At 38.8% G+C, this 72089-nt stretch overlaps 1 protein-coding gene across 1 annotated transcript; it reads right to left on the reverse strand.

Moving 5' to 3' along the window:
* Positions 1-1139: 1139 nt before the first annotated feature.
* vstm2a (V-set and transmembrane domain containing 2A) lies at positions 1140-50306 on the reverse strand. The gene is made up of 5 exons (XM_061758869.1): positions 49901-50306; positions 48921-49087; positions 16856-16906; positions 11941-12277; positions 1140-2120 (listed from the first exon to the last, which is right to left on the reverse strand). Exons 1-5 carry the CDS (start codon positions 49974-49976, stop codon positions 2044-2046), a joined length of 708 nt encoding a protein of 235 aa, XP_061614853.1. The 5' UTR covers positions 49977-50306; the 3' UTR covers positions 1140-2043.
* Positions 50307-72089: the final 21783 nt, after the last annotated feature.

Genomic DNA, 72089 nt, shown 5'->3' on the forward strand with positions numbered 1-72089 from the left:
TTCTGTCAGTTGAAGCTTAATAGAAGACGGCTATTTAAGAAGGGAATGTTTGCCAGGAAGTGAGGTTTGAAAAGCCACTCAGTGGATAGTACTAAGACCGGTTAGCAAGCCATTAAACACGTCCAACCTCTCCACCGGATTGTTTTCCTGCCCTTGTCTGCTCTCAGTCTTTCACTGCTTTTAGCTATTGTCGCTTTGCTCAGTAGGGCAGAATTCAATTTCATGTAAAATTTTGCCACACCAGGACATGATCATTTCACACCAGAAATGGCTGTGGTGCTGCATCTTTACTTTAAAATGATACTATGATTGTGTGTGTGTGTGTGTATATGTATATATATATATATATATATATATATATATATATATATACATATATATATATATATACATATATATATATATATATTTTTTTTTTTGTGCAGGTACTCTGGCTTCCTTGCACAGTCCAAATTCTGAAAATGTGAGTATGAAAGTTTTTTTTTTCCATGGCTTTTTTCCAATTGGTTTTCAACCTGTCCAGGGTGTACCCCGCATCAAAAGCTGGGATAGCCTCCAGCTCACCCACAACCCTAATGTGGGCAATCACTATAGAAAACGGATGGATGTTTGTAAACAGTAAATAATTAATTCCACTGATTGTTATTCATTTGTTTCCATCTCATTACTTTTAATGAAGATGGGTAGCGGAAGTGACGATAGTTTCTCCAAGAGACAGTGGAGATTGTCTGACATCACATGAAAGTGGCCCATTATGGAGCTCAGACTATGTCAAAGTCATTATCTGGAGTCAAAACAGTTTGGCCTGTTTGTGTCAGATTGTCAAAGCGTTCGATTTATAAATGCTCTGCGTGGATTTGTATTACTTTTTAGATATTAAATTAAGAACTTGCTCCTGCCGAACATAGAACACATTTGCTGAGCATGAGAAAGTCTATTATAATTCACCCAGACACACAGCATTTTATTACGCAACGTGTATCAGCAAATTACAAAATTGGCAAAACTCATTTACCCTATGCCCAAATACTCAAATTATCTTTGTAATGAGATCACACAGGAAGGCATAGAATTAAAAACATTTTCCTTTCACATCTAAGTCTTGGTCAGTTTAAATGAAATGTTCAGTGGTCATATACTGGGAATTATTCATGAATTGTGACATCCATTTTATTCATTCAGAGGGTGCAATACAAATAAAAATGACAAGGACATCTTTTTTTTCACATCAAAGCTAGCACATTGAAATAAAGCTAAATCCAAAATACTGAAACACTGAACTCCAAGTGCCGACTCATGTTCAAATAATGTAGTAGACTCCTCTCCTTTAAGCCTTGATCAACAAGCATGCACATTTGTATCACAAACGAGATGTAAATGTATGCACACTAGATCGTTTGAACAGCTTAAAGACAAATGAAATAAATGAATGTTAATGTAACAGTCAAAAATGAAATTGTGTTGATCTTTTTTCAGTTGATGAGGGCGCCTATTCACAATGAAATGCAAGAGCCACCAGGCGTCAGTGTCAGCTATGTATACGGCACAAACATTAACTCTAGGTGTTTAAAATAAAACAGATGTATATATAACTTCATATATATAGATATATATAGATATTTATAACACAAATATAGATTCTTATTTTTCCTTGTTCATTTTGACAAATGAACACATGACCTGGAACAGCGAAACCATAAGAAAGTGATTCCTCCATGTGAGTTATCTAAGAGGGGTCCATTTTCACATCGGAGCATTGCACCTTGGGTGATATAAAGATGACCTTTGTACAAAAGGTAATCCATCTGATTCTAAGGAGGCAGATTTTTTTTTTTTTTTTTTTTTTTTTTTAGTGGCTAATAATAATGTGCTCGGTGCAAGTGTAGTAGTGGCTGGGAAATGAGGCTATACTGTGATGTCCGTATGATAGTGTCGGAGGAGGACATAAAACAAGCAGTTCTCTTGTTCACTTTAAGAGCAAATGAGAGAAAGTGAGATCTGGTTTCAACCCAGTCAGTTCCTCATATATATCCCCTCTGCATATTATAACAAGGCCTCCCTCACCAAACCATAACCCAGAAGGATGACAACTAGTCGGTAGCCGGCTGATATTCTTGTACCTGTGAAAAGAAGAAACACAAAAGTTAAATTAGCCACACAGTCACGTAAATAGTCACGCTAAGTAGGAGATCTTTGGGAAACTGTGGTTGCTCGAAAGTAGGAACCACAGTTCGATCAACTAATCCATTTATCCACCATACATCAAAAACGCTTATCCTGGGCGGGGCCAAAGAGAGCTGGGACCTATTCTGGGTTAATTGAGTGGCATGGTACATCCTAGACTGATCACCAGTCAATCACATGGCTGAAACATAAAGGCAGATAAGTATCCACACTCACTTTCACACCTACAGGTAAATTAGTCTTGATGTGATATGCATCTTTGTGCATTTAAAATAAACTGGATTAGCTAGAGACAACCGATGCGGTCTGTTAGCCCCAATTTTTAATTAAACCGCTTGTGAGAAGGGACTCATTAAAGATGCTAATATGAAGTTTACAAAGTATATTGATAGAATCAGCATTATATCTGGATCTTTCAACACTGGTCTTTCACTTCATTAGGTTTATTGAAACACAGGCCCCAAATTCACAGAGGAGAAAATCGTTTTTGCTGTTGTCGTGTTCCTCTGCATGAAAGGGGGTGAAACATGCCCACGAGAGTTAACAACAGCTTTGACTGATTCAGAAGACCAACTTTAACTGCTTGCGAGTCAAGGACACAAAACTGTCAACAAGATGCTGCTGAATCAGAGAATGAAAACCTCTCTATACAAAGTTATGTGTAGTGTAATCATTATTGAATAATTATTATTGATGAAAATAGCTCATGAATAATTAAAAGGCAGGTCCAAATGGAAACTAGAAACCCTTTAACTTCAGCTGGCTTTTTGCTGCAGGTCCAAGTTCCCCATATCTGAAATTATTGGCTATTTACATGTATATTTCAAGCGAAACAATCAAATTCCATTTTTTTCCTCTTTAGCTTGCCATGGTGCATATCCAAATTTTGCCACTTAAAAGGCAAACATCAACATAAATGCAGTGGTAATCCAGCCTAACTGGCTAACCCATACTTTTCATCTCACAACAGAAAAGGAACCCTACAACCATACAATGTATGAAAAACACATCTCATATTAGAAGTTGTAACAAGGTTCTGCATATGCATTTCACAAATGTATGGTTTCCATTCCGAATGTAACACAACATTATTTCAGTAGCTTTAGTCCATTAGGTTGCTGTGACATCATTTATCAAAATCATTTGAAAGTCTGGAAATTGATATATAGCAAATCACATGCTAATGATTTTCTGCATGGAAGTGTGTCTAAGAGGACACAACTGTGACACCAGAGCAACTTTATACTTCACTTAGGCATTACAAATTTTTGTAACAAACTATCGGGAAAAGAAATTACGTGGCACTGCTATTTGTACCTTTTCAGTGTCAGTGAAATGATCCGTTAGGGTCATCGTTACGTAATTAAAAAAATAATGCTGCCAAGGTATAGCGAAAGTTTGTATGAATGTACCTCAGTCTAGTTGAGACAAACTAAAATGAATGTAGGTTGTTATTATTTTTTGGAATTGTTAAGTTTTATGATGAATCACAAATAATGCCCTATGATCTTCATCTTCATAACATTGTCATGGAACAGAATTCAAAAATGAAAAAAAAGTTATTTAGACTCAAGGCATGATAATAGATGCATGATTGAAAGAAATACTTACCTGTGTTGGGAATAGACTGGGTGTTAGACTATGTAAACCCCACATTATAAGCATCACTATTGAATTTACATGTACAGTCTTTGTTGCACTACACATGTATGAAATGAGGCCTGGCTGGGCTGTCAGGTTGCAAAGGTACATTGGTGTCATTGGGTGGAGGTCCAAAACACTGCTCTATGAAATCCCCAAACTATGCTTTCCCTACAATACAAACAATGCATAAACACATATATAATTCAGGTGATATAAAAACAGGAGTGCCACAGATGAGCTACAAACATCCTTCACAGAAAATAATAAATTCAGAAGAGAGACTGTTCTGCAAAACCAGGCACTAACTCAACAAAGCTCCTGAGCTTTTTGCAATTAAAGCACAATTACCAGTATGTGGATGGAAGATAAAGTTTTATTATCTTGAGGTGGAGTGTCCGTCCTTGCTTTGATTTTCCAATGTTTCTTTGGTCAGAAAAAAAGAGCCTGGCAGTGTAAATCTGTCACACTGCTAATTCATCTGTTGTTAGTAGCATTCGATAACAGATTAGTCGTGTTCATTTTTTTTCCTTCATTCGCAGGCCTTCCAGGTTTTAACCGTCAAAATTATGCTAGTATACCTGGCCCATTTAGGAAAGAAACAATCCCCCAAAACATGAAAATAAAATCTTTATAAAAAGGCACACACTTTCAAAAACTTAAAGATAAATTATTATTTCCTCTTGGTTAATTTTACAATAATCTCATCAATGTAACACATGACAGGAATTTACATCATGTTGGCTTGTTACGGGCGGCACGGTGGACGACTGGTTAGAGCATCAGCCTCACAGTTCTGAGGACCCGGGTTCAATCCCTGACCCCGCCTGTGTGGAGTTTGCATGTTCTCCCCGTGCCTGCGTGGGTTTTCTCCGGGCACTCCGGTTTCCTCCCACATCCCAAAAACATGCATTAATTGGAGACTCTAAGTTGCCCGTAGGCATGACTGTGAGTGCGAATGGTTGTTTGTTTGTATGTGCCCTGCGACTGACTGGCAACCAGTTCAGGGTGTACCCCGCCTCCTGCCCGATGACAGCTGGGATAGGCTCCAGCACGCCCGCGACCCTAGTGAGGAGAAGCGGCTCAGAAAATGGATGGATGGATGGATGGCTTGTTACGGAATATTTTAATACAAATTTTTGCTGTCATTTGTAATGCATGACCTTGTTCCCCTGACTTCGTTGCAGTGAGCGTGGGCACATTTCTCACTCAGTGATGTGTGAATGTAAGTCTGAATTGTTATATATTTAATTCATATGAAGTGCTCTGAGGTGCATTTTTTTTGTATGAAAATATTTTTGATTGAATATTATCTGTCTCTATATGTGCCCTGTGATTGACTGGCGATCACGCCAGGGTTTGCGTCACATTTTGCCTGAAGTCAGGTGGCATTGGCTCAAGCGCTGTGCTACCCTGAACTGGATAAACACTTTGGAAAATGGATGGATGAATTTATTAACATAATCTCAAGGTCTTAAATGCAACACATTTCATTTTTACCCTTGGCCTATTTCTTTTTTACCTAAATATTATCACTCCTTTTGCTAATTGAGTCTTGAAAATATGTGATGTCAAAAAAGTATCAGTATAAGTAAAAGCATGAAATATTTATTTATTTAGACATAGGATGTCATGTTTTTCAATAAAGATTGCCGGGCCACGAAAGAGAAGCAGTGGGAACAGTTCTGTTTTTATAAACTAAAATCAGATTTTTGCAGGGAAGGATTTGGGATTAGATGTGAGAAAAACACATACTGGAAACATGCCAAGCCTGATGATCTAAAATACATGTTCATATCCTCTTCACATAATTTGTTTAATTTGAATTATTTTAGAGGTTCACCTCTCCAGCATCCCAAGTCTATCATTTTCTCCTCTTGATTTTGACCTGCTTATCAGCCACCCTAATTTATTCTGTGACCCTAAAGGTTTGGACTCACTGGTAGTTAATATTCATGATGTTAAAAAATCCAAAATATACCTCTGAATACTCAGAGTGAGTCTCTGTCAGAGCTGCATCTGCTGGGCTGGAAAAGATTGGATATTTTTCATTTTGTTCTACTTAACCTAACACAACATTGCAAAGTTTGCCAAAAGGTCTTGGCTCAGTGAGATGGTACTGTGAAATATCTATTTCAGGCCTGCGAGGCAACGAGGCTCAACAAGACAATGAGCTGAATCACTAGCACCTCCATGGGGAACTCAGACTGGCTTAGAGCCAGTTTGATCTGTCCCTGATGATGCCCTGGCTGGCTGAAGAGGTACGTGTCTCTTCCACTTGTTTGCCTTATTGTCTGGTAAATTTGTTGTAAACTGTGTTGTCTGCTTAGTTTGAAGTCTGTCTCATTGGCAGAACCATTTGTAAATTTCTGCCTGCTTACAAATTTGGTTGTTCAGTCTTTGTAGTTGAAGAAAAAACACTTTTAGACCCAAGCATTTTTCCATTTGCCTAAAGACATCCGTGAGTGCAGATTCTGTGATGTACTAAAGCCAGCAGCTGAAATTGCATTGCTCCATTTTGTTGTATTATATAATTAAACAGAAGCAATTTATTAGTGTCGACAGGAGACAGAACTTGGAGATGGGAGAGATTGTTGAGATTTGACAAGGCTTGGCTTTTTATCATGGGCCTGGATGGTTGACACTGAAATAAAATGAACAGTTCCACATTAAGAGGCTTTTTGTAAAATTTCAGCTGTAGGAACAATGATTGAGAGGCATGTGATGAAGTTAAGCACAATGGGGCAGATACAAAGGAGAAAATTCACCAAGGATGGCAGAGCAAGCAGAAATCACAAACGCTCCCACCCAGCGGTGTAGTTCAGTTTGATCATATCAGTAAGCCCTGATGAGACTTGTGTAGTTGTGTCAACAACACAAATAGCGTGACATAATCATAAACAGCGTGAGTTTGCCAACTTGTGTAACATGGAAATGAAAATTCCCTGCCCAACATTCAACAGACAGCAGCGAGATGAACCCCACGCTACACACAACCGTAGCATACGACTGTGACCGGTAACCTAAACGAAAGCGTGCTTAATAGTGGTGTTGTACGTGTTGAAATCATGGGACCATTTGCAATAAATCAAACTCCTACTACCTGGTGGAAACATCGCTGATGATATTAAAGATGACAGAGTGACATATAGCACAGTGATCTGATTATTAGCATTGGGCCAACACCAACGGTCTCAGGTGGAATCGTGCCTTCTCCGACAAGTTTGAATGCACGGCCTGCATGAGTACTCTCTTGTAATCCATCTTACATACAACAAAAGTCCAAAAACACATATTTTGATTGAGTGCAGTCTGTTTGTGCCAGCTAGAGCTTTATTCAACAGATCATGGCAAGTTTCAGAGTAGTAGTGAAACTTTATGGACATCTTGGTGATCCAGATATTTGTTCAACAATATTTCATGGCACTTTCTAATCACAGACGTGTCGGTAACTTCTACCATGATTTAAAGAAATTTTTAACCCACACGAGATCAATCCAGTACCATTCCATTCAGTTTCATTTGTGTAATTATAATGTTTGGTAGATATAAATACAGGTCATGTGAGTCAGAATGATCCATGGAAGCATTCAAATATACATAAAAAGTCAAACCATGCACTGGCTGGATTACTCATCGGTGCGCATCTGTGGTCATTCACAAAAGGTTTCCTTTTACCGTGGTCACCTCTGAGATTTGACAAGAAAGGAGGAACGACGGAGGGCAAGATCAGATCAGACACAATGCACAATGGTCATTGCAACGCACTATTGCAATATTAGTCATTCCAACTGCTCCAAGTGCTAGAGGACTCTGCATCTTTTTGCACAATTGTCCAAAAAATTTTTTTTACCGGCATTAACAGATAACTTGCAAGCCTTTATTGCTCAGTGACTGTTTTTCTCAATGTCTCTATGTCTCAAAAGTGTTCTCTGTCAATTGACTGTCTGTTGTCGTACTTGAGCGTCTCCAATTACCAGAGACAAATTCCTTGTGTATTTTTTGGACGTTACTTGGCAAATAAAGATGATTCTGATTCTGAGACAACAGACGACACTGATGGGGAGAAGCTGTGAACACGTCATATGTTGTCATTTGAAAGTTCCCTACCGTTTAATTGTCAGTGCAACGAGTTCATGTGATGACGCTTATCTACTGTACCTAATGCCTAAACAAAGACATGATAAAAACCTCAATGGTTACACGTCTCGTCCTGTTAGTAAAGCTGCCTATGGCTGTGGCGGGTATCCAACCCAAAGAAACTTATTTATCAGTGTCAAACACAGCAAAAAATGATACACAGCAACATATAATTGTCAGCATAATGTTGCTGTCTGATAATGGGGTTTATTGAACTTTTTTTACCTCATTCAGTAATAATCTATCTGTGTTTCGGTATGGGTGCAGGAGGTGAGCCGAGCTCAGAGCATGACTGAGTTAATGTTTGAACTGTCTGACCGCTTCGGAAATGATTGTCATTAAAAGGTGGGCCAGTAAAATTATGACTGAAATTAGTTTGATAGGGAGAGAAATGAAAAATATGGAGGTAATGAGAATTTAATCTCCTGAGGATAAAATGTAGACTATTACAGTACAAGGGCAACTTTACTTTGCCAAGATGAACAAGAAAAAAATATATACTACAAAAATGACTATAAAAAGGCAATATTGCTTTTAATTTGTCAATAAAATTTAAAAATAACTTTTCTATTTATTTGAAGTTTAAATTATTACTAAAACAATATTTCCACCCAGTGGTCTATTTCAATTTGGTTCACCACCGTATGGGTTATTTGGGAGCGGTAAACCTTAAGCAGGCTTGCGTTTTCACTGCTGGGTGTAAATTAGGGACATAAATTGCTAATAGTTTTCAGTAATCCACAATATCTTTTAACAGTTCTTTCATTTTCCTATACTCTGTATAACACAGAAGTGACTTTTCTTTGTTAACCAATCAACACATAAAAAACTGATTCATATATTTCTGTCATTGGCTTCACCTCGCATTTTTCTTAATTTTTTTAAAATGTATTTTTATGTTGCGTATGGCAACTACGTTCTGTGATTCAAATTTTCCTTTTTGTCTTTGCCTCCTGAAGATTTATTGCTATAAGATGATAAATTAGTTATTTAATTGCCTGTCTAATGATGCAGTTATAGTTTGGTTCGCTTCTGTTAATCACACATCATGTACCGTATAGGTAGACAGCACTAACCTATTTATAACTACTCTTGATAAAGCTATACTTCTGCCTTTGGGTAAAGGTAATTTTTTATTTTGCTTAATCCCAATATGCTTAATTATGTCCAAAATATAAAGTATTTGTATACAAACACAGAGGTAGTTAACACTGAAATATAACCTTGGAAAATAGGGGTACAAAAATTACATTCAACTTCTTGAAGAATACCTACGGATAAAGATTTAAGAGAGAAAAAAGAAATGTTCTAATGCAATAGATGTGATAATAATGTTGAATAACTATGCTTCTCATTGGTCAAATAATTAGGTTTTGTCATGCCCATTCTGTTTTCTGTGTACAAGAGCAGTCTTTGCCATCTGGCCAAGATAACGGCTATTCAGTTGTTTACAAGTGCAAGTGTCTCCCTTGTAACAGATTGCTTTTTTGCCACTCACAATTCCGAGCTCGTTCTCAAAGCATATTGCATTGATGCAAGATGAATTCACATTTGTGTGGCTTGAAAGCACACCACATCACATTCAGACACACAAGGGCACCTTGTTCATTGGTATTTGATGCTGAAGGTGAAGCTGTTCACTGTACTATACAAAGGCCACACGCTTGATAAGTGGTTGGCACTGTTGCCTCGCAGCATAAAGGTTATGGTTATCAACTAGCTCAAACTTTTTGATTTGAGTTTACGTTCACCCTGTGCTTGTGTGGGTTGTGTCGAGGCAATCCTGCCTACATCCAAAATCATTTATGGTGGTTGAACTTAAAATTTTAATGTAGGTGTGAATGGTTGTGTGTTTCTGGTGATCAGTCCATGGTGTCTGGCCCGAAATCCTGATTTAAACCTGAAGACCAAAATCAACAATTTCACTGGTCACTTGTGAAGTGTTTATCAAGCTCTGAGCAACACAACAGCCTGTCTGACAGTCTGTCTGATATTTTGTGTTTGATGTACCCGCGCTTGCACATCTTTTTCACTGTTTAAACTTGTTCAAAGTTTACACAGCTTGTTTTACCCCCTCCACTTACAGTACATCATTCTTTTTCTCACTAGCCATATCTGTCACAGACAATATCATGTAATCTACCTACAATATACCTTAAAGGCCACAAGAACAATGGAGAGAAGGCAAATTCAATCTGAATTTGCACAGATCATGCAAACCAAAGAACCACCAGTGGAGGAAGTCTCAATTTGTATTATTTCAGCAGTGTCCGAGTTAATTTGGAGTGTGTCATACGCACGTAAATAACCACTCTGACTTAATCTAGATGACTGAAGTGTGAAAACCCTCGGAATTTAGACATTTCCATTTTGTTCTCCCAGACTCAAGCGCGAGACATGCATTAATCAGACCACACAGAGCTCCCTTTGTTCTTATTTTCTGCACTTATGCACACTATCCCCTCACCCTGATCAAGCCTCTGATTGTGGCTTTGAGCTGCGACTGTTCGGTATAGGCATATTTACCCCCCCTGCCTGCTAGACTGATTTGGAAAATTAAGTCAATTGAACTGCTAATAAAAATGATGATTTCTTCCTTTGGAAGCTTTATGGAAATGGCTCAACTTATTATGTCAATTTCTACTATCAGTCTGTACGGTGTAGGCATTTCAGATGAATGCTGTCCTTTCAGCTTAACTTTAAGGAACTCTAGAACCATGATGTAGTTAAGCACATATTAATAATAAAATGTGACCAATTCCTTTGCAATTTGCTTAACTTTATTGCAGGCTGGCTGACTGGTAAAATGCTGAGGAATGTCTATGATAAAGACATAATATTAGATTACTTATATTACAGTTTTAGTATTATAGCAAAAACATTATTATGTTTTAAACCTGTGCAGGGTACAATTAAACACTACCAAGGCACTATGGAGCGAAATGTGCTGCCCAGTGTCAGAAAACAGGTCATGGATCCTCCAACAGGATAATAGATCAAAACTGTGATAACTTTAGTCAGTTTAAAATTATTTCATTGTCAATTGTGTTTTATTTGTGTCTTTAACTGAACGGTAAAGGTAATTTTTTAAAACTATATGTATGAAGTGACAAGACTGACACGAGGACAGTTTTTAAAGGTGCACTTCTGTCAGTATAACATAGGTCCAAATGAGTCTGTGACTGTGCGGTTTGTTGATTGAATGCAAAAGGCAATTAACGGCACAAGGCTAGCAAACAACTGGATCAGATTTCCGTGTGTTCGTGACATGGAAACTTAATAGGGAGCAGAGGATGAGTCTTAACCTCAAAATATCACCCTCTTTTAATTTTTCCCCCAAATACCATTTCAGCTCACGTCCTCTATAAGTGGGCCAACAATACAATGCTTGAATTTTTCTTCTGAACAACCCTAACCCTAACCGACAGTAACACCTTTGAAGAATCCTAATGTGACATCACTATGAATGCTTGGCCTCCCCAACCCACTAGACGCTGTAATATCGCCAAGAACCAATCAGACAAACGCTCTAATTAAATTAGAATAACAGCAATCCAAGAGGAGCAAAGCTTATTTACATATGGAATATTCAGGAGAAATCCGGCCATCTTAAAGTTGGGGGAAAGACCAACTAGAATAGCTTGAAAAAAGGGAATTCTGGGCATTTCCAACCCGAATTATGTTGCAAACCCAGTTAAAGGACATCAAAGATGATTTAAAAAAAACATTTTAAAATGATAGGAGACCTTTGACACATGCCCTTACAGATGCTCTTAACAGTACATGAAAAGAGCGTGTTAAAAAAATAAAATAAAAAGCTCGATGGAACAATTCCTTATACATTAAAATAAACTTACCTTTTTTATTATTAATAATACTTCATGTTTAGTACATAAACCTTCCCAGTCCCCATGAGTTTAAGGTCACAAATACTATACTTAAAATAAATAAACAATAATTTCCTCATTTATATACCTGAGCTGGGGTTGTGTTTAGCGGTATTGGAGGATGTGTGAGAGGTAGATGAGGAGTCCACCCTCTGGTCTGAACTCATGCTGTCTTGGCCCACAGAGGAGGTGGGCTTTCTTGGTTTCTTGTCTGTCAGGTGCAGAGGGGAGCTTTTCTTGGGAGGCTGCAATGGACGTCTGGCTCTGGCTGAGACGTTGACCCTCAGCCAAGCTTGGGTTTTGTAATCCACAATCCCGCCATAGTTGGCTTGTGTCACACGACACTCGTACAAGCCCTCATCACTCTTGCTGACTCTGGAGATCTGTAGCTTGTGAGAGATATCGTTGCCCTGCACTTTGACTGTCTGTAAAAATAAGACCAGAAGAAGACTAATGTCATTGCACTGAAAAGTACAAAGTTCTGTTATGTGCTGTGCAATCAACTGGTTACAAAGGAGACAGCTGTATGATTGAATGAAATCAAGCACACGAGAGCTGTCAATTTTCTGTTTTTACAAAGGTAGAAATGCTATGTTATGTTGCTTTTTGTTTAATAATGTGTTTATTTTTAAGGCTGCAATTGACAGTGATAACAACTGTACTGCATCATAGATACAGGTCTTTCTAGTATTCTGGGTTCCTTATTATGTTCCATAAGCGGAAACATCTCCACAAAGTACAGTCATAATACAGCTTGCAACTTCAGGAAACAAATCTTTAGAGTGCAGTTTTCACTTCTCTAATGTAGTGACCACCATTATAACAAGACACCTGTTGTTTCAGGAAGGTTCAATAGTATAATCTTAGTAATTGACATTTAATATCTCAGACCTGTCCATTTGTCCTCCATATGTGTATTTGAATATATTAATCTTGTCGGATGCCCATGGTGAAGAGAATTGTGTGGCTCAGTAGTGAAAGAGCGTGCATACTAGTCGAAAAGGAATGCTAGTAACTGCGATTGAATAAATGAATGGAGCCCGTTTGATTCTAATAATACCCTGCCTCTATATTTTGTTGATTAGCTCCTTTGGAAAGTTTCAGGAAATCAGCTGCTATTGTGCGTTCTCTGCATGCATCCCTGAGGTTCCAATACAGTTGCTGTGTTTACTTCACCAATGCAACAAATATACTTGAGTAAGTTATAATGTAGAAACTTTCAAATATGTATTTACTTTTGGGTTAACCCTAAGTTAGATCCTTTATATGTATATTGAATGTTGGTGTATGTATTTTGACTGTATGAAAAAATATGAGCAGCTCATGGCATGGCAGAAGATCTTTTTGATTTTCAGTTCACTGGTGTTAACACACGATTTCCCTTCCTTGTCTGAAAATTTGACGGGTGTTGATGGACTGACAGATTTAAAATGCTCAGCCCTCACTACTGGCCCCACCGCTCTCTGCTAAGAAGGATCACATACTGTGCTTTTGTGTACTTTCAGGATTGGAAAACCTCATGACCAAAGTGACAATGTCCATGAGGTGATGTCTGTGGTTTACTCCGTTTCGATGACTTTCACTTTTCACAGTCTGTTCTTGTCAGTCTTGGCCTCATCATTCAAATCTGACCTGCCGTAATTGTTTCACCCTGCTGCATCTTTTTAACTTTGTCTTCAGCTACCCAATTATTTGTTTTCATTTTTTATATTCCAATACCCCAAGTATTTTGTTAATTTGGTGTTGCTATGTCTGTATTTAGGGCCACCTTATTGGATCACACACATGAACTGTAATTCTATAGAGAACAATGTTCCCACAACAAATACTATTCAGTCTGGGCATGTAGTGTCGTGGTTGAAATTGAGCTGATGTTTCCCAATTTTATTTTCAATGTTGTTTCTTGTTTATGGTTTGGTGTTACTGTTTCTTCCCATTCCTGTTTCAATAATTGCCTCCCAAGTGTGGATTTAGCCAGTTTGGTTTAGTTTCCACACTGATTGTCTTTTTGTGTAATGGACCCTGGGTTAAGAGGTTAAACAGATTGTCTTAACAGCAAGAAAGTTTTAGGTTCACCATCAGCAGTCAAGTGAATCGGTTTGGTGACCAGCTGCAGACATTTCTCTGTTTAAGGCACCTTGTCCATGTCTAGCGTTGACAAAATGTACTGTGCCTGAATAAGTACAACCGCTTTGAAAAGAATGATTTTGATAAAACTGAATTTTATAGAACATTTTATTCTTAACATTGAAGTATGATTAATAATAGCACTCTGATTACAAGATTTGTCATGATATTCAAATTAGCTGTTGATAAATACACCCTACATAACATTTAAATCTAGTATTATATATTAGCGCCATGGTTTTTAAGGACAGCACAAGTCTTTGGTGAGATATTGGTACAGCTATATATTTTTTTTTTCATTCTTGAAGAATAATTTATTTCAGAGGCAGGATACTGAATTGGCAGTGATGCTCTATTTGTGTCTTCAAAATTATTCATGTGTTTGATTGGATTCATATCAGGAGTCAAACTTGGCCACTTAATCACTTTCACCATATTTTTTAGAACTGCAACAGTTTGTCTTGGATGGATGGATCATTGACATGTTGGAAAAGTGCCTGACGACCAATTATTAAAGTGTTGGTAGCATCTTCTCTTTCAGTAATGATAGCGGTACCGTTGTAAATTTATGTTTTTGTCAGTGAATTGTAGCTCCCACGGCAGCACCCATGCAACACACATAAGGACACTACCTCCACCATGTTTTAAAGCTGGCACCATGCATTTTTCCTTACACTCAAGGTATTTTTCTGCTTTCAAAATGTGAAAATAATGTGCTTGTGTATGCTGACTTCTAAGTAATACTTTGCTTTTCTTGTAGCTGTGACCTTTTTTTGTGCAAAGAAATGATTGTCTCTCTCAGGTCTTCCATGCGGTGCCCTTGTTGAGAGCTACAATTCTCCCACAGGCAGCCGCGCCTCCTGATAGGAACCACTGCCACTAGGTCGAGCCTGTGAAGGAAGAACAGTGGCACGTGCAAAAGGGAGGCTGTATTTACAGTGGACATTTATTTTATGGCTCCTCGCCTAGCAAGGAATTAGTACAGGGCTAAGACTCTGGTAATCTGTCCTTGACCAGCAGCCATTGACAGATATAAAATAACTTGACATAATGGGACCCTCTCATATAGATGTTGCTGAACTCTGGAGCCAGTGAGCACTTCATTTACTGAGTGGGGACTGGCACAGATGCCTGGTGGTTAAGCGCCTGATGGAAGAGAAGAAAGAAATCTAATAGGCCACTTCTAATAAAGCTACAAATGGGTCTGTGTCATAAATAAATTCATTAAAACGTTTCACCTCTCGTTTTCCTTCATGTTATCATCAGACCAGTCTTCTAAATCAAAAAGAAGCTCTCTCTTGAGAGTTTGGGGATATTTTATCTGAATAGGACCAGGAGGTGAGATCCTGACTTTATTATCAGTTGTCAGCACAGAAACTTGGGAGGCAGAGAGATTCAGTTATCTGTCCTGTACTGTCTGGCTTTTTGTGTACGTCCAAGTGTGGTCACAATCCGCTGAGTAAAATTTGATGTGTTTGCCTATCAGCCGGGATATGATGAGGGCGGTCTTTGACCACCAATAGTGGTTTTGGTGACTTGGTATGGAAAGTGAGGTGGGGCAGTACATTGTAACTTTCCAGGGCTGTGCACTAGGTAAAGACAAAATGAACAGCAAGGCACCTTTTGTCTCTTTCCAGTGTCCAGTCCTAAACTTTTAGTCTTGATCACTGGGCTTCCTCACTCAGGTGGTAAATGACATTGACAAATTGACGGAAATTGTTTGCTTTATTCAATTGGCAAAGCTGGCCTGGATACACACTTTGATGAGATTTTGCTCAAGGATGAGGACACTGGTCTGGACTGCTGTTAGATACTGCCATTGAAGGGATTACAACTGCACATTGTCACAAGCTGGTTCATGGGTTTTTCAGCCAATGTACATAATTAACCAGATTCCCATATGTTTCACATTTCCTAGGCCACAGTTGTCATTTGAACCCCACTAGAATTTTGACGAAGACTCAGTTTCTACCCTCCGGGGGGCAGTTGGTAGTGCATCACCATAGGATAGGACTCAGTGAGACGGTTGAATGTGAGGTGCACAACCATCGAAACAATGGGGTTGTGGAAGATTCCTAGGTTATTAAAGACTTCACCAGCATCATATCTGCTTGGGGGTATTTTTTGTTTCATTTGCGTCTAGTTATCTATGAGTTTTGATTTTTGTTACTACCCAATATTTAGTTTGCCAGCGTCACAGCCTCTACAGCTCTCTAGTCTCTAGTTTATTTGATACTGACAGTCTTTTGGTATAGTGTTTGCTAATTGTGAGTAGTAGAGTTAATTTCCCCATGTTGCAACTTTGTGACGGTCATTTTTTTTTTGGCATGAAATAGGCATAACAACATTTTGGCAGCCTCCGTTGGGCTACTCCGTTGTACATAGTGCAACATGAAAAATGTGGCTTTTCTGAAACAACGCTTGTCTTTAATAAATAACTACTGTATATGTCAACAACACACAAAACAATGATGGACCTCCATTGATGTCCTTTGTTTACTGAATGATGTTCCACTTTCTTGTAGTCATAGGCAGCTTATGAAGTCACACGGGTATGATATTTAGATGACAAAGCTATCGACATACCATTCTGCCACCCCTCAGTTTGCAAAAACAGAATGATAAATTCCATACAATGGCAAATTGAATTGAAATGTACTGCTTGGAGAGTGTCTATATACTCTCCCTCATTATCATTCATTAGAACAAAGAAAAAATTATTTAGGGCCAGTGAATGTTTTTTTTTTTTTTTCTCCCCACAACCATTAGCTTTACGCATCCCAGTACTTCTAAATTGTCCAATTTCTGGCAATTACTACTCTGACTGAAATTATAATTGGACCTTGAGAGCACTGCGTTAATGATTTTGGACTTACACTTATTTTTGTCCCCTCATCATCAGGGTGAGGCTCTGGCGTTATCTCCATCTGTGAACAAAGAAAGAAAGAAAGACTTAGGATTTTGAAAGCAGCCAATCGATATAACCAGTAATGGCTACATTTACTTGGACTAAATTTAAGCACAGTATGAATCTATCATTGTTGACAAATGTAACATTACAATGACAAAAGCTCTCGCTATAACTGCATAATTCAAGTGGATACGTAATTTTTTTGTAAGAACAAAGAGCACAATTACTATTTCCTCCTAAGTAAATATATATGTGGTCTTTTATGTAGCCATCTCCTTAATGCCCTTACAGGATTATAATAGTATATCTAAATCTAGTTCATCTTCGACTCATATTTGAAATGTTCACTGCCAGTGAACACCTAATAAATAGAAAAATATCAGTAGGCTGGATACTGACAAGCATTTTCTTTATGTATATTGCTGTACTGACACAAGGTTTTACAGTATTATAGTGTCATTTTGTCGTATAGATGTGCTATAATGCAACTAAATCAGATTTGTCCAAGCTTTTCAGCAATAGTGACCACATTCGGTAGTAGTAATAACTAGTCTTTTTCCATATATTTTGTTCTGCCTTCAGCAGTAATTGCATGAGGGCCTGTTGCCACTGTTATTGAAACTCTAACACTTTATCATTTTTTATTTTTTTTTGGTCTTGTGGAATAACTACAAGCAGCTTCCACACACTGTAGAAACATAAAAGGGGCTTCAAACCAGGATCCTGTGTGACATTGTATTTCCAGAGAAAGAAATATGCCTCAACATCATCAGTCACTGCAGTAAAAGTATTATCACCCAATAAAGCTTATGACAATAATAAAATGCGTGAAAATCAGTAAAACACATTACGGAGTTATGCCACAGGGGGAAAAAATATATATACATTTTTTACACCATGCTAGCATATGTCAAGATTCTATGATCGGCTTTTTATTGTTTTTAGAGACATGGCTTTTCCTTTTTTGTTACAATGGCTATCATATGGATGTTTCTCATGCCAAGCAACGAAAACGCTAAAGAGGAGGTCATGTGATGTACCAGAACAGGCTTGGGTGGTGAAGGAAGACATGAGGACGATCTAATGCATTCCATGACTGTGATGAAAAGAGAAGGGTAGGAGAAGGATAACATGGCTACTTATCAGCATTTGCTGCAGAGAGCACTCCTTCAACTGCTGTAATTAGCACAGAGAAACCAGTGCTTCTCTCTGGAGGATGCTCTATAGACAGGTGATTAATGAGCAGAATTACTGCTGGATCCAGCTTTTTCTGTCCGCATGTAGCGTGACTCGTACATCTTGATTTCACAGATGGACCTGACATACTCTATTGTATTGAAGAGATGTCTTTAATGGGGAAGCATAATTCATTGCCCTCGGGCGTGGCATTAGACGGTTTCATGTCATTAATTTCAGCCTCCCCTTTACAAACTTCACAGCAGTTTTATGGGCTATCTGTGCAGTCTATATTTGTCACATGAGAAGGATAAAGTTAGAGTATTTCACTGGAGGAGAACTGCTTTACCTGCCTAAACATGAAGCAGCACGTTTGGAAGGCATACAGCATTTTGTGACACAATTTTCATGTACAAGTGAAGGTTTTTTTTCTCACAACACTGCTGTAGCATAATGTTAAAAGTAGGGCAGCAACTTAATTTTTTAAAATAATTGATCTTGCCTTAGTTTAGTTTATTTGGATGAAGGCAAGCCAAAGCATTGACGAACGCCAATGTACCAAGGTCATGGGAATCATAAGTAGTCATCATCAATCATACTTGTACCCATCTAAAAGAGATCTTTTAGGATGAAACTTGGTGAATGAGGTCTATTTTTGCTCTGTTGGTAATGTTCCTTAAGATAGCATTTTGGTCTGTGATAGCGATGGTGTAGTTTCAGTGACTCAGTCAGGAGTGAAGCGTCATTATTTCCACCATTTCATTTACATTTCTCGCAACGAGTGCTTTCTTAGTCAAAGCCAGCACCATTTAAAATTATCGCAAATTCAATCTTCTATCTTTTCATTCTAAAGCCCGTCCACTGTGACACTTGGCTATTCTTCGTGAAAAATGTCTCATTGAGTCCTCGTAAAATATGCGTTACAATTACTGGGCTTCAAAAGCTTAATTGACACCCTAAAACTCAAATATCATCACATGAAGAAAAACTGTCATGACTTCAACTGGAATAGAAATTAGACAATCAGCATGTGACTTGACAGTGAAAGTCCAGGATGATTGACATCCACGACTAGTTAAGTGCGTGATCAAAGTATCACTCATAAAAGTTCAAGTTCAAAAGTTAACTCATGTTAGTTCAACCATACCTGTCCAAATAAGTGAATTATTGTGCATAAAAATGGTACTCGTATGTGATTTTCATATTCCAAGTCATTAGATCTTGATTCAGATAACAAACGTCAGCTAAACCAGGAACTTTGACGTGAATGAATGAATGAGGAATAAAGCGAGCTTTGTTCTTCCTCTCGGGAACTGAGCATCACGGATTCCCCTTCTCTCTGGGTTAACAAAAACAGAGACTAGAGAGGAGGGAAGACAGGATCACTAGCCCGCTGAGTTCTCAAAACTCCCACCCCGTCAATTCGCCTGTGCGGAACAGGACACTTTTATTTTTCAATCTGAGATATATATTTGATAGACTGCGCCTTAACACATTGTTGTCTTTTTTCGGGAAATTCCACACACTGAGGATGAATACAATGCAATTAATTACAACAACAATTCTTTTGACAATATATAAAAGTGTCTTTTCACAAACATTCAAGGCAATTTTGGAAGTCTCTTGCCAATCCTCTCTTGGCACTAAAGTAGGGTGATGATAGGGTGTTTTATATGTGTGTTATAATTTAATGTTTTACAATGCATTAGTGGTTAATTTCATTTTATAATTGTGTGCGAGTTAATTAAAATAATGGTGTGATGCAATGCGTGAGTTGCATGTATTATCCATCCTCACCGGTCATTAAATTAAATGGGATTTTAAAGAGTACATTTTTTATTGTTACAAATGATTAAAACATATGAATGCTGACTACTTTATGACAATTCATGTCTTAGTTGTATTACTGTCTGTTAGGTAAATGAAGGTTTTTATGAGGAGACCGTTTGGACCCTGGAATTAATTATTCCCAATATAATTCTTTTTAATGGGGAATTATGTTCTGAAACAACAGAACTACATAGTGGTCAAACTTCGAGATATCAATGGACTCCTAGAAATAATATACTGTATATGCTCATGTCACAATGTGGAGTACGATCCGAAAATATTTCAATTGTTTGACCTTCACACAGATTATATAATTTCTATTTCAGATTTTCAACCCAATAAGGTTTTAATGACTTACACCGCGATCGTGTGATTGACTCAATGAGGTAACACTGCAAAAGCACTTGATCTTTTGTGTGAGGCCTTTGATATATTCTCTACAAATTACATAAACTATCACAAGAGATAAAAACACATTTCTCTTGGCCGTTTTTAAACACCATAAACCTGAGTCCACTGCAACTGTATGCATTTCTGGTTGTGCTTCATGGTACAATATACAGTATATTCCAAACTGTGACATAATACTATTTCAAACAAAACAAAAACAACAACAACCATGATTTAAGAAGTCCAACATGGAAGAGGCAAAAAACACAAAACAGTAACTTGTACCGTGATGAATGATATGCTAATTGCAAACAAATATATCTCAGGATTGTTGCTATGCACAGACACAATCTGTAAAACAATCGGACCAGAGAATGTGGGAACTTTTCACTATTAAAAACGTAGACTAATTGATGACAACACAAAAACAATAAATCATAAATTGGAATCACGATGTTATGAATAGACAGTGACTCTTTAAATACTATTCAATACGCTGTCTCTCATGAGTTTATAAGCATAAACTAAACTAAGTTAACGAAAATGTTGACACTGATCAATAGCTATTGGAGAGCAGTTCCAACTGTCAAACTTCACAAAAGCATTCCACATTCCAGGGATTATTTGCTTTTGAAAGTAAATCACTTGAGCCACTGGGTTTCAAAAACCACCCCACGGGTTTGAGGAGACGGCATATTTAATCCAAGTGTGTTGTACCAGTGTGTCACCGTGCGCTTGCCGTGTTTAGAGTTGCGCTTAAATTGAATGAAAAGGCACGAAGAGGAGAATTAATCACAATAAAAGAACATTACCATGCATTGGTACAAAGAAATTCATGTAGAAAGACGTTTTGGGACAGAGGATTTGTTGGAATTTTCCATACAAAAAGAGACGCAAACACACCCTTTTCATACCAAACAGGTGGGAAATAACAAGGGCAATGTTATAGAGAACATTTATCACAGTCGTAGCGAACTGTAAAAATATTCACTGACTCCTGCTTGAAGATGTTTTTGGGTCTCAGTTTAGTTGTTAACCCTAATTACAGCCCACAGTTGACAGGAGTTCCTTTCACATGCAAACACTAATCCCCTTCACAGCCCATTGGTTTATGACAAGGGATATGTTAATTACCTGTAAAGCCTTCAATTGTACATGTAAATACATCAAAGTGCACTATTACTCTATCCCCTGACAAGTAAAACATTAAAGGAAGTTAAGGAAGTTAATGAAGTAATTAACTGTATGATAGTTCAAACCACTACACAAACATGTCAAGAATGACGTCACTGCAAACTGATCTTCTTTCAAGTCACGATTGGCAACTAGTGCATTATTTTTGCCACAGGCATAGTATTGTTAAACAATTTAGCAGCCTGCCCTGCTTGTCAGAATAGAAGATGGACGGATAATGGTTTTGAGGATACGGTCTCTCATTAAGCATATATGTCAAATTTAACTTGTTTCCAAGTTATATAAAATTGAATGAATAGCACTGGGATCAAATAACAACAACAGTGTCACCAATACTAAGGTAAGCTTAACCACTGGAATCACAACATAACGCTGTTGTTAGCCATTTTTTCTATTTTATTTTATTTTTTTAACATTTCAATTGACATACAATGCAATCTCTTGAGTTACAAACGATTTCAGAATTCAGAAAATAAACCAGATTGCAATTGGAACAGTTTGCTTTTGTAACATATTTTTGTTTATTTTAATACGGACTATGATTATGAAAGGCTTTTTTGATTTAACTGTGTGATGAATAATCTCAGCCTGCAATTTATTGGCATTTCATCCTTCTACTTCTTTTAATAACATGGAGTGGGAAGTTTTTAATTGAATTTGCATGGCCATTAAAAAAAAAAAAAAAAAAAAAAACATGCACACAATTTCATTTAACTAATTTACTCAATTTTCCGATATGCACAGATGACTCATCAGTTGCAACTGATTTTTCTGTCTATAGTATCTGATTGTGTGACCTTGTATATGCAAGTGCAGATTGCCACTGCATGCAGACGTATCAGTCCTCTCGGTACCCAATAAATTATCTTTAAAATAATTACATTAATTAAACCATGCTGATTCAAATTTGTATTTACTGTAACCGTGCTGCCTTTCACTTAAATTAGTTCATTACCTGCTTGCCAAATGCAATGGCTATATTCACTCATTAAATAAACACAAGCATGCAGTTTGAGATGGGCCGCTCAATAAACTAGTACCCTGATTTGAGATAAAGACGACACGCTGTGTCTTTTTCAACAATACAACCACCCAAGTTAAAATCTCCTGCTTTGAAACAGTCTGGCTCTGCAGCGAAGAGAAATAACAAAAATATGGTTGGTTTCTTTTTACTGTTGCCAGATGTTTTATACATAATCCTGACTATTGTGGAAATAGATGTAGAGTAATACGAATAAATGAGATTTCTGCCACTGGGAAGGACAGAGATTCACATTTTGGCTTGCACATTAAGGGCCATATTCTCCCATGTGCGTAAGTTAGAAAAGACGCGTCGCTATGCCCTTTTCTGGCTGCACGGACACGCCCATCCACTTAAGTCTGTCATTTACCTTAGGTTCCCTGTCAAATCTGGCGTTTTTGCGTATTCTCCTGTTGACTTGAGCACTTTTCTTCTCCAGAGGCTGTAATAACTCCAGCACCCCTCATAACATCATATTGCACTTGAACTTTGGATTCTGTTCCAACATACATCACCACTTCCAGGAAGCTATCAAATGTATATAGAGACTGAGCAAAAAAATTATTCTATTGAGCTGATGAAAGAGGCACTGTGAGTCAGCGGTTACATTTTAGCTGGGACAATTACTGGCGCCTGCTGCCTTTTTTACACCTATAACTGCGAGGAGCAATTCCACCTCAAACATGGTAGCAGCGACCAACAATAAAAGACAGGCGTTTGGAGTTATGTGAACGTGCAAGATTCCCATTCTTACCACAGCTACGTTCATCACAATAGCGCAGCGGGGAGTTAGATATTTAATTATTAGTTTGTATTTGTTTCAACGCCAGTATGTTTAGATTACGAGCCCAGTCCGCGGTCCAAGGAAAGTTGGGCACCGCTGATCTACAGTATACAGGGTGATTGAAAAGTAACTCTCTATTTTTTAGTATTTGTAATTTATTTCTGAACTATAATTCTTACAATAAATGAACATGAGAAGAAAGTGTATTGCATGGAGTTTTATTTAAAATTCGATATGGGCGCCAGCATTAGCCACCAGTTTCTCAAGCCGCCTGGGAACCGCATCAACTGATTTCACAAGGAGCTCTTGTGGGATGGAAGACATAACTTCTCGTATTCGCCCTTCAAGTTCTTTCAAAGTCGTCGGTTTGGTAGATTAGACTTGCTCCTTTAACCAACCCCACAGAAAAAAGGAACAAGGAACATACACAAAAAAAAACTGACAAAAATATTACAATGTATGAATGAATAATTATTTTAAAATAGGGAGTTACTTTTCAATCACCCTGTAGAACAGCAGGCAAGTAAGCATAGCATTCAGATTTAAATACTTTCATTTGATATATCCATCCATCCATTTTCTGAGCCGCTTCTCCTCACTAGGGTCGCGGGCGTGCTGGAGCCTATCCCAGCTATCATCGGGCAGGAGGCGGGGTACACCCCGAACTGGTTGCCAGCCAATCGCAGGGCACATAGGAACAAACAACCATTCGCACTCACAGTCATGCCTACGGGTAATTTAGAGTCTCCAATGAATGCATGTTTTTTTGGGATGTGGGAGGAAACCGGAGTGCCCGGAGAAAACCCACGCAGGCACGGGGAGAACATGCAAACTCCACACAGGAGGGGCCGGGGATTGAACCCAGGTCCTCAGAACTGTGAGGCTGACGCTCTAACCAGTCACCCACCGTGCCGCCTCATTAGATATATTTCATACAGAAAAAAAAAAGCATGCTCTTTCAAAGTGTTAGTGTGCAAGCCGGACTTGTGTGTACCACAGTTCCTAGATTTGGGGTCCTCCAACACCCCCAAAACTTGCATGTTAGGTTAATTGAAGATTTTAAATTATCCATATATGTGAATGTGAGTATGATTTCTTGAGATGTGCCTGTATGTCACAATTTATATCACAGATTTTTCTAAACTGTAGTTTAACCAATCCACAGCCAACTTTAAAAATACAGCTCATCTGTTTTCTTGTATTTTTTAACAGCGCACTTCAGTTGGCAGCTTTATTATTGCACAGGCCAAAAGCCAATACAGCTTCTGACTATTTATGTCTGTGGCAGGCAAGGCTGGAACATCTGTAAAGATGTCTAAGTTTGAAGGAGAGGATAAGAGGGGTAGTAATGATTTTTTTAAAAGAAAGTCATTGTAGCTCATCATTTCAAGCCGACAGTGACTGCAAATTATTCAGTCAGTGGGAGATATCAATAGCAATATTCATCTTCTTTCAATTTGGGAGCAAAGAATAGCTGAGGAGACTTGCTTTTAAATTGCAATAATAAAGGACTATACAGTGAACCCACATATTTGCGGGTTGGCATTCACTAATTTCTCAGATTTCTTTTAGGGGGGGGGGGGACATATCCTCGGTAATTCACTTAATTTTTGGGCTCAAGCCAGTGCCAGGTCACATTTGAAAATATTGTTTTGGTGCCATCTTGCGGCATTTTGGGACCAAAGACCTTTGTTGAAGTGAGAGGAAGAACTTCGTTTAGTCAGTCATTGCCTTGTTGAATAGAAAAGAAGGATTTTACCCCATCTTGTGGCATCTATAGGCAATTACAAACATGTTTGGGTGGATGTGTCTTACTCACAGATTTTTGCTATTTGCAGCAGGGGCGTAGCCCTAACCTTCCCCTAGGGAACACTATACATATGCCTTAAATGATTTTTTACAAAATGCTTAAATAGACCTCTACCCCTGGCCCAATCGCAAATGTTGCCTAAACCTTATATGGGCTCTGACACTTCTCCTCGTCGGGAAGGTCCAATTCTTGATTCCTGGTGGAAGGACTCATGGACTCTGGAGGTCGTTGGAATACTCGGGAAATAGGGGATGGGGCACCCATAGCTAGCTGTCCTCAAGCAAACAATCCAAAAATAATTCGGTGCAAATAATCTTTAACCCAATCGACCTTGATTTTAATCTGAGTTCAGGGAACTCCTCAGAGTTCTTAGCAATGATTTGAGATTGGAAGCTTTGTTATAACTTATCATTACAAGCTGAGACAAACACAAACAGGAGATCCCTCACTTGGAAATATCCTTTAATTTACACACAAACATTGCTGTAAATCCATTTAATTTGATATTTGTGGTGTTTTCTTTTTTTTCTTTTTTTATGAAATATACTATTACCAGACAGACATATACAAATACTTAGGATTTATGACTGTGGTTATGTTGCCCTTTAAAAGAGAACGCGAGCCAAGCTGTGGCTTCCGGTCATGCATTCTAGTCAAGAATATTTTCTCTGACTCTGCTTATTAAAGTGACCCTTTTACATACTGCATGAAAATATACTGTAGACATATTGGGAGGTCTTGGAAATGTTTTATTTTGTGCAGTAGGTTGGAAAGAGAAGCAGCTGGAGGGAAGAAACAAAATTAAACGGGTTATTTCAGCGATCCCGTTAGATTAATTTCTCTGAGTTGTCATGTATTCATATTCATCTCATTTTGGTGTTTCTATCCATCTATCTATCCATCCATCTATCTATCCATCTTACTCCCTGATGTAGGCTGAGAATCAATGTTGACAATTTACAGATATTGTCGCTGTATTGTGACATCTCTGACCATTCTAGAAAGCAATGTTACACAAAACTGAAAAACAAAAGCCAATATCCAAGGATGGATAGTGACAAGCATAGGAAAGGATATGATGAACTAGCATAAATATACCCTGACCCCATGAAAAGCCCTAATAGATTTGGCAATGTAATTTTGTCCCGACTGGCTAATCCATTTCCAGGGTTACACAAAGGTGAAATCGTAAGGCAGGAAATGAGGTGAGAGAGGCAAAAGTATTCCCAGAAAAATACTGATTGAAATGAGAGAAAATGAATTTAATTTTATTTTGAGTGAATACTTAGTCCACACAACTGGGTTGTCTAATAAGGACAACGAGGTGATATTTAAAGATAATAGAAAATTGTGAAAGATTTAGTTCACTTTTTGAAAACCTCGCTACATGTTGGAAGCTTCAGCTGGGAAAAAAAATGTAGAATATTATTAAGGTAACAAACAAATAGTTGTGTGTTTCGACAAACCATTGCTGGATGGAAAACTAATTGAGACGAGTGTTGATTAAGTCTTTTCTTATCGACAAAGATGAGAAAACCATTTACATTGGATGTATCAGTGAAACTGCAGCACCCTTGTTCAAACAGAAGCTTCTCTAGTTCTCCAGCTTTGTATTTATTTTTTAACCTATGAGAGCAAGAAATTGACTCAGTCATTTCGTTTATGACATTGTCTTTTATTATCATTGTTTCATAAATTATAATATGACAGCATTATCGGCATCATTTATGTCCTAAGGAAACGAAACTGTTTAATTCAATGCCTGATGATGTTGTAGGTGATGTAAATTTCAGGAGCGGCATTTCAAAGCACCACATATGGCTGTAGTCATCTTACTGTAATCTATTATGCAAGCCTGTTCAAGAGAACCCGGAGGATAAAGGAGAAGCAGCTTGAAAAGAAGTCTTTGAAATCATGCATGAAGCTGCAGTAGATATTCATATTCATTTAAATTAGAAACGGTGGCGGCTGGTCAAAAGAGGGCGTTAGGGTGCCGCTCCACCACTCAATCGAGTTACCTTGAATAAGATAAAAAATCAACAACGGAAGTATGAGTGAGCTGACTCACAAGTTTTTTTTTAAATACGAGCCATCATTCAGACTATTTTTTTTTTGCTTCGACTTGCGAGTAAAAACACGGTACACGATCACTGTTTGGTGGCAGTGAACCCAACTCAACTCACGTCACAATAAGCAGCAGTTTGGCAAGCATTGCACAATTCATCAAGAAAGACACTTGAAGCTGTTTAATTTCACTCCCAGTTGAAATATTGTGTGCTCTTCACTAAACATGAAACAAAACCAATTCCATGTTTTGAATTTCAATCAATCGCATAGTTTTTGCCTTTAAAAAGGTCAGTTTAGCTTAATACTAATAAACAATGCAAATCACCATTGAAACAGTTAGCATCGATAGTCATGGTTTTAGAAGCTATCTAAACACAAATGGTGGAGCAACACACGTACACAGATATTATAACAATACTCACAGGCATATGTTCTTTAGCCTCTACAAAAAGATTACTAATACTACAGGGTCTTACTGAGTCACGTTCAGTAGTAGTCCTGTAGAAGAAGAAGAAACACATTTCTTCTTCATTTGTGTCTACATTAAGCATGGGCCGGTTACCGGTTTGACGGTATACCGCAGTTTTAAAAAGTCATGGTTTCAAAAAGTCATGGTTTCAAAACCACTTAAACTTCCCATTACTGGCATGAGTTTTAAAAAAAACTTTTTTTGGAGTCATCAAAGAAAGTTTTCGACACTGGCACTGTGCAGCCATGTGTTATTATGTATCCCACTCGAGTCATAAGCAGCACACACCCCACTGCAAAGCAATTAGCTGCTGTAGGCAGGATGCTTGACTCTCACCCAAAGTTTCACTGCTACAGCTACAGTTAGTCAATAAAGACAATTGTCTAAAAATATTTTTTGTTTAATTTCACTCCCAGTTGAAATATTGTGTGCTCTTCACTAAACATGAAACAAAACCAATTCCATGTTTTGAATTTCAATCAATCGCATAGTTTTTGCCTTTAAAAAGGTCAGTTTAGCTTAATATTAATAAACAATGCAAATCACCATTGAAATATTAACAGTTAGCATCGATAGTCATGCTTTTAGAAGCAATGGCTATCTAAACACAAATGGTGGAGCAACACATGTACACAGATATTGTAACAATACTCACAGGCATATGTTCTTTAGCCTCTACAAAAAGATTACTAATACTACAGGGTCTTACTGAGTCACGTTCAGTAGTAGTCCTGTAGAAGAAGAAGAAACACTTTTCTTCTTCATTTGTGTCTACATTAAGCATGGGCCGGTTACCGGTTTGACGGTATACCGCGGTTTTAAAAAGTCAAGGTTTCAAAACCACTTAAACTTTCCATTACTGGCATGAGTTTTAAAAAATATATATATTTTTTTTTTGGAGTCATCAAAGAAAGTTTTCGACACTGGCACTGTGCAGCCATGTGTTATTATGTATCCCACTCGAGTCATAAGCAGCACACACCCCACTGCAAAGCAATTAGCTGCTGTAGGCAGGATGCTTGACTCTCACCCAAAGTTTCACTGCACAGCTACAGTTAGTCAATAAAGACGATTGTCTAAAAATATTTTTTGAAGGTGGTAAAAGTGACCCATCTTCATCAGGCTAGGTGCATTAAAAAAAAGAAAAAATAAATAAAATAAATCGGCCTGCATTCCTTTCGTTTCCATCCATTCATGCATGAGTGCATATTGTGCGGCGCTGGAAGTAACCCCACTCACACTGCAAGAAAGGGTGTAGACTCTAGCCAGACCTGCAGTCATGACAGACTGATACATTAATATTCATACCTGCAGGCAACTGAGAGACTCCAATTAACCTGAACTGATGTTTTTGGTCTGATGGAGCTTGGCACACCCACAGAAAACCTATTCCGACACAAAAACTACACACGGTGGAAGTTTTTGCTATAATCTGAAGTCTAGATTGAAATTGCTTTGAGAAAACATAGACAGTGTGTCCTCTGGATTAAAGAGAATAATAAGTATCCAAAGTGTTACAAACACAGTGTGGGAAAGTCAAACTGCTTCTCATCTGGGAAAACAGACAGCACAACTACAACAGTATACATCTTAAAGTCATTACTGCTTTACCTTGATTGATAGTTTACTTGGCTGAGGATCAGGTATTCAAGGTGATGCAAGTCTTTGGAGAACAAAGTTGAACAAGCAGCAGTTATTGTAGCTGTGTGAAAACTATTACCTGACTCCCTTAGTCATTTTTTTCCTTTCTTTTAACTAAAACGCAATGCAGAACATTTTATCCCAAATTGTGTGATATAAGACCACACACATAGTTTTCAACTACTGTGTATGTCTGCACATGTCAAGGGAAGCATCGTACATGGGTATACAGTACAATCCATCCATCCATCCATCCATTTTCTGAGCCGCTTCTCCTCACTAGGGTCGCGGGCGTGCTGGAGCCTATCCCATCTATCATCGGTCAGGAGGCGGGGTACACCCTGAACTGGTTGCCAGCCAATCGCAGGACACATAGAAACAAACAACCATTCGCACTCACAGTCATGCCTACGGGCAATTTAGAGTCTCCAATTCATGCATGTTTTTGGGATGTGGGAGGAAACCGGAGTGCAGGGAGAAAACCCACACAGGCACGGGGAGAACATGCAAACTCCACACAGGCGGGGACGGGGATTGAACCCCGCACCTCAGAACTGTGAGGCTGACGCTCTAACCAGTCGGCCACCGTGCCGCCACAGTATGATGAGCAAATTATTACATTCCGAAGTACTGATTATATGAATGCAAGGAGAATGGTTTGTAAAAAGGCACTTGTGTATCTTCCAAATTATAATTGGTGAAGTTTTTTATTTTATTTGGCAGATGTTGCACATACACGTAATACACATAATTGATGGCTGGATTTAATTCATCTTTTAATTTTGCACCTGGCTCTGCACTCTGTTCTGTTTTTTTGTTTTTTTTTAGTACACTGCTAATGTATTGAATGCATGAAATACAGCAATGTGATCAAAAATCCATCTTGTCAAGTCCAAGGTGGCCAATCAAAAAATGGTCAAACCAATCAGTCATGTTAAACTGGGCATAAACTGTGCAAATCTGGCAGCAGGATCTCATCTGTAAGGACTTGGACTTTGGAACCAGATGGTCACGGTTTGAGTCTCACCATAGACAAGAAAATAAAAAATGGAAAGTAGCAATAGTTTCTGTCTGGTGTGCAACAGAGAAAATATACAAGAGAGTGTAAAAGAAATTTCCCCTTTTATGATCAGTATAAAAAAAAAAAAAAACAGCCTGATTCTGTTGTACAACAGCCTTTCCATTGATGATTAATAGATAACAAATATCAATAAAAAAGTAATTATATTTATGAATTAAACTAAGAAGTACAGTATATGCCTGTGTCTCTTTTCAGCAATAAATTAAGGCCCACACAGTCAAGATAAGCACCTTGCTTTGCTGCTATGGAACTGAGCCTTTGGTTCAAACCACCAGGCGACCTCAAAATCTGAATGGATCTTGCTGAGTGTGGGTGTAACGTACAAAATACTCATGTACTGTATGTGATGTCCTCTTGCCTGAATTCACTGCCGGCAGCGTGGATTCATTTTCATCTTAGTGACAGTTTGAATGAGTGTGAATGGTTCTGTCTCAAAATGTGTCTTATGATTGGCTGGCAATCAGCAATATATTGTATCTCACCAAAGTGATGACATTTGAAAAAATATTGGATTATATCTTTTCAAGGGACAACAATGAATACATGGTGGTGGATATTAGAGATGCAGTGCTCCTCCACCTTCTGTTTGAAGATGCCCCACAGATGCTCATTACGGTTTACATCTGGAGACATGCTTGGCAAGTGAATCACCTTTACCCTCAGCTTCTTTAGCAAGGCAGCAGCTATCTTGGTGGTGTGTTGGTTCATAACATTGACAAACATATGAGAGATGTAATTACTTTTGTGAGACCTACCTCTAAATTTTTTTTATCATCTTAAACTGCAAGAGCCAACAACTGTAAAGGTGTATGACATCTTGAACGTCGACAGCAATATTCTCATGACATTCCATAAGAAGGCGAAGGGTATTATTTTCAAACATGTTGGACATTTTTGTAAATATCAGTTTGTAGAATTAAACAACAAATACACCACCGACTGAGTCTTTGTGAATAAGTGACACGCTCATCTATTTTTAAGTGCCATTCTGTATATTCAATACCACTGTGCATACATTTACTTATCGGTTGGCACAGTCACTGACATCGAGCCTGGAATGGAAGATATGATCTGTCTTCTTATGCAGATATCCCATTCATGTCAGAGTTGTATGTATGATCAAAGCGCTTGTCACACAAAAGTGTAATCCATCTTAAGAAACAAGGGTCATGGGTTACAGAAATGCATATTTCAAATGTGAGCCAGTCTTTAGCATTCCATAGATATTATGTAAGAAAATGATGAAGGAAAGGAAATGTTCATCTTTTTATGCAAAAAAAAAGGATGACGTATCACAGTAAATTTTCTTATTTCAGACAACTTGATTTGAAAATCCCTGCGATGAAATACCAAAGAAAATGTGAGAGACTAATAAAATAATACATCAGTTTGGCATATTGAATCGGAACAAAATTGCTCCTTCTGAATTTGATCTGATGTGATGTTTTGGGGCGGTCCCAATTGATCCAACAATGATGTGCACTCATGACACGCGTGTCCATATCAGTGTATGATCACTGTTATGACTGCTCTAGTGCAACAATACATTATATTTAATATCCTTGGACTGCTATCCAGCTAGCGGGCCCAAAAGCAATTAACAGCAGAATCAATACTCCGAGTCAAACACTGTGACAGCTCTATTATCCCTGGATGTAGGAGCCTAGTGGGGTCTCATTTTTCTGTGTGTCTGCACACTCAAAAACAAACTCACTCACACACACGCGCACAAACACACGATCATGCACTTCCTTTTGTATCACATAGTTACAACAACAGTTTGACATGGGAACTAACTGATTGTTTTGACTGTCAGTGATTGTTATGAATTGAACATTATTTGAAATTTGCACAATTTGGATGTCAATAAGGGTCCAAGCACGGATTGCGGTAGGGGGGCTAAGTATTACAGTGTGCCATCACAAGCATTACCCTCCATTTGATTTTTAACAGAGAGATTATCCACATCTCCAATTCGTTCTTCAATACTTTTGCTAATTCCCTCATTTCTCCCTTTCTGACAGCATCAGACTTTGGCTGTTGTCATCCAGCCTGACATCCAATCAGCACTGAAAGCACTTTTATCTAATCACACTCTTTCATGTGCTCCAAGCACCTCGTCCTACAAGGAACCAAAAGATAAAAATCCTTCTTGTCTCCATTTGCTCATTTTGACACATAATCTTTTGCTTCATTGACCACGTGAAACTACACAGCTCTTTAAATGAACGGAAAGAAAGCTTTGCGAAGGATGTCTGACTCACATTTTATTCTGATGCGCTTAATAAATCAACCAAAACCTCAGCTGCCATAGAGAAAAAAGGAAAAAAAAAACATAAAAGTTGAAATATTTTTAACAAGCCATATCCATAGGTTCCTTAGCATACATAATAATTCAAAAGAAATGGTATTATGACAGTTTATCTTTGCTTTATGAACATGGAATGAAACATATATTGTACTATATACTAATACTACACAAGTTTGAAGCTAAATCTCAACAGTTCAGTAGTATATTGTTCTGTTTTTGTACATTGTCATTTTTTCAAACTTACAGTATTTAATGTATTTAGAAAGAAAACATTGCAGTGATCACAAATTCCGAGCAGAAACTGAGGAATGGGTTAGTTTCTTGCCTGAAAATAGCGATCAAGCTAACATACAGCCGGTAACATCAGTCTTAGCGTCAGGGCTCTGATTGCTTTCCTACAGGAGAAAAAAGTGAGCCATAGAAGCCTTACAGAATAAAGTTTTTATTTTATGACACAAAGTGTATCGAAATACTCTGAAATTTTGATCTGATGCTGATGCGACATCCCCCTGTCGGTGATTAAAGTTTACATTACCAATTACTGTTCTCAAACAAGGCGCTAAATGGCAAAATTCAAACAGATGTTTGGTCCATGTATCTACCAATTTCCTGATTCAATTAGAATTGGTATTTAAACAGTCCTCTTCATCATGCTGTTCACATTTTGACCTAATGAGACCGAGTCAACACCTAACAATTTATCAACATTACCTCCGCATTGCGGGTTTTTAAACAGGATGTTCTCAAATTCTAAGTGGCCACTGAGCTTAGAGTGTCACAGATTATATACAGTTTCAACAGAGATAGAGAAAGACTGGAATTTAGCCTGAAAGCTTGATATCACAATTTTTTTGTGAGTAATGTATTTTTGTCCTGATCCAAACCACACTGAAACTGACTGCCATATTAGAGACTATCTATTCATTTTCTAAACCGCTTGGTGTCATTAGGATCGCGGGTGACCTGAAGACTATCCCGGCTAACCTTGGGTACGAGGCAGGGTACACCCGGGACCACTCACCAGTCAATCACAGGGCACATGTCGGAAAAAAACCCAAAAACATTCACATTATCAGGAACTGTATGGCACAGTTACTGTATATGACTTATTCTGGGAAACTGTCAAATCAAACCCAAGTCCCCCGCATTCCACTTGAACCGGAGCTTGCAGAGACACTGCTGAATGATGAGGACGCGTTCCCTGCATGGTTGCGATACCATTCATAGGCGAACGCAAGTCATGGGGCCCCCCAAACGCAACAAGCACATGTGAGCATTGTTACGTTGTCAAGTTTTTGCAGTATTCCTGCTCTATTAGCCTGGAAAATTAATCTGCATGTGACATTTATCATTCCACAGAACAAAATAAAGCTGGCAAATCCAAAGTTGATGCATCCTCTCATGACTAATTTGTTTTATTCATTTTGATGTCATCAACTGGGGGAGGATTAGATACAGTTTAATTAATTATCGAGAACTGCAAGCCATCTCATGGGTTATTATGACAAGCTAAGTACCACTCTCTTTGATTATAAGGAAGTTTCAATGTAGAATTACTTTGTAATTTAAAAAAAAATAAGCTCCCAGGAACCCTGATAATCAGATTATTTATTTGTGTTCGTATCCCTTGTCCAAAAAACTTATCTGGAAAAAAATGATAAAACTCTCACATGGCAAGTGAGACTGACAAGTAAAGTTTTTAGTGGTAGTTAATTTTCATTAGGGCCAATAGTTAAATAGAAACACATGCGGAGTACATCAAGAAAATGAAAACAAAAAGTGCCACCGAGGCAATAACTTGTTTATAACGTTACGTATTTGGAAGCATTTTACAAAATACTACATTTGGATTTGTCTATTTGTTTATTTAACAGTATCATCATGGCTGTCGGCGGCACGGTGGACGACTGGTTAGAGCGTCAGCCTCACAGTTCTGAGGACCCGGGTTCAATCCCCGGCCCCGCCTGTGTGGAGTTTGCATGTTCTCCCCGTGCCTGCGTGGGTTTTCTCCGGGCACTCCGGTTTCCTCCCACATCCCAAAAATATGCATTAATTGGAGACTCTAAATTGCCCGTAGGCATGACTGTGAGTGCGAATGGTTGTTTGTTTCTATGTGCCCAGCGATTGGCTGGCAACCAGTTCAGGGTGTACCCCGCCTCCTGCCCGATGACAGCTGGGATAGGCTCCAGCACGCCCGCGACCCTAGTGAGGAGAAGCGGCTCAGAAAATGGATGGATGGATCATGGCTGTCAGAGTTAACTTCATCAGTTATCTTTACTCACTTTTTAATTTGATTGAGCATTAGTCTAATTAAATAATATCGTGTTATCATTTGAATGGATCAAAAAAGATTAAAAGATAAATTTCTGCACTGATGGCTACAAAATACAATTCATATTTTATATCAGACAAATGTGATTTAATTATTTAATGTTAAGATGAATAAGAAGACTCCAGATCATTAGAGAAATGTATCGTGGTTGCCTATAAGAGTTCTCCACATTAGATCTAGCCTCCTCAGGCAAAGCATTATGGGCTGACAAATCATCCTCTGCACTTCCTCAGGGCCAGGGCCGGCTGCCATTTTGAATCTCAAGGAAATTCCCTCGTCCCTCCTTAATGTCAAGCCATCTTGTGTTCCAACCGATACTTTGAAGTTGGATGAATCAAAGTTGTTGTCAATATTTCATTGCTTGACTGAAAAAGACAATTAGGGCCACGTTTAAAAAGACGATAAAAATACATGCAAAATCTATACAAATTACAAGAAAATTAAAGTTATGTTCAGAGAATAAGCTTGATGAATATTGATTGAATATTGATAGATGGGTAAATGTCAACATTCCCATTTTCTTTTCAGCAGGGCTCTCAGACAATATGGCGGTGAATCACTACTTTTGTCTAGATAAAGTTGCTTAATTAGTTACTTGGGACTAATATGCTACGAGATGGCGCCAAAGTAATCTGTGTATTACTTTGGCCTGAGCACAAAAAAAAATTAATAGGTTTGTTTTTTAGTGAAAAACACAAATGCAAATAGGTGAATTTGTGAAGGTCAAACAGACTTCCAATGGAGCAACTTAAAATTAGACTTCTAAGTTATTTGATTAGTCTAACTCTTCAGGAAGAACAACAGGTATATCTTATTTTCTTTCCTTTGGTTGAAAAACACTTGTAGGGAAGGAAGTAGCCTGAACTGTAGTACGAGGTTTAGATGTTCTGGTTTAAATACGCAACGTTATACAATTCTAGCAGGTGTGGACATTCTGATAGCCCACAAGCTTGATACCTGTACACTGGGGTTCACCCTTGAGCAGGAGAAGGTAGCTACCCTCTGCTTTTAGAGGACTCCTGCTGGGGGACTTTCAAGCTCATGTGGACAGTGAGAACTGGAAGGCCATGATTGGGAAGAACGCAGGTGGCCAGGGAAAGGGAAGTCCCGGCCTCTCTGCTTGGGCTGCTGCCTTCATGACCCAAATACAGATAAGTGTAAGCAGCTGATAAATATATACAGTGAACCCCTGCATATGCGCCAAAGAAATAATAACGAGATTGCCTTGGTGCCATATGGTAGTATATTGGTGCCAAGAAACTGGTGAAGTAAGTTGAGGAGCTGCATCTGGACACATGAAGTCATTTGCTGTCATATTGTGGCATCAGCAGGCAATTACAGTACAGTAATAATCTTTTTAGGAGGACGTCAATTACTCATAGATTTGTGCTGTTCGCGGCAGGTCTCGGCCTCTCGAATAGCAGGTGGTCTCTTTAAATGAAAAGTCTAGCCATGTAGTCTATTGATGAAATACATTAACCAAGTGTTTGTCACTAGTGTCTGTCTGTTATAAATGTTAATGTGTAATTTCACATCAGTCACTCATATTGAAGACCCAACAGACATTCATAATCCGCTCTGCGAGTCCTAGCTTCAAAAAGGTTTATTGTGAGTTTTTAATATGAGTGGAATTCCTCACGAGAAGACACATTTAGTAGCATGATAATACGACTACTCATACAAAATATATAATATCTACTGTATAATAATGATTTAAAATAATCAAATATAGAATGATTCAATTTTGAATGGACTCTCTAAATCACATTAATTAACTAAGCGCTACAATGCAACTGACTATGCAACTGAAAGGTCACCATCCCACTGGTCTCAGTATCCTGTCAAATCAGAAGCATTTCAAGGAGCTTCTACTCCATTGTGAAAAGGAGCCCCGTGGATCGGACAAGTTCTATTTCAAGACTGAATTGGATTAACTTTCTTTTAGTTGACAGTGTACCAGTGGTGTCAGGACTAATAATGACAGCATAGATAGAATTACATCTCCCAGATGGTTTTTTCTAGCGTTAGATCGGCTTCTACATGGGCCACCAACAGTTGCTGACCCCTTATATGTGACAATGGTTTAACCTCTGTCACATCCAGTACAACAGGACTGAATGCAGAACTGAAAATACGTCTGTGTGAGTTAATATGTGTAGCCCAGGATTTAACAGAGGAGAAAATGCCTGGAGAATATTGTATTTCACAACTCAAGGAAGGGTCAAAGGTCGAGTTATTAAATCACACTGGTTTAAAAGCAGATCAAGGTGGAATATTTTCAATGACGTTTTACGCCCAACATCAAAGTCATATTTTAAGACATCACTTTAATACTGTATATCCGAAGACAGAAAATAGTTTGGTGCATTGATATTATAAAACACTGCTGGCAGTGAATGTGTTGTTGTGTGAAGATCAGTGTTTTATATGTTCTCATGATAATATAAATAATATTAAATTGTAAGAGTAATGGACAACCACATTTTCTTTGGTGGCAGTGGGTCGCAACACGAGTTTGCTTAATTTGATCAGGGCACGGGCAGACAGATTTCGAGGTCCACATTATGATTGTTATTACTATTACCATCATTATGATATATTTAAATCATCCCTCTGGCCGGCACACAACTATGAGGGAGGGGGGCAACCGAGAGCGGGCAACGAATGATTCAGCCCTCGAAAGTCACATCTTCTGTCTCTCATTGGTTGTTTTTCCTCGGGTGAAGAGGTTTCTTGTATCTCAAATTAGAGACACAAGATCGGGCCAGAGACAGCAAATTTTTTCACAGACCATTTTTATCATACTGACTGTTTTAACAAATATGAAAAACTGTTTTTTTGTTGTTGGATATTTTTTATGTTAAATTGCAAACTCCGCCTTAACAACTAATATATGCTTTAGCAAGCTTGTAGGAGGCGCATCACCAGATCACTGAGTTGGCCGGGTTCTTTTTCCTGCTCAAGACATTATTATACACAGCTTTATTCCTAATTTAAATAATACTACTAAAGTAAGACAAACTCACTCACTGCTGGGTCTGGAGGGTCAAAGCCCCTCATGCAGAGTCATAACTGATCTGGTTATATTATTGTGAGCCCCAAACATTATACTTTAAGAATAAGATGAATATTTGTATCCCCACTGTTATTTAATCCTGAACAAGAAGTACTGACATCTTGCTTGAAGTAATCCTCCCTGCTGCAAGCGTCAACTGTGTTCATGTCACTGTCTTCCTCATAAAAAGAGCTGTGTTGATTCACATGGGAAAGTAAATGAGAATTATTTACCACGCATGTACGAATCTTCTACATATTTCCCTAGAGGCTTCAAGTACCCTTATTGCATCACAGCTCCCATATGTTTTTTCCATCTGCTTGTCCGTTCACTCCTCCCAGCTCCACCATCTTATTCATCCACAAGAAGATAAATGCAATCAACATGGGTCAAGCAGTCGCTGCTCGGACAAGAATTCAATTTTAAAATGAACAAAAATTTAAAAAGTTTTGTTGGCATGTACAAAAAGAATTACATCCAGATACATGTACTTATTGTTATGTTAATCTGCGAGCATGTTTTATTCTGGATGAATGGCAACAGATGAAAATCATTAGTATTATTCCAAGGGTGATTAATTCTGTGCCAAAGATGTCCAAGCACTGTTGTCCCCGCCCGTTTTCACTCTGAGCTCATCAGAAAGTGATGCTTGGTAACTGGCTCTTGATGTGACACGATGCTTCTAACAGAGCTTTGATCCCACTGGGTCACACTGTGACACATTGTGGCTCGGACGTGGAGCCAATCAAACCAAGACAATCATTGCGACTTCGCCATGAGTGCTGCCATGCACTGAAGATGTAGCACCACAGCTGCCAGCCACTTTTCTGCTCCACGATAAATTGCTATTATTTGATAAAAGCCACATCGATCTGCACAGAGGAAATCAAGCAAGGGAAGGAAGTCAGACATCAAAACAGCACTGAATCTGATTTAGTATTCTTGAAGGCAATTTTTTCATGCGATCAGCAATGAAAACATTAAAAAAACATTAAAAAGCAAATTTTAGTCATGGACGTGTTAAAATAGCGTTTGAATTACTACAGATTATAATAACAGTGTATCAGAGGATTTATTTTAATAAATGAAGCATAGTCATTAAAAAGGCCAAGGTCCATACAGTTAGGATCTCATAATTCGCTACAGACATGCCGACAGTTCAAAACGTCAGAGTTTAGAGATTTCATATGAGAGAATAATCTTTCAGAAAAGGAGCAGAGAAAATGCTTTTGGAATACATAAGGAGGTAATGACATAAGGGGTCGGGGATGAGATCCTGCCCCAAGTGGAGGAGTTCAAGTATCTTGGGGTTTTGTTCACGAGTGAGGGAAGAATGGAACGGGAGATCGACAGGCGGATCGGTGCAGCGTCTGTGATGCGGACTTTGGATCGATCCGTTGTGGTAAAGAAGGAGCTAAGCCGAAAGGCGAAGCTCTCGATTTACCGGTCGATCTACGTTCCTACCCTCACCTATGGTCACGAGCTGTGGGTCGTGACCGAAAGAAAAAGATCCCGGATACAAGCGGCCGAAATTAGTTTCCTCTGGAGGGTGTCCGGGCTCTCCCTTAGAGAGAGGGTGAGAAGCTTGGTAATCCGGGAGGATCGCAGAATAGAGCCGCTGCTCCTCCCCATTGAGAGGAGCCAGATGAGATGCCTCGGGCATCTGTTTAGGATGCCTCCTGGACGCCTCCCTGGTGAGGTGTTCCGGACACGTCCCACCGGGAGGAGACCCCGGGGACGACCCAGGACACGCTGGTGAGACTACGTCTCTCGGCTTGCCTCAGGATCCCCTCGGAAGAGCTAGAGGAAGTGGCTGGGGAGAGGGAAGTCTGGGCTTCCCTGCTGAGGCTGCTGCCCCCGCGACCCGACCTCGGATAAGCGGAAGACAATGGATGGATGGATGGTAATGACATAAAGCCATGCATTCTTTCAACTATCACACCAACATGGTCAAAAGTTTCAGCAGTAAAAAATGTACAGTATAAAAGACACAGTTTTAAATGAGACTTTTTCCTTCATGTTTTTACTAGAGTCCCTAGTATGAAACGTGTATTCAGATTAAGTCTGTAATTAATCATTCTGAAAGACCTTCAGACACAAATGGGTATTTGACTAATTAGGTGGATTTTGAAAGTGGCATTGCCTTGTGTAACTCAATGTGGGTTTTCAGAGGGGAAAAAGATCTAACATCTGCAAGCGGCACATTGCACAATTCATTTTCTTTTAATATCAATTAAGATACCGAAATGAGTTTCTATAAATACACACCGTGATACCTCCTGGAGTTGTCGTCATTCAATCACAGGGCACATACAGAGAGGCAACGATTCACCCTCTCACTGTTTCATGCATCATATTTTCAGCCATACCTGCCATATATGTGTGTGTGTGTGTATATATATATATATATATACTTATATAATTGTTATTATTGCAATAAACTCTTTTACAGGTTATCTCTAGACTGTCTTCTTCCCTGCGACGTAATCGATGGCATACTCTCTAAACTTCAATTCAATCACCTTGCAGTGAAAATACACTTTCTGAAGAGAACACTCAGCAATTGGTATTAAATAATTCAATTATGGAATAAGTGCAATGGGTAATGTACAATACATAATGAATTAATAAAAAATAGGTACATGAGAAGCAGAGCAGACAACAAGTATACATTCTGTTTTTACAGACTAATGTATAAGAGTAGAATGTAAAGCCTCCATGAAGAGGCAGTAAAGTCCTGGTAGCGTAATGAGACTAGTGGACACAAGAGAGGTGTTGGGAAGTGAGTGGTTGGACACGAGAGCAAGACCACTCAAACTGATCAAATTGACAATCTGCACACAGATAGGAAATCAATAAACAGTCATGGAAAAGCCTAAGGTGAGCCATGGTTGATAGCATTGTTTAGTTTGCATGGCATAGAAAGGCAACCTCTCCTCAGCCCTGTCATGAATAGCAAAAATCGGCTAGTAATTGCCACCCACCCAAAAGGTTTGGAATTAGCAATACATGCCACAGGACGGCGACAAAGCATTTTGTTTCTGTTAGTCAAGGCTGAGGCCTGACTAATTGAAACTCCTCTCCTCACGTCAACACAGTTCCTTGGCCACAAGATAGCGCCAAAGCAATATTTTTACACTAGACATGGCTTTGGCCTGAGCCCAAAAACAGCAAATAGGAGGATAGGTTTCATTTGCAGGAACATTTGCAGATGCCAAACTGTGAATATGCATTTATTGTATTCATTAAAACTTGATGTATCCAGATAATGTAAATGAGAAACTGATACCCATTTGCAATGCCGACCCGGCAGCAGGTAGAGAGTAACAATCCAAAACAAAAAAAAATACATGGACAACAAACTGTATGTGAAATAGTTACATCATACATTACATTACATCATAGCACATGGTAAATAAAAGGCTCCAAACAGGCTACAAACAGATGCATCTTATGCAGGGGTTTACTGTACAAATGTCTATTTCATTAAAGTTGGACTGGTATGGGTTAATGCAGAAATGTGTGAGTAAAAATTGACTGGGCAGAAAGGAGAAAAACAAAAGTAAGAAAGAAAAGGGTTCACCACCGTTACATGTGTACTAATCTTGCGTCAACCTTCTAAAAGTTGGTAGAAAATGAAATAAAAATGAAAAATCAAATACCATATTCCCCCTGGTAATTAGAACACATGCAGTGAGTTGCAGCGCCACAACTCAGTAACAGAGTAGCTGCTATTGATTCTAAAAGAACAAGAGTTTCTGTGACCGATGTCTGTACCTGAGCCTGACAGTGAGCTTCAAGCAGTCCCATAGAGAAACCAGAACAGGAAGCACCTGTCAACACGTGTGTGTGTGTGTGTGTGTGTGTGTGTGTGTGTGTGTGCGTATGCATGCATTTACCAAAACGCAAGCAGCAGTTATCCTGCAGAGAGCTCATGTTCACTGCAAACCATTTGAAAACCATTACAATCATTACCGATTGTGGACTGAGGCTGATGGCAGTAGTTACCAGAATGAGGCATCGTGCATCACGACTCCAGGTGGCGTTATGTCAGTTCAAGCGCTGGAGGAGGCTGCACTTGGGCACCAATGAAAGTGCCAGGCAGACAGTAAGGTTACCAAATAGCACAGTATTTAATGGCTTCAATTATTCTTTATTGTTACTCCCACCCGATTTACTAACTTGCTTGCAAAATAAATGACTTGATGCTGCGATTCGGTTGCATTTTGGTCAAAGAGTCTCAGTGCATCTTTTAGGTAATAGTCAATTATAGTACATTTATATTCTGACCACAGGATCCAATTTATCCCATATTTAGCTGCTGGGCAGTCTTGCATTATTTCCTCTCACTTATTTTTTTTTTTGTAATGTATCTCACTGAAATGGAAATGTAGTTTAACATATTCCACATCAGGTAAATCCAGCTGCAGTGCCGAAATGCACTTCAGGCAGTGTTAGAGATATTAAATGTAAAATGAATTTATTATAAATTCAATATTACGGGTGTGTACATTTGCTTCAAAGCCAATATTTTAGCACGTTATCTCACTGCCTTGCTTCTCCACCTACCAGTCCTATACTTTCTGAAAAGAAAATTATGGTATATGATACTGCTGGTTATAGCCATATGATATAAAAATACAATCAGACACTATAAGATTATGATTTTTTTAACATGGCTATCATTATCAACCATCACCCTAATTTTTCATTATATTTTGATATGCTAAATACTCAATACAAAGAAAACAGCTAAAAGGAATGCACTATTACATAACTGCAGTAAATATAATGTCCTTGTTTTAATTTAATTTTGCTCCAACACTTCATAAAGACATTAATCTCTTCGAAGCAGTTTGTTTTCCTTGTGTACTTATTGTCAAGCTTTGGACGACACTCTACGAGTACTGTTTGAAAGGATCAGGATTCGAACCCCGGTCCTCAGAACTGTGAGGCAGATGTGCCAACCAGTCACTCACCGTGCCCCCCTTCACATAAATGACCGCCATTTAGTTTTTTTTCCCCGTTATATCCAAGCATAATCCTAAATCAAATAGAATTAGCTGTGGAAAGGGATTGTAGAGATTTACTTAGAGTATTGACTTCATGTCAAACAGCAAAGGCCGGATTAACTGGCTAAAAAAGGATGATCAACTTTGACATCAACTTAATCCACACCATCAGAATAAAAGACAGAGGTTGCGAAATCAAATTGTCATTTTTTTTTTTGTTTAACTATGAATGAAAATTAGTGTCACAATGAAAATGACATTTGTTTAAGTACAATTTATCAAAAATATTTTGTAAATTTTTTTATAACTAAATCTATATAATAAAGTTAGAAATATAATAATATTATGAGAATAAAGGTGAATTTTCAGTGACTGTCAAAATTGCCACAAAATCCTCATCAACACAATCATTTTCACAACCACATTAAAGTGTCCATACCCTTTACATGGCAAAAATTTAGTACTTCATTGTTTGAAATTACAAGTCTAACTTGAAAAGATCCTAAACAGTCCTCATCTTATCACAGGTACTGTATACGTATATACTTATATTACGGCAGCCTTGTACAAATGACTTTGGGGAACCAATTTGCCGTTATTTGCTGAAAAACTCACATTAGAATCAGAATCATAATCATCTTTATTTGCCAAGTATGTCCAAAAAACACACAAGGAATTTGTCTCCGGTAGTTGGAGCCGCTCTAGTACGACAACAGACAGTCAATTGACAGAGAACACTTTTGAGACATAAAGACATTGACAAAAAAAAAACACACAAAAAAAAACAGTCACTGAGCAGTAAAGGGTTGCTAGTTATCTGGTAATGCCGGTACATTATTTTTTTTTTTTGACAATTGTGCAAAAAGATGCAGAGTCCTCTAGCACCCCAGTTCGAATGACTAATATTGCAATAGTCCGGTGCAATGACCATTGTGCAAAGGGCGCCGAGAATGAGATGTGTGCACTTTATGTGTGTAAAGCAGCTTTAGAGTTGAGATGTCTTTTTTTTTTGCTTTGAAGAATATGCAATACATGTGCATATTCATATTCAACATATTCACTGTTTTTGTACTCAGGCCACAGCCATGTCTAATATCAAATTATTGCTTTGACTTCAACTTGTGGATTCAAGGATCCAGGTTGAAGTGAGTTTATAAGCTTCATTTAGTCAGGCCACAGCCTTGTCTAATAGAAATAAAAGTGCTTTGATTCTATCTTGCAGGATATACAGTATAGGCAATTACAAATGTTTTGAGTGGGCGTCAATTACTCGTGCATTTTCACTATTCGCAGCAGGACTCAATCACTATTCCCCTAACACTGTATAGTATTACATCACTTCCATTTCCAATGCCACTTATGCTGTTCAGGGTAACAGATTTCCGGAGCCTATCCCAAGTGCTTTGGAATAGCCTCTTCCCTACTTGTATTACTTTTATTATTGTAGTATTAGGTCCAGAAAAGCACACTGCATACGCATATATAATCATAGTGGTATACCTCAATTATTTATTGATATGTGATAAACAAATACCAACTAGAGTACCCACTGAATAAATGTATTCTTCACATACAAGCCAGTGTTTATATTGATTCAAATGAAATGACTCCTGACGCGCCTCATCCATGCACTTTACTATCATCAAGGGGATTCTCGTATGCACCGACCATTAAGCAGTCGCTTTGTAGAGACACGTTAATATAGGGAACCGTAGCAATGCGTAATCCTATGTTTTGTTTTTAATGAGCACTATCTCTCTGCCTTTGTCTCAACAAACATGCCATTTTGTTGAGGGAAAAAAGGGGCATATGGAATACCTTGATTTATTGCCTGATTGAATAAGAGCTGCAACTGCCATACCATAACTAATGAAGCAGCAATCTTTGCATTTCGTAACAAGCGTTTCGCTCATATTTGGTTTGCCCCGCTCCTCTGTTTCTTTTGGTCCGACTTGAATCAACATCATCACAGTTGTAGGAAATCCTTACAGCAGCGTGACGACTTTTTTTTTTTTTTTTCGATTGATGCTTTTTCCTGTCAGTGTGTGTATGTGTGTGATTATGTTTTAGCAGCATCTCATTTTAAATGAAAAAAAACATTTGGGAAAGATGAGTACTAACAGTGCCATGAATGGTCTTCTCTCTTTGAGATGTGTGCACTTTATGTGTGTAAAGCAGCTTTAGAGTTGGGATGCCTTTTTTTTTTTTTTGCTTTGAAGAATATGCAATGCATGTGCATATGCACCCGTTCAAATTGTTCTGAGTAAACACTGTTCCATGACTGATTGTTTTTGGGGGTCTATCATGTACCGAGTCATGTGAGTCATGCTTCCAGAAGTAAGCGTGTGTACAACTGAGAACAATTTGTTTATATTTAGTGAGGATTTTTCAAGGACTTAAAAAAAAAAAAAAAAAACATTTATCAGCTACCCCCTTCTTCGCCACAGCCCCCCTAGGTTAGAAACTGCTCTTCTGATGTGTTATCGGCCCCACACAGGCCCATATATTGTACATTTGGTAAGGTTTAACTAACTGGCAGAAATAAGGCCAGTGCCAAGTGAGAAGTCTAAGGACTGGCATTTTTTTTAATTTTTTTTTTATAATTTATAGTGTGGCTCTCCTTTATGGACATATAGAATAATACTTTACAACAAAACATTTGATTGTATTATGCTTATATTTACATTTTATATCATAGCTGTAGGCTACATTGTACTTCATGTTAAATTAATGAAGGCTGCATATCTAATGTTGTAAGGGTATCACTGGCATTGTGACATTTGCTGAATTCTCAATGACTTAGTAATATTATACAGTATTACTGAATGTGCTATCGCGTGTAACCTTTCACAGTCAACGTTAATTGTCAGCAGTTTGTTAAAGTCACATTAAATAGTTCACATTTTAAATGTGTAATTAACTAAATATCTACTGCTTATTTTACAATTAAATGGTGCACGAATTTTGACAAATGTTTTTTTTTTTAAATGGTCAAAAATCAAACAGCAAGACAGATACAGTTGGCAGGCTTACACATAAAATGATATCATTTCGAACATAGTGGAGGAAACATTATTCACCACTTAATTAACATGGCACAAATGGAACTGTCCACCTTCCCAGTTTATCTCTGTGTTTGTATTTTACACTTTTTAGTTTGACTGTTTGTACTGTTCAATCAATGGCTGAAATTGCACCATCGACTTTACTCAAGTGGCAAAGTACAAAGTAGAAGTTTAAATTTTGGCTCGCGACACAAAGCAAAATATCAAATAATCGACTTCTCGCAACTAGAAAAGCTCACAAGTTGGGCAGTCATAAGTCAGGGTGCCACTGAACTGTAAATCTGCAGAAACCGTAATTAGTGCTGCTCCTCTCTAAGAAAAAGAAATATGAGGTTTCGAACTGTTGGCCAAGGGTCAGGCCCATTGCTTTGTAGAAGACTGCAAAAAATCGGACACGCGCCAACACATCTCATTTTTCATGGTCGGGAATGAATTACTGTATGTTTAAACAAAATAAGGGCATGTATGCACCCTGCCTTGTATCACATACTGACAGGCTGGTGTGGAGCAGCAGTCATTACGTAACAAAGACATATTTTGGGGACACTTGACAATTGTGCCAACATGATGACGAAAATGAGGATATTTGTACAAACAACATGTTTGAAGTGCACTGCGACAAGACTTTCCACCCTTTTGAAAATGCATCACAGCAGAGACCATGCATCCTAAACTCATGCAGGTGCAGTGATTCGAATATTGCTGATAAATAGTCCAGTTTGAACATGATCTAGAGTTTAATGTGTAATTTGCTAGTAAAATCTCAAGAGGTAGTTCACAATTGTTTCGTCTGAGCAGGACATCATACATCTCAAATGTCATATCTTCCCTGACTGGTTTCTTACACAAGCACTGAATTTGTATCAGCTAAATAACAGAGAGAAAAAAATCAATAATAATGCTCATTTTCAGATTCTTGCTGTCAAGAGATGTATTAATTATACACAAATGTTTGTTTTGTGTTTGTAGTTCACAGTGGTGCAGAACAGCACTTCAACACACACAGAACTGTTTCCCACTCTTAAGACTGGGCATAATTATATTTGTATGGGCGAGTACCAATACCATGTATCAGTATTGTGGCGATACTGGCTTTAGTTCAAGGTATCGGGTACTTATGAAGGCTGCCGATACCAGCCACTGATACTTAAGGCAAAATCATCTGACATTGAGTCATTTCTCCTTGCCAGTGGTAGGTGCTACACTGCGGCACTTTGACATATAGGGGAGTCATGTTCAGCATCAGAAAGAAAAAAAAACATTTCTTTGTTCATAATTCTATATAATTCTATCATTCTGCAGTGGTTCTCGCTATCGGTGAGTACTCGAGTGAATACTCGTACTTGTATCGGTCTGAAAAAAAGTGGTATTGAACGTCACTAAATTCATGCATTAGATCTCATTGGACTGTGCAGATGTACCTAAGGTGGCCAGTACTTTGGCTGAGATGAATAGGGGGATTTGCAGTACTAAAGAGCAGCCTTCAAATATGTAGAAACAGCTTAATGCTGACATGGTAAGCGAGTATGCACCCCAAAATTCCGCACCTTGCTGAATATGTGCTATGAAGAATTAAGGCAGCCGTCCGTGAAGGCAAACGACGGCTCTAACTCTAAACATTTTACACAGAGTGAAATAAAGTAACCCAGGAAGCAAATTGTTGACGTCCTCACCAAATATATGTCCTTGGATGTTGAAAGTAAATGCATCCACCCACACATCCCACTACCAGACAACATTTTTTCACTCACTAATTGCTGCCAGTTTGCTCAAAATGTCACCCTTGCAAAAACATCACTTACTTAACATGCTTCTGTTTTCATCTTGTAGTGTCATAGATTCTATCCTTTCCACTCTCTCCCTTACCCTAGCGGACAAACAGCCTTCCAAGTAATAAATGTGGGCAACAGTGTAATGTCTGCATCAGTAGGCCTTTTAAGCCTAACACCCAAGAGTCATGTGGGGATCAAATCCACATCAAAGCCTGGCCAATGATGTTATAAGAGCTGTGCAACAATGGAACAATAATTAAAGCCTCATGGATTTCCAAAATACTGTTGCGCGCGCGTGCACGCACAGGCACCCACTGTATATCACTCCCTGTAGTCATGGTGATTGAAAGAGCTCAGGTTGACGTTTGTCACAAAAACGTATTATCAGTCTTGACACATACGGCTACCTGCCATACAATACGTAAGAAGCCGTTCCCGCCCATCTCGAATGCAGTAAACATATTTGAAACATTCATCTGCTCAGCGGTGGCTCATTGGCTCAAGATCAAGACGTCATACCCGGCGGTAGCAGCAAAACATAAGACGCTGTGGCGATTTTAAATGAGGCAAACGTGAGAGAATGTGTTTCTTGGGTGCTTGCACAAAGTGCTGGGCTCACTCTCGGAGTCATCTTGGAAGTAATATCCCAAATGAGCAAAATGTTTCTTTTTGTTATCCCTGGATTAGTTCATGATTCATGATTTCCCTCTATTCTTCCTTGGTTGATTTAACAAAACTCATTACCTAACTGTTAATGCTGTTGATAGTGATACAATGTGGGGATACTGATCTGTCCATGTGTGATTTTTCTCAATATAGCAATGTGCCAGTGTCACATGAGGTTATCTTAAAGCCTGACTCCAGACCTTTGGACCACATTTATATCAATCGAAGGTCACGTTTTCCTCACGTTGGAGCTGAACATTACTGACGTGCTTATTCAAGTTGGGCTTATTCTTCAAATGAATGCACGCCTTAAAAACGCAACCAGCACATCTCTTAAAAGGCTGCCCTTTTTACCTCTTCAGCGTCCACATCCTCCACAGCCTCAGTCGGTTCCGGCGCTTTCACGAACCACCACTGGATCTCCAAATAAACTGACGTGGTTCCGCTCTGAAAAGCGCACGCCATCTCTATGTTTTGTCCCTCTTTGACCGTCATGTTAGAGGGTAGATCAGTGAAGCGACCTGCAGAAGATGGAAGGGAGATGCACGGGGGCGGGAGTTGCAGAGATAATGAGTGAAGGAAAGAGGGAGAGCAGGGGAATGAGAGAAAGCATTGTGGGTATAATTCGGTGATGTCTGCACGCATAGAAATAAGCAGGAATTAACTACCTAGGCATTTTTTGTAATAGTCTCAGCCCCTCCTGTCTTCTCATCAAAAGAACTACATTGTTCAGTGAATGCACACAGAAAATCACAAGCTTTTGACTATTTTGCATGTCATTGCGATGCAAGTATTGCGCAGAGTGAATTAGGAACAGTGAAAGAGAGAAAAATGACTTTTGGAGGAAATTTTGAAAAAAAGAAATATATGTTTCGTCGTGGTCGTCTAGAAGTTCGTTGTTTTGAATTATAATGCCCACGAGAAGCATCGATGAATTGGAACCAATGCATGAAGAAGGGCAGATGCTTTTCAGAACCTCGGACAGTGACATTAAGCAGCGAGCTGTGCTGCCGAACCTTTTTTTAATGAGACAGATTTGTTTAACCACACAATTTTCCTTAGGACTAGAACACGTTTTATTATGAGAGCATCTGAGACTCGAGCGCTCAAACACACCAAGCAATAACCAGTTGCATTTTATTATTTATTTGATTTATTTTTGCGTTGGTCTTTCATCGTGATGGCATTGTCCCGCTTCTTGGACGTTTTTATAAGACATCTTACTTACAAAATTTAGCGCTTTCCTCCAAAAAGCCTCGTTGCTTTTGCAGGAAAAAAAAAAACTGCGCACTTTTTTAACAGTTTCTCGCACCCCGCAGCCTTGGAAGTCTTACCTTCAAAGGAGAATCCAAAATGCACACAAAACCCAGCTAAGAAAATAAATCCAGCGGTATCATGAGAGGTCCACATCGTTGCACTGTTGAGAGGTTTCTTTACATGAGCTGTAAGGGCAAGAAAAGGCGAAACAAATAGAGCCAGCACACAGAAAAATCAAACAGTTGCTGGGTCGGTGTTTTTAAACGGAGGTTGCCGCAGGTTGAACATGCCGCAAAACTAGCGCCAGTCGTTGCTGAACTTCTTTCTGTCCTTCTTTCTTTTTTTCCCCGTGTGTCTGTTGCGGCGGCGACTGTCGACTGCTCGGCTCGGCTCGGCTGTGCACAATAAGCAACGGGCTGCGGGACTTGCTGTGCAACACCGGAGAGACGTCAGTCAGTCTGCTGGTGAATCACTGTGCGGCATTCGCACTTCACTTTTTTTTTTTTTTTTTTTTTTGCATATTCTCAGCTCCCCATCCTCGGGCTATTTCATTTAAACATAGCACATCTTCATAATTTCATGCAAATGCTTACATGTCAACCTTTTTATTTATGTTGCGAAAACCACCACGCTTACCACATTTGCAGTTTGTAAATTGACACTCGCCCCAGCTCACTAGTGCCAAAAAATGTGTATGTATACTTAAATTCAATATTGTTTAACCTAACGTGGGCGTGGCCAAGCTTTCAGGGTACTTGAGCTGTGGAAAGCCAGTCCTGTAGCGTAAAATTGAAAAGGGGGGCTGGGCCGGCAGGGCAAGTGCAGCAAGTCATAAGTCATTAGTATAGAAAGGATCCCGCTGGAATATTATTAGTCTCATGGGCAGACTGAGAACATGCAGTCCTTTTGCATTATGCACACATTGTGCCACTCCTTGGATTCGTGGAAATGTATTCAGAGTACAATCTGGGGGCATCCATCTGGATAACTCACCTTTTCTCTTTTATTAACTACACTGACTAGTAAGATGAAACAGAATACACATCGACTTTGCATGTTTTTTTTTTCTCTCTTTGAAGGCATATTTAAAATGTTCTTTCGGAGATACATAACAGTGGAAATAATGTAGAATGTTAACATTAATGATATTAACATTTTCAAATACAACCCCAATTCCAATGAAGTTGGGACGTTGTGTTAAACATAAGTAAAAACAGAACACAATGATTTGCAAATCGTGTTTAATTGAATACACTACAATGACAAAATATGTAAAGTTCAAACTGATAAACTTTATTGTTTTTAGCAAATAATCATTAACTGAGAATTTTATGGCTGCAACACGTTCCAAAAAAGTTGGGACAGGTGGCAAAAAAGACTGCGAAAATTGAGGAATGCTCATCAAACACCTGTTTGGAACATCCCACAGGTGAACGGGCTAATTGGGAGCAGGTGGGTGCCATGATTGGGTATAAAAGGAGCTTCCCTGAATTGCTCAGTCATTCACAAGCAAAGATGGGGCGAGGTTCGCCTCTTTGTGAACAAGTACGTGAGAAAATAGTCAAACAGTTTAACGACAATGTTCCTCAACGTACAATTGCAAGGAATTTAGGGATTTCATCATCTATGGTCCGTAATATCATCAAAAGGTTCAGAGAATCTGGAGAAATCACTGCATGTAAGCGGGAAGGCCGAAAACCAACATTGAATGCCCGTGATCTTTGATCCCTCAGGCAGCACTGCATCAAAAACCGAAATCAATGTGTAAAGGATATGGGCTCAGGGACACTTCAGAAAACCAATGTCAGTAAATACAGTTCAGCGCTACATCCGTAAGTGCAACTTGAAACTCGACTATGCAAAGCAAAAGCCATTCATCAACAACACCCAGAAACGCCACCGGCTTCTTTGGGCCCGAGCTCATCTAAGATGGACTGATGCAAAGTGGAAAAGTGTTCTGTGGTCCGACGAGTCCACATTTCAAATTGTTTTTGGAAATGAGGAAATAGCCAATGAGGAAAAGAACCATCCGGACTGTTATGGATGCAAAGTTCAAAAGCCAGCATCTGTGATGGTATGGGGCTGTGTTAGTGCCAATGGCATGGGTAACTTATACATCTGTGAAGGCACTATTAATGCTGAAAGATACATACAGGTTTTGGAGAAACATATGCTGCCATCCAATGTCTTTTTCACGGACGCCTCTGCTTATTTCAGCAAGACAATGGCAAACCACATTCTGCACGTGTTACAGCAACGTGGCTTCGTAGTAAAAGAGTGCGGGTACTAGACTGTCCTGCCTGCAGTCCAGACCTGTCTCCCATTGAAAATGTGTGGCGCATTATGAAGTGTAAAATACGACAATGGAGACCCCGGACTGTTGAACAGCTGAAGCTGTACATCAAGCAAGAATGGGAAAGAATTTCACCAACAAAGCTTAAAAAATTAGTGTCCTCAGTTCCCAAACGTTTATTGAATGTTGTTAAAAGAAAAGGTGGTGTACTGTATGTTCTCACTTTGCACGCGTGGGCTTATTGTGGATACGCTGGCTTCCTCCCACATTTCAAAAACTCAAAGTCATCTGGGATAGGCTGCAGCTCACCCGTGAGCCTAATGAGGACAATCGCTATAGAAAATACAGATGGTTCATTAACAAAGTGAGGTAAATATCGAACTTTTATTGAATGATGTCCCGTAACATATAAAGGGATTATAGGTGTCACTCATCATATTACAAACGTAGTTAATAATTGGGTTAGTTGTTCATGTCTGCATAGACTGTGATAACAATCCATCATCTTTGACGCTGCTGCAATCCTCAGTGATACATTCATCACCTTGAGACTCGACTACCTGTATACTGTAAGCGTCTCATGTGTGGCTCCTTCATCCAAATCCCTCAAAAAACAACAATATATTCAGAACTCTACAGCTTGCAGTCTCAACAGTCCTCATAGTCTGTACCCTTGATCAAATCAGCCCTCCCCTAAAAAAACCTCCGCTGTCAACATTTCCAGACTTCATCTGCAAAGCTCTCTCAAACCTGACTTCACCTTATCTGAACTGGTTTAATTGTTCTAAAAAACAGAAGCAACAATTCACATACACACTTTAATTGCTCTCATGTGAAATTCAGAAGAAACTACTGTATATGAGCCTTCATATGTAGAGGGCTAAACGCTGTATTTGGCAATTGATTCAGTGTGGCCACCATTCATGTTTACCATGCGCAAGGTGCATTCAGGGACACTCCGTAAATGGTAGAGAATTTCTTCTTTGTTCAAAAAAAATATTTGTATCAGAATGCTTTAGTTAAATCACTGTACGATCACTCATTGAATTTAATGTAATATAAGACTAGATAAGACAAAAAATATGTTGTTAATATATTCAGCCAGAGTTATCAATGTCCTTTCACCATCATTCCTGCCATACTGTGTTGCGTGTTTTTGTTTGCACATGAAGGGGAGAAGTCCTGTTTTTGTTTTAATTCCTTATTAATAAAAAAAGCCAAAAACATTCAAGCAGTTTTTCCTCATGTTTTTGAGATTGTAGGGTTAACGTTGCAGTTGGACTGAATAGGTGGCAACAATGGGGAGAAGAAGTGTCAGTGTTTTCAGGGTAATACCCCATCAGTATACATACAGTATTGAAAAAAACAGAACTATGAAGTTGTTCATTTTTGGAACAGTGAATTTTGTTCAAAATTTAGAATTATGAACTATGAACTGAACTAGTTCAATTTTGAAACAGTGAACTGAACTTTGAACTAGTTCGCGTGAAAAATGAATTTTCCCAAGGATGATGATACTTGTACCCTGGCAGCCAGCTGTCCCTTTCTCAACATAGTAGGGAGGTTCAGGCTGCTGCATTCCATACAGTCTCCTATATATTTTTTTTATTTTAATGGTTGTGACAAGCGAGCACCTGCTTTCTTTAGTGGGGGGAAACCCATAAATAAGTGTCTCGGTTGGCCAAGTCGGACAGCTTCTCATAAATTTGACTGCCCAGAGAGCGATACAGTCCACTGGAAAGACTCATGGCGCTTGCAATAGCTGGTCCGCCCCTGGACGTCTGCAAAAACTCTTTCAGACTGTTTCAAACAAAGAAGTTCTGTGTGCTAAACATGCCAAAAATACATCTGCAAAAACAGGTGCAAAAGTCCAAGGTTGAAACCGAGTCCTTTCTTTCCATGAGAAAATAGTGTTAACCATTCATTCGCTATGGTGCATAATCAATTTCATCATATACACCGTAATGAGAAAACTAAAGAAAATTGTTGCTAATGTCTTTATTATGTTATTATTGAAAGGACACATTAGCCTTATTCTGCTCCCTTTCAGGAGCCTTTGTATGAATGTGGTGCATGGGGGTTCTCTTTTGAAGTATGTGACGGACTCCCCGCAGAGCATAAACTGGTGGAGGCAGGGTTGTGGATCTCCAGGAATGCAAATCTGACAGACACACAAACACACACACACACAAATTTAACAACCAGTGACCATACTGGCCAGGCTATGAATACTTTTGTGCTTGAATAATGTTGAGACACTCGACAAGTAGTCAGACCCTCGCTCTGCCCCCCCCCACCCACCCCCCCACGTCATAATGGTAACAAAAGCCATACTCCACATTGGACCAGCAGTTAGAGGGGTGGAGTAAGCAGTGGCTCATTTGCATGTGAAGATGAACAGAATAACTTTAGCCAGAATCAGAACAAGAGAATTTTTATTATCCTTGGGATGATTTTTGAAAACATTGCAAAGACACGTTTTTCAAGACACATGAGAATTGATTGTGATCACATGTATAAGATGTATCTTTTAAGTTTAAATTTGGGGGAAATGGTATTAAAATGGGGTTTTATGTTATTTTGGGGAAAAGTTATTCGTGACATAAATTCCTGAACCAATTTTATGCCTAAATGGGCAAAGAGTATCGCAACAACAACCACGAGAGCATTAACAGCTGTAATATAGCATTAAGAGTGTTTTACAGTATGGCGAGAATATTAAGATTGCTAGGTAAATCCAGCCGAATAGTTGCTCACATTAAAACGTACTCGAGGCAACCTTAATATTATATAATGTTTTTTATGATGTTGTACTACTTCAACGCTCTCATCATTCACCAGACAGACAAATAAGAGTGATGCCGAGTCACTTCTGATGCAGTCGATCTCAGTTCAACTCAGTGCACGACCAAGACCATCTGGTCTGCCAGTACAATGGCCATTAGGCAGTGAAACCACACTTTACCTGGTTCCCTGCCAGGATCCATTTTGTCAGCCTGAGCACACTCCATGATGCTCTCCGGGTGCAACAGAGTGCAACAAAAAAATAATTAAACACTTTTCCAGAGTGATGATGCAAGCAATAATTAATTGCCTTTGCATTCAGCAATGTTCATTAATGTAACTACCACAATAATATTGCTTTCCACCAAACTCTCATCTTTTTTCATAGCTCTTCCCAACGTTTCATGGTCGTGATATCTTGACAACTCAAATTTCAATGAAATGTTCAGTAAACACAATTACTAGCTTAAAAGTGAACGCCGAGGTACACGCATGCACATCAACTGACAAGTGTAATCCAACTGCTTGAGCATTCCGACCACCATAAAATGTAAAGAGTGAGGGCTAGATACAGTCTCGTAGGAGCAGTAGCAGATGAATAAGAAGAATCAAGGCTAGCTTATGGTTAGCATATCTGGTGACTCCAATGCAGAGGCAATTTCTTCCCCATTTGTCTCCTTCCTTTCAATTTCTATTGTGTGGTCAAAGACTTGGGGGAGACATTACATAAACGAAAAAAAAAATCACAAAAAATTAGAATATAACATAAGAAACAATCAAAATGATTTCCAGTATAGAAATTAGGTAGGAATTGGCCCTCTGAAAAGTATTTTTTGATGCTTAGTGAATCCATATATGTTTTTGTTTTGAATTGAATTACTGAAATGAATACACTTTTCAGTGATATTCAAATTTATTGAGATCCACCTGTACATGTACATAGCAGTGTCTCTGTTTTACAGTATTTAATTACGATATAAATTAGACTTACTACTTACAGTAGTTTATGGTCCCGACATGCAATTAATTTCTGCAATAAGGATGCACTACCATGCACCCTCATTTTGTAACATTAAATCCTTATAATGTTCTTAAATGAGGGTGTGTGGTGGAGCATGCGTTTAGCAAACCTGCCTCATGGTCGAAAGGTTCTAAGTTTGGCTCACCGTGGCAACCACTCTTTGTAGCGTGTGCATGTGCTTCCTGTGCTTGGCTGGAGTTTCTTCAGGTACTCCATTGTTCTCCTACATTACATAAACAGAACATGCTGCTCCGTGCTGGAGCGACCTCCCTTCTCACTGTGTGAAAATTTCCTCTTTCCCAAGCTTAAGGTGGTCATCAAGGAGAAGTGTTTTTAATATGTGGATGGCATCAAGATGGCAATGGCAAAAGAGCTGTGGAGGATCCCAGAAGAATCCTTCAAGGAATGCATGAAGGTGTGGCAGAGAAGGCTGGAAAAGTGGGTGAGACTCCAGGGTGATACGTTGAAACGGATATTTGTAGTTGAAATATATCTTTTGGGACACCAGTCCTGGAACCTTTCTGAGACAGCTCGTATGTGCCCTGCGATTGTTTGGTCATCATTCCAGGCTGTACAAAGGCAGCTGGGATATGCTCTAGGTAATCTGGGACCCTGAACAGTACAACAGCTGAAAAAGGATGGAAACTTTCAAGAAATGTCATTCTATCCCAATCACAAGTGACTTTGATCGATCTTTTACAGTACTGTTGTTTTTTTTAATCAGATTTTGAGATTAATTACGTCAATACCACCAAAACAATGCTGTCACAGACATGATTACGTCGCAGTTGTAACAACTTTAACAGCAGCACAACTTTAACTTATTATTCAGAAAACATGATGCATCCCCGTAGTCAAATGTTTCCCCAATATCAGGGAATCAAGACATCTGGGCCCCGTTAAATGTCTTTAATATGTTTCTGCATGTATAAGTGAATTTAACTCAAGGCGGAGTCTTTTGTAAACCGGGAACCTGCTTCACCTTTGTGACCTTTGACAAATGCCATATTTGTGTGCCTCAGTATAATGTGTAATGTTGTCTCTACAAGTCCTTCATCTTATCAAGAGTGATTGAAGCAAACACAATCAGTGGTGAGAGGAATCTTTAAGCCTCTCCAAGGCTAAAATGCAAAGCCAGTCACACATCAATGAAGACATCTAATCAAATATTTAAGCTATCAGCTCCACAGCAAATTCATTTAAATGTGTCGAGCCTCAGGTATAATTACAACCCGTGATGATAAACAACCTCTTCAGCAAAAGTTACAGGGACACATTATGGCAATGTACTACTTCCAGCCAGGTGATGAGGTAAATGAAAGCAGCATGACAATCTCAACACAGTTTCTTGCTTAATGATAATTAGCAGTCCCACCATGGTGGATTTCGTTAAGATCTTTATGTTTATGTCATCTTCCTGCTACAAGCCCAGATCTGCGAGTGTGTCAAATTATATCATACATAGCAAAGAGGGGAAAACATGTGTTGGCATAATCTTTTTCATAACGGTCTTGAATACTAACAGCATTTTCAGCCACTGTATAAGTTATATGGGTATATATGAATTATATAAATTGGGCCAACACAAAATGGTTGAACTCCTTAAAACCTCAAAAGTGCATGACGGTGAGCTAATATGAACAAAAGCCTGGCCCTGAAGCATGTAGATGGAACTCCAACACAATTCCCAACTCTAATTTATCACACTAATTATCTCATAATGGAACGATAAACGAGGCATATGTCATGTCCGACCTTTGGAATGCATAACCACCCAGTCTTTCTATGACCTTGGCAAATGTGAGAAAAGGTAAAATAATTTCCAGTTTAAGCATGTTTTCATAATTGTGATTAACTGAATTTAATGGAAAGTGTGTACAAATAGAAAACAACATTTAAGGTTACGGCTTTTTACGCAGATTCCCCCCCCCCAAAAAAAAAAAAAAACTAAAACAATAGTCCAATTAACAGTACAATCCTAGAAACACATTATTCACAAGATTTAGAGGGGATTTCAGTTAGATGTTTCAATTGTTATCTATCCCCAGAGCTTGATCGTTGCGTTGCCGAAGTATCGGATCGGGACTTGGTTATCGGTAGATACTCAAAATCCGATGACTCAGAGGCAAAAAATGTGATCGGGAGATCTCTACTATATATATATATATACACTATAATGTGTACTGTTACATGTTCTCAGAATATTAATTTTAACAAGCTAACATAACGAAATTATGTAAAAGCAAAAGTGACATACAGGTACAGGAAAAATGTTTGCGTGCTCCCCAGTAAATAATTTCTGCATACAAAACTATTGCATGCGTATACATCTCTTGTATTCATTCAGACAATTTAGAGTCTTCATTTATCGTATCATGCATGTTTTTGTTTCATGTTTTTATCTTTATCTAAAAGATGTCCACAAATATTGATCAGTTTAGATGTGCTGATCAACGTCATCAAGAATAATACAGATTTAATGACAATGTCATGTTGGCTTCCCATTTTTATTTGAATATTCACCAAGTTGACTCATCCTCTCTGTGTCCCAGCTGCTCACCAGTCCGATCCCCTGCAGCTGGGGGTGGCCTCTGCAGTGGGGATGCAGTTGGCAGCTGAAAACAGGACACATCCATCAGAGAAGAGACACGGAACCCGAGCTCCTTCCACTGTGCACCGGCGATTGTGGCATCCTGAGTAAAATACAATTAGGGGGAAAACAGCTTTCGGTCATTAAGCAGCATGGTGCTGGAACAAAATGCAAAGTGGTCCAAGGAATGTTCCAAACCATACAGATGAAAGCCAGATTGAAAATGCTGTATTTCTCAAGTGCTTGAATAGAATACATTTAGAAATAACAAAATAATTAATTAAAAAATATATTTACTGTGTAAAATGATCCACTATTATCTAAATATTTAAATATTTAGATTTTTTTTTTACATGTGAATTATTTTAAAGACTCAAGACTGTTTTCCCCTTGTAATAGACTGTTTATCATTGAAAATAAACTCATTTTAAATAGAGAAAAGAAACATTTGTGTCATTAAGTTGTATTAATGTGCTATCGTTTGCATATTGTCATTTCAATTCAAAGAGCATACACAGGTAACGTAAAATGTATTTTGTACATGTATTTGCGGGGTATTCTATGAAATACAATGAAATACAGTTTGTATATGTGTGCAGGCATGCTTGTGATCACGTATGTGTGTTTGTGGAAATACAGACTACACGCATAAGATTAGGGATATTCAGCTTCTTGACCGGTACATTTCCAGGGACGTCCAGGGAAAGATCAGTGGCCACTTCCCTCACAATGGTGAGTTACCTTTGATCAATATTTAGGCGTCCTCTTGGTCTCATGATGTCAAAATGTGAACAGTATGAGATAGGGGACTGTTTAAATACCAATTATAATTAAAACAGGAAATACTGTACTGGTACATTCATGGATCAAACACCTGTTGTGAATTGTTCCTTACAGCTCCTTGTTAGAGAACAAAAGTTGTGAAAAAGGTACTGAAACATTGAACAGGTGTTACCTGTATGTATTATAACAAATAAAAAGTAATTATTGGACTAATTAATGGATTATTTTCTTCGGCACTCCTGATGAAATATCACGGCACCCTGGATACAGCACAGCAAGGATTCGCCTTTTGCCAAATACATTTTGTTTTTCTGTGGGCTTTTTGCAACACTGGGAGGCAGGGCAGCAGGCGTAATTTCCAAAAAGTATTTATTTTTAAAAAAGCAAACAAGTTTCATGGAAAAACCTAAATCCTAAATTCACAAAGTCTCCTAAAATCAAAATTCAAAGGAACAAAGAAACACAAGGAAACTAAACACATAACACTACAGAAAGCATGACATGAGAAAAGCTACGTGACGTAGGACAACGACAACAACAAACCAACAGGGCTGAACGAAGGCAGGGAACTAAATACAAACAAATCGACGAGGAAATGAGGAACACCTGGACAAGTCACGAGTGGCTGAATTGGGTTGATTGGTAGACACAAGAAACATGGCTGAGAACAGGTGGAGATGAAAACCTAATGAGCAAACAAGACTTGAACAAGGAAACCAAGACATAATGTGAACAAAAATAAATTCATGTCAAAACACAGCACAAAAAAAACCAAAAAAAAAAAACACTCATCATGACACATTTGTTGGCAATATTATATACCATACATAAAAGATAACTGATGTAAGTTAACTGTAATTTATTTTAATCATGGAAATATGCATCATTACAAATATTGTTTGAAAAGCAGTAAGAAGTCACAAAATAAGGAAAACATTATATAAATGCATTGTTTCAAGAAGCATCTGAATGCATGGAGAATTGGTAATCGAATTGATTTCTGCGGTAGCTAAACATTCCCACTTCTATTCTAAATATAGACTGCAGAATCTCACATTCCAAAAAATTAAAAACACAACCTCACCTGACTTCTACAAGCTATTCACTGCAGCAGACATCACACTGCACAGATCGTCGACTATTACTTAAGCCTTAAATTATATTAATGGAAATTCACCTTTAAAAACATTAGCATGTTACAGTTACAATTAAATATATAAGATTATCATTGTACAAAACTACAGATTTTTTTGCATTGTGACTAGTGGACAACTGCATGTCTCACATGGCTCTTCTCCAAATATTTTAAAGTATCAAGATCCGTAAAAGTATCAGTTCACCTCAGCCTTTGAGAGGAGGACCTTTTTGGCTATGAGATTTTCCTACATATGCGTGTCAGTTGGGAGAGGTTGTTGAGACGAAATGTTTTTCAATGTCTTCATGTCTCAAAAGTATTCTCTGTCAATTGACTGTCTGTTGTCGTACTAGAGTGGCTCCAACTACTGGAGACAAATTCCTTGAGTGTTTTTGACATACTTGGCAAATAAAGATGATTCTGATTCTGATTTAGGTCTGTGTATCAAGAAGGTAGATATTGCTTCAGTCATCTATGTCTAAGAGTGTATGAGCAAGCACAGACAGATGTGTGGTGCAGCAATAAATTATGTCCTTCCAGCGGGCTATAAAATAGGCTACAAAATTACAAAAAGTACAAAATTGTTTGTGTGCAATAACTATTTCACAAAAACAAACGAACAAATAAACCTGTCTTTGTTTGCACAGGTACATGTGGCGTTTTAGTAAATTGTTCCATTATAAAATTGTAACTTCAGGTGAGTCATAAAGTTCTCTGAAATAGGATCGGCATTTCCGATGTCATACGAGCAAGGTCGGCAGAGCCAGTAGGGATTAACAATCTGTAATGCTGACTCATTTGTAGTCCACAATGTAGATGTACAGAAACTAAATTAAAGATCCAACCCACATCCTTGCTAGTACATCTGCCTCTAACGGGCTGAATAATTGTTTTGTGACCCAAAGTTGGGGGTTTGGGCTGTGGTTACCAGGAATGACCCGAAACTCCTAACAGTGTCTTGAAGGTTTACCCTGGGCATGTTATGTGGACAGACTGGTAGAAACAGTGTGTGCATTATCAAGGAAAATATTGTGACACACCACGTCATGGGTCTGCAGACTCTGCACCATAGGCAAACAGCAGATAATTACATGATAAATCCAATGCCCTGAGGCCATCATATGACTGCAACGTAAGTGTCCAATCTTGTTGTGTCCTTGAGTTTGTCTCCTTGTTGGGCAGATATTAAATGTTACCGCTCTACTTCAAATTCCAACGCTGCCTTTATTTGGCCATGCCTTACTATGGTACTTCTTTTGAGAATATCCATGTCACTCAGATTTTTATTGTGAGAACAGAGCCAACTATTAAAAATAAAGAGCCACTCTCATCACTTACTGTGATTAAGTGTTGGTTAAAGTAGGTTATGTCCATTAGGTCATCATCCCAACAATTTGTGTGCCCCTTTGTCCTTCATGTACAAGTACAACATGATCACCATCTGGCTGTTGACATCTAGAAAATGTACTTCTGCGTGACTACATTCACAACTGTTCAACAATTCAACCAATTACCTCCTCCTACCTGGAGGATGTTGCTCTGATTGTGTGTATAATTGAATAGTATCGACATCAAAGAAAAGACCAGCAAAAAACAAAAACAAAAAAATGAGACATTATATATTTTTTCACCATTTGAAATAATTCCCAGATATCTTAAAAAGGTCTCTGACAGAAATGGAAATAGAGATTGGATGGATGGATAGTTATGATTTATGTACATTTTTTTTTATTTTATCATACCTGTATAAGGCATAAAAAAATAATTTTTATAATACATCAGCTGTCATGTTTGCATCTGTCAGCCCAAAACACTAACAGATTAGAGAAGCAATTTCTTCAGATAGATAGAAAAATACAACACAATGTCTGTGAGTCCAAAGGGTGACCCCCAGTCTTCCTGCAATCATTAACCTAGTTTGTTGGGAGGCCCTGCAGCATTGTGAAGTTGTGTTTTTGGCATGTTGTGTTATCAGTAGTGATGGGCCAACTGATTGCAGCTTCACAAGGGAGAGGACATTTCCACAGCCCATCTATCACAGGGTTAGATAAACAGATGGAGGACTGTCAGCAGCACGAGTAAGCCATTCAAACTGGCCATTAGAGCTACTGTTGCAGTCGATCTAGCAAAATGTTAGACGCATGAAAGACAAAACTCCTTTCTTAGGTGCATTTAATTATTTGATACAGACAAAACACACATTATCATAAAACTCTTGCTCGATTAATGACAGATGAGACATGTCCAGATTTCCCAAAGCCTCTGGATGTTGTTGACAAGCCTCTGCAGTATTGTGTGGACATCAGGGGCAGTCCCTCTGGATTGGCCGCTTTTTAAGAAGGGGGACCACCTCCTCGGTTGAAGGCTTGTTCCAACAACATAGGGATGGCACTCCTCAGCCTCCCCTATTTGGGATCCATCCTGAAGTTGAATGTCAGATTAAGGAGGGAAATGTGGTTTTCGTCCTAGCTGTTGGACAGTGAACCAGCGCTACACCTTCCTCCGGGTCCTGGGAGATCGCCCAACCAGTCTGCAAGTGTTTTGTAGACTCGGAGAAGGCATTTGACTATATCCATCGAGGAGTCCTGTGGTGGGTGCTGTGGACGTATTGGTCGAATTTGTTTCCAGAAGTGTTTGAGGGGTTGAGCTCTGCCAAAGCTGCCCTTTGTCACCAATTATTAATGGTTTCTGTTCATAACCTTTATGGGCAGAATCTGTCTGCGCACCTGAGGTATTGAGTGGGTCCAGTTTCGTGGTAGTGTTGTCCCTCTGTTTACCAGATGATGTAGTTCTGTTGGCTTCATCAAGCCACAACCTTCAACTCTCGCTGGAGCTGTTTGCAGTTGTATTTGACGAGGTTGGGATGAGAATAAGCACCTTCAAATCCGAGACAATGGCCCTCAGTAGGTAAAGGGTAGAGTGCCCTCACCGGCTCGTGGATGAGATTATGCCCCAAGTGGAGGAGTTCAAGTATCTTGGGGTCTTGTTCATGAGTGAGGGAAGAATGGAGCTGGAGATGAAACATCTGCTGTCATACGGACTCTTCAGTATATCAGTCTGTCGTAGTAAAAATGCAGCTGAACCAAAGTTGAAGCTCTTATTTACCCGTAAATCGACGTTCCCATCCTCACCTATGGTAATGATCTGTAGAGGGAACCTGGCGTGTTTGATGGAGAACTTGCCCAGTTCATTTCCGATACAGAAGATGAGGACTTTGATGGATTTGTGGTTGAGGATTGATCAAAAAATAACGTGAGTACATTGTTAAATACTTCAATAAAGTACAACCACACTCAGTTTTGCTCCCACTGCCTTTTTAAAAACATTGTTTTAGCCTGCATGCATGCTACCGTATGTTTTAAGATAGTTTTACCATAACTGCGCCCAATAATACGGTGCGCGTTATGTATGTGTTAAATACAGAAATAGACCCCATAACTGAGACTGCGCCTTTTAATACGGTGCACCTTATGGTCGTGAAAATACGGTAATCATAGTTAAGTGAACCACTTTCATCGAGACTCGCCGCGTCCATTTTCACTCATATTCTGTACAGAAAGGGCAACATTTCACAGGAATTGATTTCATCTCATACAGCATGTATAGTGAGCTATACATAGTAACATGGCTCATATACTGTAGAGCTTAAGAATGCAAAGAAAGCCAGAATAGTAAGAAGTCTGAGGCCATTTAAAAATGGTGTATTGATTGACAGTCGTCCATGGAGTTTGTAGAAGATAATCAGTTGAGCCAAATGAGTGCTTCCAGGGCAATAAGAGTTGATATAGTCTGGCATTGGCTCATTTGTTGGAGCAGAGTTATAAGATGAGCTTGACCTTGTGCCACCCCTTAACTAATGCTATCCTCAATTTTGTATGGTTGAATACACATTTTGCCCCCCCTCCACATTTTACATTACTTTGTCCAGAGAGCGAATAAGATGTTAAAATTACTCAGGAGCTCTTGTCTTCACATTAAGATAGTGCCAAGGCTATTACACCAAGTGACAAAATAGTGGGGCAGGATGTATAATTGTTTTCCATGTTTTTATCAATTTTCTGTACCGCTTATCTTCACTAGGGTCGCGGGCGTGCTGGAGCCTATCCCAGCTATCTTCGGGCGAGAGGCGGGGTACACCCTGAACTGGTCGGCAGCCAATCGCAGGGCACATATAAACAGACAAAAAGCACAAGAGATGAAGCATAGGCTGCTTCATCTCTTGTGCTTTTTGACCCATTATTATTACATTTGTACATTGAAAAGCAATTGAACTGAAAGACTCATAAGTAAGATGGCATCCAGTATATCTCTTTAACAGCCTGTCAAGGATAGAGACGTGCACAACAGTTTCTGCGAGTTACAAGTTCTGAATATGAACAAAATTGGTAGGGAACCACCAGACGTACATAGCAGGAAAGCCCTCTTCAACATTTCACCAATGTTATAAAATAAATACAATATGATAAAATGTGCTGTAACCAAACCAAATGGACTTAATATGAGGTTTGATCTGGTTTCCACAGATGCGTCTTCAGTTTGGACACTGTGGTTTCTCAAATCGGACAGCTGAGTAATGCTAGTTTGTTATCCAATTTGAGAAATTAGTTCAGGCTGAAGATGTAGAAACCAGATCTGAATCACATTTCATATTAGCTCTCCATTTGGCTTGGCTCCATCTTGGAAAAAATAAAAAATAAAAAGCCAAGGATTTTATTTTTTGTGTTTTTTTGACTTGGTAAAATCGAGCTTCATAGAAGCAGGAGATATACAACAGAAAAATTGTATTTGGGAATGGCAGTGTAACCAAGATCAGAAAGACACATCCTAAAGAAAGAGCGTCTGCCTCATAGTTCTGAGGACCAGGGTTCAATCCCCGGCCCCGCCTGTGTGGTGTTTGCATGTTCTCTTCGTGCCTGCGTGGGTTTTCTCCGGGCACTGCGGTTTCCTCCCACATTCCAAAAACATGCGTGGTAGGTTAATTGCCGACTCTAAATTGACCATAGGTGTGAATGTGAATGTGAGTGCGACTGGTTGTTTGTTCGTATGTGCCCTGCGATTGGCTGGCAACCAGTTCAGGGTGTACCCCGCCTCCTGCCCGATGACAGCTGGGATAGGCTCCAGCACTCCCGCAACCCTTGTGAGGATAAGCGGCTCAGAAAATGGATGGATGGATGGATGGATGTTATTATATATCGAGTACATGTTAAGAATCACACAATTGAGGGCTTGGACTGTATGCGAAAACCATGTCAGTTAAAACGTCTTATCTAGAGGTCCAATGGGACACGTTAGTCATCGGATTCAAAGGCTTGAATTCAATGTTTTATGCCTGTGCCTCTTCGGCTTGCATGTGGCTCTCTGGTTTTCTGTTATCCAATTTTATACTGACTGTCTGGTTACTACATGTCCCTGTAATACACTAGCAACTGGTCCAAGATGTACTCTACATCGTTCAACATATACATGTTAATATAGTGATTTTACCAGAAAATATTCAGAAAATCCAGTTCTTGTGAATATTTTTTTTCTTTATAAATCATACGAAATACTTGGGCAGTTATTTGGTTTGGACATATAGTGGTAGTTTGATTTGGAGTTCTATCGAAATTTCGGTGAAAAATATCCACCAAAGTTAAACAAATTTAGGAAGTTTAAACCGTCATAAAACGTGTTGTCAGCAGTTCACATTAAATGGAAGTGGACCGCAACAGATATACGTCATGTCTTTGACCATTGTTTACTGATGCTGCCCCCTTTGTTGTCTTTAACAAAGAAGCACCTGAGTAGACCCATTTGTGGCCAGAATTACAAAGGACTTCGATTTACAGCTACTAATTGATAATGACTGTGAATCGATTTTACCTGCTCTTGCGCAAATGGGAAAGTTGATCGGTAGACAGGAGATGCAATGGTGGTCTCGAAAGGCAAGTCCTTCGGGGGACACACAGACAGCTGTCTGTTCGACACTATGATGACTCTTGGTTACATCTGGTGCATGACAATGCCGGGATTCATGTGGTCAGAGAGTGTGTCAGCAGTATCCAGATGACAAAAGGTATTGAATCCAATCAAGCACCTCTGGGACATCATGTCATGCACATGGATGACATGCTGCATACACTGGAAAAAAAAAACTTTGGACGTTGGTAAAAGTTTGCTTTTTTCTGTTTATTACAGCCAAATGTTCAGCTTGTTTCAAATTCTAATTATGATTTCTAACGTACCCGAATACAAGAGCAACATTTAAGTTTCAAACCGATATAGATTTTGATCTGTATCATAAGTATTACTTTTGCCTTAGTCAAAAATGTACGTGAACACAAAGACTGCATATTTATTCTTTTTTGACTAATTATAATTTCATCCTTTTTTCCTTTCCATGATTCCTTTCTTTCCTTCTGCCCGACCCTCTTTTCTTCCTCATTACTTTCTTTCTTGCTTCCCAAGTCAGGATTCGACCCCAGAACCTACACTGCGAGGCAGACATGCTAACCACTCCAGCAATGTGCTCTCCGTTTCCTACCCTTTACATCACTGATTCATTTTATAATTTCCTTTGACTGACTTTGATTTTGTAATTTCTGTTGACATTTCACTTTTCTCACCTTGCTTCTATTTTGCTTCCTTTGTGGGTCCTTCCAAAATCTAAAAGCTGCCGATAAAGTAGTTCAAGTAACTGTAAATGATCGCACAAAACAGATTTATCCACTTCAGACAGAAATTCCAACTTTTTGACTTTGCTTAACAGTTCTCTTGAGCAACGGACGACTTTACTTTATTTACGATGTAAAGGCGGATGGAAGAAAGTGAGTCATGGTGGACCTCCTGTGACGTCAAAGGGTCATGTGAAACGGAAAACTTTGGTTTGAAGGGAAAATGTTATTCAAGTAAAACTATTGTTTTCAAATCTGTACACATATGATATAATAATAATATTAATACATTCATAAATAACCAAACAACATCTCCATTCAAAAAATATCATAGCTCCCTTCACATTGGCACGTTGCATACAATATATATATATAACGAATACAAAGGTGTAACCAAGCAGCGTTCTGTCCTTCAGACTCATCACCTTCACACATTAACACAAGACAGCTGTAGCTCAGCAGACTAATCATTACAATGATCATGGTAATTAGGCTTTGCACAATTGCAGATCAGTACTGTGCTCCTTGAATGTTACTATGAAGGACAGCCTTACAAGTTGGCAAAATAGAAAGACAATGTGGTGTCAAAAATATACAAATCTGAAAATTAAACACCAAAGCACTGATGACTGATGACTGATGATGAATACCAGTGACTTGCCTTAAGACAGCGTAGGACAAAGAAATAATTTAAGATGAAAAAATCTACCACACAGTGAATTATATTAGGTATTCCACAATTCAACAATGATAATAAGTGACTCTTTGCTACGTTCACTGTAAAGTCATCCAGCCTATTAGACTCCATCTTTGGCGCTTTGTTTATGGAATTACACCCATGTAAAAATGCCACATTCGGCAATGAAAAGGTTAACTTCACCACTTAGCATTCCAGACAACCGCAGTCTCAACCTGCAAGTCCAGCAGTCAGCAGCATCATCCTTGCTCCACAGAATGTGAGGACGTCAATAAACCATCTCCAGCTGCATTGAGTTAGGTGGCTGAATTGATCATTGTTATCTTGATGGCCATGTGCCATCGACACTAAAAGGCAGGAGCCATGTAATGGAAGTGGTTTTCAGATTAGATTGGCCCCAGGTGTCTGTTATGCATAAGGTTGATCAGATGTATGTGCTCACTTACCTGATTTTTACATTGATATATGACATGTGCATTTTTTTCCCCCCAGCATAAGAACTGTGCCAAATGAATGATCCCAGTAACTAACTGTGGCGACCCCTGCTGGGACAAGCCGAAAGTCACAACAACAACCACAATGGCAACAATAAAAAAAAGACAAACAGTCGTTTTGATTATGACTCAGTAATTATCCACTCATCTCCTCAAACTCTTTCAAACTTGGTGTGTTGAGCGATGGCCTTTTTAGTTTCAGCCTGGCGGGAATGTAAGCTTCATAAACAAGCCATGCACAACCATTCAAACCATGTGCGTTTTTGTTGTTGTTTTTTTTTAATAGTGATTGTGACACACACAATTAAAATACTTAGGAGATTTTTCAGAGCAACCAGTGTACACACCACATTCCCATGCAAGCGCTAACGTGTCTGCTGCACTGTACTCACTAACTCTGTCACCCACATACATCATCACAACAATCATCATATGCTAACAGGCAAACTTAGATCTCTCATCTGTGTGGACAGCATCAACCCTCCCATTCCCCTTGTTTTCCCACCAGCCTCTGGGCCAGCAACACAGCCTCCTTTTTCTGTTGCAAAATGCCTACTCCTTCAACAGAAAAGCTCACTCATCTATGACAAAACTGATGATAAGAAACCAGATTTTCCCTGCCTAACACCAGATGGATTTCTTTACATTTAACCAAGCCACAGCACCAGTGTATGTTTATGTTCAGAAAACTCAGTCTGTATATCAGTGTGGTCGGTTGGCTTTGCTTCATCAGGCAGACTTTGTGATTAAAGTGTTGCCAACTCCAAAGAGCACCTCAATAGAATGCCTTGCTTTGGCCCTTGGCTGCGTCTGCCTCACTCCAAGTATACCTCATCTACCACCCCACCAAAGGTCAACCATTACCTTGTAACATCATATCAAGAAAAGCCCTCACACACCACAAAAAAACAGCTCCATACCCCAAAAAGCTCACAACTAAAGGCAACTGTTAAACTTTCTTTTCCTTAGAAAGTCCGAGGAGCCATTACCAAACAACTACACCAACATGCCCAACTATTGGCTCCCCTTCGGCCAGATTATTCGATACCAATAACTCACCTTTTACTCCTATGCAGACAACACCCAGCTCTACATCAGACTCAACTTCCCCTCCTTATTGATTAGGAGCCAGTGAACCTTTACTGACTCCCAATCAAGTTCTATGTAGTTTTAAAACATCTCTGGATTACCTACAAATCCCTCCATGCCTAGGCCCCACCATAAATCAGAGAGCTCCTCCATCCCTAAACACCTTCCCAGAAGCTGCAGTCATCTGTGGCTGCTCTGCTCTGCTCTACACCACACTACAAACCATTTCAAAGAGTAGGCATTTATTGGAAAAAAAATACAAAGTTATAATTTACCAACATAGGTTGTCTATTGAATAAATGAATGAACAAAAGGGCTGCCATCTATGTTTTGGATTATGGGATAATCCCTTTGTGTCTGCTTTGTTTCACCTGTGTCAGTAATGTCTGTGTTCTCTCTGCTGTATCTTTTGTCAGTTCTGTTGGATTTCATTATTTTTCTTTTCCCAGTCATTGTCGACTTTTTGTATTCATTTCTATATTTGTTGTTCCTTTTAGGGCTTTTGATTTTCTGAAGTCCTTTTTTAACATGTTCAGATACTTTGTCTCACCATATCAAGCTGTAATTTGCTGTGCTCATCAAGGCTCTCTATAGCTGAATGATAAAGTTTCATTAACATTCCGTACATTTTCTGGATTCATTAGAACATACTTAAAATAAATATACGTATGCCGGTATGGTTTTGTAAGTGGCAAATATTTCAGCCTCGGCAAAGATATCCATTAATGCTCTTATTTGAAATGTGAGTCACAGAAAGGAGAGAGAATGATTGCAGGGCATGTGTGTGAGGAGAAAGCTCAAACCTATTACATACCTGAGCACAGGGTATTGATCAACCGTCTGGATAGTCCTGATAGAAAAATCCCTTTCAAGAGAGACGGCAAAAATGAGAGCGAAAAGAAACTTACAATTTACAATTTGTTGACGAGCACAGTGCACTGGGATAGTTGTTGTTGCTCCTAATACATACTAATATTGCACTGAGGTAGTTTCTGTTTTGTAAAGGATAAAGAAAACGATCTTGACAAATAAGACAGCCAGGTTGGAATCAAATGAGGAGTCGAAAGGGCTCTATTTAATGAGGCAACACTATTAAGGTACACATACATTTAGCGCAAAAGCAGCCATTGCCATTACACTGTACTCAACTGAGCATGACCATGGTTACTTCTTCCCCTTACATCATCATATTGTAAAGATAAGCCATCTGAAGGATGTCCTTGAGGCCCCAGGGTCAGCACAATAGAGATAAACCAACAGGCGGAGTATCTTTATTTTTTCTTCTTTTTGCCAGGTAGCAATTCAGATTTGATCGAACGACACAGAGATTTTTATATGACAGCATGTGGTAAGCGATCAATTAAATCATGTCTATTTTCTGTTTGTGCCATGCCGATCTCTCCTGACTATGCCTCCACCACCCTCTATGACAAACCGAACCAGGTCAAATGGATAGAAATTGGTGGAAACCTTAAGCTCGTCAACCACAGTGAAACAAAACAAAAAAAAATCAACTAAGACAACTGTGAGAGTCTATTCGTATTCCCAATGCAAGTTGTTGATAAGTGATAAGATTGTATCATAACATTGCTATGAACATAATTGATTACATTATGCGGAAGAAAGTTTGATGTAAGAACTCCACTATGATAAAAATCCCAAATGGCTTCTCACAAGTTTTGTCCTCAAAGTACGGTCTATATAAAGGAGGTCTTCGGTTGTTGGTGGTCTTAACCTTTGACATTTCGTGGTTACAAGTGACGCGCAATGAACTAGTTAGTGCCCCTTAAAGTAGGGCTGAGCGATTGTATGATTGCGATTAGTGATCGCAATAAACTTCAGGACCTGTGAGCATATTTACTTGATCAAACATGGTGGAAATGGGCGCGAAAACAGGCAATTTAAAGTCAACCTTTTCCTGCTTGACTTTTTGTTTTACGTGGTGCTTAAAGGATTTGTCAGTCTGTCTCAGTTTCTATTTAGTTCGAACAGTAAAACTCTGAAATATAACGCTGTTCGAACATGGAATGCGTGTTTACCTGTAAAAACACTCAAGACTGTACAGATTTTAAAAACTAAAAAAATGTGATAATAATCAAGATTGGCCGATATGAAAAAGAATATATCGTGAGAATTTTTTTTACACTTTAATGCAGTATATTACTTTAAAACATTTAAATACTTTCACAAGAATTACACTCCAACTCCAAGCAGTGCCTCACTCCAGCAGTGTGTAACCTTGTGTCTTGCGGTACATCCATAAAGCATTTTCCCTACTTAACATAGCTATAAAATGATCTTTATTAGCTTGTGAATACGAATTGTGATAACATTGAAAAATGCTGTGATGCACCATGAAATGCTGGAGTATTTTGCAATACCACAGCCTCATATTAATGTTTCAATAGGTCTTTACCAACTATCATACAGTGTACATATGGAGCGTATAAGTGAATTATGAGGTTGTTGAAGTAAGTGTATAGCGTGTAGAATGTGTGTGTGTGTGTGTGTGTGTGTGCTTGTCAGCAGCTTTGTGAATCTGTTTCACTCTGATGACCCCTGATGAGAACCAAATGAAGCACTTGGGATGTTGCATGATGGAGTGTGCAACTCAAACACAAAAAAAATGAAACAATTAGATGCACACACAAGAAGGACATTTAATTTTAATTTCAATCTTGACTGACCTTTGCTTTCACCTTGAGCCTTCATTTACTCTTTTGCTTG

The sequence above is a fragment of the Phyllopteryx taeniolatus genome, chromosome 20 (assembly GCF_024500385.1).
Source record: "Phyllopteryx taeniolatus isolate TA_2022b chromosome 20, UOR_Ptae_1.2, whole genome shotgun sequence".
In the NCBI taxonomy this organism is placed as follows: domain Eukaryota; kingdom Metazoa; phylum Chordata; class Actinopteri; order Syngnathiformes; family Syngnathidae; genus Phyllopteryx; species Phyllopteryx taeniolatus.

Coding starts and splice junctions, on each gene's coding strand:
- vstm2a (XM_061758869.1), bottom strand. CDS start 49,976: ATGTGGACCTCTCATGATACCGCTGGATTTATTTTCTTAGCTGGGTTT. Junction 49,088..49,900: donor TTTTGGATTCTCCTTTGAAG/GTAAGACTTCCA, acceptor CATCTTCTGCAG/GTCGCTTCACTGATCTACCC. Junction 12,278..16,855: donor ATGAGGGGACAAAAATAAGT/GTAAGTCCAAAA, acceptor TTATTTTTACAG/ACAGTCAAAGTGCAGGGCAA.